Here is a 70,779-nt window from a genome sequence, read left to right on the forward strand (position 1 = left end):
TATTTCAATCACTCTCTCTATTTTCTCTCACAACAATGGCAGCCAACTATTTTCTCTCACAATAATGAGAGTTCTCTCATACCAGCAAATGGACGACGTACCTCCGATCACCGTCGACACCATCTCCGATTTAACTTCTTTGATTTCATGTTATTCTTCTTCTTCTTCTTCTTTATGTTCTTCTGCGTCTTCTTTGTTATTTCAGATCTGTTTTTTTTTTTCCAAATCTGTCTAAGTGACCAGTTACTGTCACAATTCTATTTTGTTTTCAGATTTGAGTTTTTAAACCTAAATTTGTTTTGCAATTCTAGTTTTCTTTATAAAACTACATAAGTAACCAGTTACTGTCACAATTTTGTATTGTTTTCAGATCTGAGTTTTTTTGTGGACCTAGTTGTAACCAGATGCCTTATTTAATCTCATTCTTTATGTGTTATTTTTAAATATGGTTTTTTTTTATAAAACTACATAAGTAACCAGTTACCTTCTTCGATCTTCTTCTTTGTTATTTTCATATCTAATTTTGTTTTTCAGATGTAGTTGTTGTTTTGTTTTAAAGATTTGGCTAAGTAACTAGTTACCACCTTCTTCTTCTTCTACTTCTCAGATTAATTTTTTATTTTTTTCTAGGTTTGGCTTAGTAACTAGTTATCAATCAGTTATTTTAATAACTGGTTACCTTCTTCTTTAATGATTATATTCTGATTTGTTTTTTCTTCTTCCAAATCTGTCAATAACCAGTTACAATTCACTTTAGTACTTTCCATGGCAGTTAAAATTGATAGTGGTAACTGGTTACCCCCACATTACTAAAAAATCTAAAATTATTTTTACAGTGTTAACCAATTATTATTATATACATCTCCAACAATAATCCAAAACATACATATGTATAATGACATAACCCAGACATCATCATCATCATTACCACAATTAGTAAAAGTCATTCTCATCACCTCATATTTGAATGTATGTATAAAAATAATATAATAACAATAATAATACATCCATATATATAAATGTGTACTATTTTATAATCTTATATATATATGTATATATACATATAAAAATAATAATAAATAAAATAAGAAATCATATGAGTTTATTATACATTTTTTTTCATCGAGGTCTATTGAGGCAATGCAAAATCATAATATATCTAATTCTATCGGGACCTATCGATGCTTATCGAGGTTAGTGCTAAAACAACCATAAGTCTTATTCTATCGAGGCCTATCGAGGCAGATGCTAGAATCAGCCATGTGTCTATCATCATCGAGGCCTATCGAGGTCTATCGAGGTAGGGGCTAAATCAGCCATATGTTTAATATCATCAAGGTATATCGAGGCTTATCGAGTCCTATCGAGGCAGATGCTAAATCATGGTTTATGTCTCATTTTATCGAGGCACCCTAAAACTGAAATATCTAATAGCATCGAGTCCTATCGAGACCTATCGAGGTCAATTGGAGGCACATTCAAAAAAAGACCTAACACGTATTATCGAGGTGGGTCAAATTTTTTGAAAAAAAACCCAGATTTCTCAAATACCCCGCCCCGATCTATCCTATGAACAAAACATCAACAAAAAACCAGACATTGCAAATTAAAAAGAAAACCCTCACCTTCGCGTACTTGGGAGTTGTTTTGCCTACTTTAGAGTTTTTTTGGTTGCCTTTGGGTGCTTCCGGTCCGATGTTCAAGTACTAGTTCCGAAGACCTTCTCTTCTCCAATTTCGTTGGGTTGCGACGGATTCAAATGTAGGTTTTGAGAGTTTTTTTTGTTCGGGACTGAGAGTGAGAGTGAATATAGAGAGACCGAGAGAGAAGAGAGAGAGTCGGAACAAATGGCAGGGGTATTTTGGGTACTAAGGTAAATAGTAGGACCAAAATGAGACTCATATAGGTAATAGGGTATTTTTTTTAAATACAATCCCTTTATATGCATTAAAAGTCAAATTTCCCTATCCAAATTATGTACTCTAATAAATTTTCTATTAAAATAAATAAAAAGAACTAATATATGATTGACTATTAATTGTCAATTAAAATAATTAATGGCAATATGGTAAATAAAAAAATAACATTTATTGATGTGCCAAATTTGACTCATCTTATATTTTGTGCCAAATTTGAGACAATTTTTAGCATGTATCAAATTTGGCACACTTTTGGGAACATCATTGAAGTTATACTTTTTATAAGATATGTTAAATATAGCATTGCACTAGATTTTAGACACTCCATTGGAGATGCTCTTATGAAGTTTCCCAATGTACATAGTTATCTTTTTTGAAAACAAACTACTTGATGTGATAAGTGTGTTAGTTTTCTTTTGATATTTTACTTGGTGTTTCATTTCCAATATATTATTATGAAGTTTCTCCAATGTATATACTTAGTTTTTTTTTTTTTTTTTTAAAAGAAACTACTTAATATAATAAGTATGTTAGTTTTATTTTCTATTGAATCTCTTCGTTTAAGTCTTCCTTTACACCTAATTTGAGTTTTTAAAAATAACTATTTATCTATAATTTATTGATTTGTAATATAGTCATTATTTTTTTTAATAAAAGAATGATATTTTTTATTTCTTTTAAATTAATAAACTATTTGTGAAGTTGTAAATATTTAGAAAAATATTAATTTACAACCAAATTTATGTCAGAGAACAAGAGTAGTGAAAAAATACATAATAACGATAATAATAAAAAAAACTTAAATTCAATAAGTAACACAATCAATTTAATTTTTAAACCAAGAAAAATAAATTATTAATTATGAATTATTTATTTATTATATTATTAACTTTTGTATGTGCAAAAATTCAAAATTTTTTTTTTTTTAATCATTGATTTCTTAATTAGTTTTGTTATTTTGTCAAGGAGCAACAAGCATGAGAAAAAATAATATTGTTTTCACTAGTATTCTAATATAAATAAATACGAAATAATGAGCTTTCTTTGGATGTCTTTTCTTCCCCAACGTCTGCTCTTCCAGTTATACGCTATCTGCTTCACACTTCACTTAACTCTCAAAAACCCAACCAACCAACCAACTTCACTGAATAAAATCCTAATTTCCTTTGTTTTTCTCTTCTTTAAGATGACTCGGTTCTCCATTTAATCACGGCATGACATCAACTGTTCGTTAAAATGCCTCTGAGAGTTCGAGTCCTAGTCTCGGGAAGATGCACGTTGTTAACATCACTTTCTGGCCCAGGAATAAAGTCATTCATTTCCTGTACATTGATAATTTTAATAATGAAGACTTTTAGATATTCATATGCACTCACCAAATAGTCCTGATGAAGTTTCATAGTATATTATGCTAACCCAGTTGACAAATGACTCTCCTTGTCAAGTCATTGACGGTGTGTGAGTCCATTCAACACCTTCACTCCCCACTTTCAGTCTCTCTTCTTCGCGGCTTGTGCCATTCCCTCACATGTAAATTCAAGCTCCAGTCTTCATTGAGGGTCTTCTCTTCTTGCAACCATCACAAGGTATTAAATAGTTAACATTTTTCATTTATTACCCTTTTTTTTTTTCATTCCTTAAAACAGCTTTTTCTTTCCCTTTTGATAATTTTGCAGTCTTTTACTGGCTACGTGATCAAGTTAAATTCAGCTGGTTTTAGTTGTGCTGCAACTTCCCATGTGGATGATGAAATCCCTCTTAACGGAAGTGAAGGTTCCAACTCAATGGGAGTTGATTTCCTGCGGTTGATGGAAGAACGTGGTATTCGTGCTAATTCTCAAACTTATCTATGGCTTTTAGAGGGGTGTCTAAATTCTGGGTCTTTGGTAGATGCTAGGAAGCTTCATTGCAGAATTTTAAAGTTGGGTTTTAATGAGGAACTTGTCATGTGTGATAGGCTTATGGAAACTTATATTTCTTGTGCCAATTTGGAAGGGGCAGTGAAAGTTCTTGATGAAATGTCTATTAGAAGCTTATCTTCCTGGAATAAGATAATTCAAGCTTTACTGGCAAAGAAATTGACTTCTCAAGTATTGGTTATGTATCATAAAATGGTAATGAATAATGTTGATCCCAATGAAGCCACGTTTGCTGGGATTTTAAAGGCCTGTGGCTTTGGTGATGTTGGTTTCCATTATGTTGAACAAATTCATGCGAGAATTATTTGTCATGGATTTGATACTGCTCCATTGGTATGCAATCTCTTGATCGATTTATATTCCAAAAGGGGATATGTAGATTCTGCTAGAAAGGTCTTTGATAAATTGCTTTTGAGGGATAGTGTTTCTTGGGTTGCAATTATTTCAGGTTTATCTCAGAATGGACGTGAAGAAGAAGCTGTTATGCTTTTCTGCGAAATGCACACATCAGGAATCTCTCCTACCCCATATGTTTTTTCGAGTGTTCTAAGTGCCTGTACCAAAGTAGAGTTGTTTGACATGGGAGAGCAAATTCATGGTCTTGTTTTCAAGGGAGGATTTTCTTCGGAAAGATATGTGTGCAATGCTCTTGTAACACTATATGCCCGCTTGGGAAACTTGATATCTTCAGAAAAAGTCTTTAGCGCAATGCAGAACAGAGATGGAGTTTCATATAACTCCCTTATCTCGGGTCTAGCTCAGTCTGGTTTTGGTGATAGAGCTTTAAAACTGTATGAGAAAATGCAACATGACCGTTTAAAACCAGATTGTGTCACAGTGGCAAGCCTTTTAAGTGCCTGTGCTTCTGTTGGAGCACTCGATAAAGGAAAACAACTCCATTCATATGCTATAAAAGCAGGAATGTCTTCAGATATTATCATTGAAGGTTCTCTGTTAGATCTATATGTTAAATGTTCTGATTTGCAAACTGCTTATGATTTTTTCATTACAACAGAGACAGAAAATGTGGTACTATGGAATGTGATGCTAGTTGCCTATGGACAGTTAGATGATCTAAGTCAATCATTTGAAATTTATAGGCAGATGCTGATAGAAGGTATTATTCCCAATGAATTCACTTATCCAAGTATTCTGAGAACTTGTACTGCTGTTGGGCAACTTGATCTAGGAGAGCAAATTCATACTCAAGTAATAAAAACTGGATTTCAGCTCAATGTCTATGCTTGTAGCGTACTTATTGACATGTATGCTAAAATTGGAAAGCTAGATACTGCCCTGGATATTCTAAGAAGACTTAAGGAGGAGGATGTTGTCTCATGGACTGCTATGATTGCAGGGTATACACAGCATGATATGTTTGCTGAAGCTCTTAAATTGTTTGTAGAAATGGAAAATCGAGGGATCAAACCTGACAACATAGGTTTTGCGAGTGCAATCACTGCAAGCGCTGGTATTAAGTCACTGGCTCAGGGAAAACAAATCCATGCTCAGTCTTGTATTTCTGGCTATTCAAACGATATTTCAATCCAAAACGCGCTTGTAAGTCTTTATGCAAGATGTGGTGGCATAGAGGAAGCTTACTTGGCATTTGAGAAAAATGATAGTAAAGATAATGTATCCTGGAATGCATTAATCTCAGGCTTTGCACAGAGCGGCTACTGTGAGGAAGCACTGCAGGTATTTTCTGAAATGAATAGAGCTGGAGTTAAGGCTAACTTGTTCACATTTGGTTCTACAGTGAGTGCGGCAGCTAATTTGGCAAATATAAAACAAGGAACCCAATTTCACGCAATGATCATTAAAACAGGATACAGTTCAGAAACCGAGGTTTCTAATGTTCTAATTACGTTACATGCAAAGTGTGGAAGAATTGATGATGCTCAGAGAGAATTTTCTGAAATGCAAGAAAAGAATGAAGTTTCATGGAATGCGATGATTACTGGCTATTCTCAACATGGACTTGGTATTGAAGCACTAAATCTTTTTGAGCAGATGAAACAACTTGGTCTGACTCCAAACCATGTCACCTTTGTTGGGGTTTTGTCAGCTTGTAGTCATGTAGGTTTGGTCAATGAGGGACTTGGCTACTTTGATTCCATGAGCAGAGAGTATGGTTTAATTCCTAATGCTGAGCATTATGTGTGTGTTGTGGATCTTTTTAGTCGAGCTGGTCGTTTGAGTGAAGCAAAAGAATTCATAGAGAGGATGCCTATAAAACCAGATGCAATAGTGTGGAGGACCCTATTAAGTTCTTGTACAGTTCACAAAAATGCAGAAATTGGAGAGTATGCTGCCCATCATCTTCTAGAGTTGGAACCCGAGGATTCAGCTACTTATGTTCTCCTATCAAATCTATATGCAATGGCAAAGAAATGGGATTTTAGGGATCAGACAAGGAAATTGATGAGAGAAAAGGGTGTGAAGAAAGAGCCTGGCCGTAGTTGGATTGAGATTAACAACTCATTTCATGCATTCTTTGTCGGTGACCGACTCCATCCACTTGCAGATAAGATATATGACTTCTTAGCACATTTGAATGAGCGTGCTGCTGAATTTGGTTATGTACAGGACTGCTATTACCTTTTAAATGAGGTAGAACAAGAGCAGAGGGACCCAACAACATATATTCATAGTGAGAAACTGGCAATATCTTTTGGACTCCTTAGCTCTACTAATAACCGTCCTATACACGTGATTAAGAATCTCCGTGTTTGTAATGATTGCCATAACTGGATTAAGTATGTATCGAGATTCTCAAATCGAGCTATCATAGTAAGGGATGCATATCGTTTTCACCATTTTGAAGGTGGTTTCTGTTCATGTAGAGATTACTGGTAAGTTGATTTCAGAAATAGGAGAATAGAAATATGGGGGCTTAGAGATGTACTCTAATTGGATGCTCTCTGCTCAATTTTTATTAAAGAAAAGACTTGTAAGTACTCAAACTGCTTTACTATTATTGTATTTTGCTATTCATACACATATATAACACCTATCTAATTTCTATCAGTAATTATATTCAAGAAGTGTTTTCCCCTCAAATTTTTATGCATTTCATTTGTACTTTGAATCAAAAGGTGTCAATTACCACTCTGCATGTTTTTCTCAGTTTCGGTTAGCTAGTTTCATAAATAATTCTGCATGTCCTCCATTAACACTAGCCTTTGGAAGGTTGTAATAATTCAGCTCATTGTGTAATCTTCAAGTTCAGCACACCATATCAACACTAAAAATTGGTGCTACCAAATTGAAGGAATGTCAAGGCTGGTCTTTGAAAGTGACTTGGAAATCACATGGACCTGTGCCTCTTTCTAAGGTGGGAAAAGCTAAATCCAATATTTTTTCTTTCTCCTTAATGTCATGTAAAGTTTCTCTATCCGATCTCCTTCTGTGTTCAGTTGCAAATTTTAACCTATTCAGCTATCAGGATATCTGTAGTGAAGACTTCTCCTGTATTTATTAGAGGTATTTCGGTTTGTAATGGCGAAAGCTTCTCTATCTGATCTCTCCTTAATGACATGTAACGTTTCTCTATCTGATCTCCTTCTGTGTTCAGTTGCAAATTTTAACCTATTCAGCTATCAGGATATCTGTAGTGAAGACTTCTCCTGTATTTATTAGAGTTATTTCGATTTGTAATGGCGAAAGCTTCTCTATCTGATCTCTCCTTAATGACATGAACGTTTCTCCATCTGATCTCCTTCTGTGTTCAGTTGCAAATTTTACCCTATTCAGCTATCAAGATATCTGTAGTGAAGACTTCTCCTGTATTTATTTGAGGTATTTCGGTTTGTAATGGCGAAAGCTTCTCCAAGACACCCCTGCTTTATTTCATGAGTAATTATACAAGACAAGCTTGCTTCAGGTATGCTGAACTGTGTTCTTTTACTTTTCTCTGAAAAGCAAGGGAAAATCTGTTTAAAGTATGTCGTTTGATCAGTATCAGGATCGACATGATCCGATTTTTCTTTTCTGAGAAGGCCATCTGGGGTCAACAGAAATGGCCACCATAGATGATGCCAAAACTATGAAGTAGCATCTTCTGGCAAACTCAGAAAATTTCCTTGGTGAAAATCTTCAAGAACAATGGTGATTTCACCTATTCTTCTTTGTTCACAATTTTGTAACCCAATAGATAAGGAAATATAGTTCAGCTTGCTATCTTCTCATTCACAACCCAAAGCATACTCAGTTCAAGAAATTTGGATGAACTCAAGAACATCAAAAGTTTAGCAGGTCCTTGTGAATGTGGTACCTCTAGCTACTGCTTCTGCTTTTTTATCTTTCTTTCCATTTTTATTTTTGTTGAAGTTTTGGATTGAAGATTAATTAACAAAAAAATTATAATAGTGCATTTCCTTACTGATATTTACATATGTCAAAAGCTTAAAAGTGAGAGTACGAAGGAGTAGTGGTGCTCATTCGATCCGACACGATCCAACATTTTTGTCTTTGGCTTCAAAATATTGTAATTGGATTGAATAATTTTTTTTAGTTATGTTTTGTTTATCTCAAGTTAAATTTTAATATTAAAAAGATTAACAAGTGAAATAAGCTTACACCACAACTATTAAAATTTAAAACTAATAAGTCTTAAACTAATAACTAAAGTACTAATATAGCATGAAAATAACAACAATAATATTTTCAAAGTACTAACATAGTATCAAAACAACAACAATAATTACATTTACTAAATGATAACCAATATAAAATAACATAAATAAATATATTTATATTTAATATAATATATATATTTTAATTAAAGTTGGACTAGATGGGTTATTAATTGGATTTTCATAGTGTCATCCAACAACCAATTCATTCCAATTAACATCAAACTTTTCAAATCTAATTCAATCCAATTATAATTATATATCCAATTTTTTGTAATTGTATTAGTTTGAATCTCGAGCAACCCTATAAAAAAGAGTGTCTTTTAGCTTGATCAAAGAGTTACACAAAAGAAGTATGAAAGAGAAATTTATTAGTATCTTCGCCGCGGAAAAAATAAAGCGGCCACGACCATGGTTGATGTGGTTGTGGAAGTTGCGTGGTTTGATGATGCACTCTTTGTACTTGACATTGTTGTGGGACTTGCAACCGTTCTTGTCAGCACAGGAATTTGGGCTCCACTACGACGTCGTCTTCACACTCATTTTCACCATCTTCTTATGTTTATCCACACTATTACATTATATATATATATATATTTATATTTCTTAATTAAAAATATCATTTAACTTTGTATCTATTTCAAAAAAATTTATTTTCTCACATTTTTTCTTTGTCCTTTAGATTATTTTTCAATCAGTATATTTGCGATGAAATCACTTAATTTATTCAAAATGTTACACTTAAAGTACCCAAATTATTTTTTTGATAGCAAAAATACGTAAGTTCAACTTTTAATTGCACCGTTAGTACCCACCGTTGTCATTTAACGAAAAAGTTAACGGTAAGTACTGACAGTGTAAGTAAAAGTTGAACTTGGGTACTTTTGCTGCAAAACAAATAAATAAATTTGGGTACTTAAGTGCAAATCCAAACAATTTAGGTTCTTTCACTGCAAATATCATTTTTTTCATTAACTTTTATTATAAACATATAAATTCATAATCTCAAATAGAATAACAAACACTAAAATCAAAAGAAAGATATCCATGTTTTTTTAATTTAGAACAAAGTGAAATTTTAATTTTATTTATCCTAAAAAATTGATAAAAATTGATTCATTTGTACCAATTTTTTAAAACAAAGTTAAAATTTTGACATATTGATTTTTACCCTAAAATAGTAATTAAATACAATCAAAATGAAAATTTTATTTTTATCATATCTTTTAAAAAATGGAGATCATTATTTTGATTTCGGTGGTTTGTTATTCTATTTGAGATAATGAATTTATAAGTTTATAATAAAAGTTACTAAAAAAATGATATTTGCAGTGAAAATACCTAAGTTATCTGAATTTGTACTTAAGTACCTAAGTTTATTTTTCTTTACGGCAAAAGTACAAAAGTTCAACTTTTACTTGTATTGTTAGTACCAGCCGTTAGATGGTAACGGCAGGTACTAACGGTGCAAGAAAAGTCAAATTTTAATACTTTTGTCGTTAAAAAAATAATTTAGGTACTTAAATGTAACATTTTGAATAACTTGAACTCGTTTGCCGCTAATACCCTTTATAAAATGATAAATAAGAATACTGGTACTTATATTAATTTAATCTTTTTTTTTCATGTGTTCGTAAATTTTGTAAACCAAATTGGTATCAGTAATCTTACAACACCATACATCATTAAGAAAATAAAAAAATTGCATTTTTTGGGGAAACAATTTGTAAAGTCGTATTTTTATAAAAGGCAATTCTTTAGTCCATCATTTGGATTTGAAGGACTTATTCCTTCATCTATTTTCAGCCATTGGATCCATGGTGAGATTGTGGTGTTTAGTTGATGATGTGTTAAAATACACATATACCCATTGATAACTCCTAGGAAATTAATGATTATTTATATATGACCATGACTAGTTTTCATAATTAAATGTGGTTTGAGTAAATGATAGCATTTATTAACAATTGTTATGTACAAGCCCCGTTTGATGAAAGTCATTGTGATAATTTTTGGTTTCATTCAAGTTTTTTTGTTAGAAAGTTAAGTGCAAATTGTACAGTGTTGTTGTTTAATTTGTAAGAATCATTTTATTTGTGAGAATATACCAACGTGATTGCAAGAGAATTATGTAAATTTTTAAATAAGAGAAAAAAGATGAAAGCTATTAAAGTTATCATGCATCATGCCCTAGTCTTAGTTACATTACATTTAGTAGTTTTAATATGTTGGTACTCTTACAATCTACTCTAATTTTGTTACAAAAAAATTCATTAAAAAAATACTTATGGAAAGTGAAACTCTTAGGTACCTAACACCATAATGGCCAAAATTGATACAAAATTAACTATACAACACTAAGGTACCTAATTAGTGCTAATTTATTCATCCAACCATTAAAACATATTTTAAGCTTTTACTAACACAATTCACAAAAAAAAAAAAAAAAAAAACTAAACTGAATAGTTCACATTTTTTTACTTTCTGCCATAACATTATTACTTACCACTTCAAAATTACTTACATGTGATAAAATGATACTTTACCAATATTGTAAATAAGTTACAAATTAATACCAAGATGACCATATTCTCCTCAACTGTACACTTTTCTGGACGTACAATTACCTCATTGCCCTTACCTTTAACACCCACATCAATACAACTATTCACAATCGGTTTATATTACCGATTCTATAGGTAAAACACTATAAAAATAAATACAACAAACTAGCACATATCATGACACTTGGAAAATTTAATATGCCCCACCTATGGGACTAAGTCATGAGAGGGACTAAAAAATTTGCCTTTTATAAAAATAAAAAAAAAGATAAAGTTTTTTATTTTATTCCTTCATCTACATTGCTGCTCTTAATTTATTGTATTTTCTTTCTTAAATGTTGAGTTTTCTCCTGTAGTCCTTTTTTATTATTGTTTTAAATATTAGTTGCTTTTTCGTTGACTTCCAACATCATTTTATATTATAAATTTATTAGTTTTTTTCTTTATTATTAATATCTATTAAGGATTTAGAAAGATGAGGTCATAAGTTCGAATTACAATTCCTCCAATATAAAAAATAATTTATCAAAATACAGAGTTAAAACAAGTAATTAAACAAAACACAAGAACAAAAAATACATATAAAAAATAGGCTTATTAGGAATTTTTCCCCTCGAATTATTACCAACCAAATCGTTCCCCCTGAATTATTCACGTTACTAAAAAGTGGGATGTACGCCCTGATTTTCCAACGGGCTATTAGCGAGCTGAGATACGACCTAAATTATATTAGCCACGTGGATCCCCCATGACCGGAGCTGTTGTCGTCAGATCTTACCTCGTTAGCTCGGGGTATCCAAAGGTTTGCAAAGATTACTTAAGGACCGAGTCAAGACTGTGAAGGCCACAGGTCGAGGAGGCATCCAGCTCGTGGTACGAGCTGGAGTTGGAGCTATGACCTTTTATAAAGTCAACCACGCAAGGTAAACGTGCATATATCAGACATCACGTGTCTGATATATCCCTGACTTCTCGGACACGCAGCATGAACGTGCGTATTCAGGCACCCACGATTGGGTTGGGCCGTGCGGCCCATTATCCCCCTTACCTATTGATTAGACCACACTTCATGTGTCAGGTTTTAGGAATTAATCATGAATGTCACAGAAGTGACATGATAGGTAAGAAGGTCACGGGATGACATTCCTTACCAACTCCCAGGTGCCCTCTCCTATAAATATGGAGACCCTGGGAGTTGCAAGGGTTGGATTCTATTGTATAAGGAAATACCCTGTAAAAGAATACCAAGCATATAACAATAATATTGGCTGGTGGAGTAGAAGGATTTTAACATTTGAACCACCTAAAAAACGTAATTGTGTCACCAGTCCATTTAAAAGACCATTCCTCTATTTCGGTTCATTGTTAAGCACTAATCCCTTCCTCTTATATTCTTAATTACCTGTTGGTGAAGATTCGCGTCAACATGGGACTTCTGTCCAATTATTCACATTAATAAAACTTTAACTTTTATTTGCACCGTTAGTACCCACCGTTACCATCTAACGACAAAGTTAACGGTGAGTACTAATAGTGTAAGTAAAAGTTAAACTTGTGTACTTTTGCTGCAAAACAAATAAATAAATTTGGGTACTTAAGTGCAAATCCAAATAACTTAGGTTCTTTCATTGCAAATATCTTTTTTTTCATTAACTTTTATTATAACCATATAAATTCATAATCTCAAATAGAATAACAAACACTAAAATCAAAATAAAGATATCCATGTTTTTTTTAATTTAGAACAAAGTGAAATTTTAATTTTATTTATCCTAAAAAATTGATAAAAATTGATTCATTTGTACCAATTTTTTAAAACAAAGTTAAAATTTTGACATATTGATTTTTACCCTAAAATAGTAATTAAATACAATCAAAATGAAAAATTTATTTTTATCATATCTTTTAAAAAATGGAGATCATTATTTTGATTTCAGTGGTTTGTTATTCTATTTGAGATAATGAATTTATAAGTTTACAATAAAAGTTACTAAAAAAATGATATTTGCAGTAAAAGTACTTAAGTTATCTGAATTTGTACTTAAGTACCTAAGTTTATTTTTCTTTACTGCAAAAGTATCAAAGTTCAACTTTTACTTGCATTGTTAGTACCCGCCGTTAATTTTCCCGTTAGATGGTAACAGCATGTACTAACGGTACAAGAAAAGTTAAATTTGAGTACTTTCGTCGTTAAAAAAATAATTTAAGTACTTAAATGTAACATTTTGAATAACTTGAACACGCTTGCCGCTAATATCCCTTTATAAAATGATAAATAACAATAGTGGTACTTATATTATTCTATTTTTTTTTTCATGTGTTCATAAGTTTTGTAAACCAAATTGGTATCAGTAATCTTACAACACCATACATCATTAAGAAAATAAAATAGTTGCATTTTTTTTGGAAACAATTTGTAATGTCGTATTTTTATAACAATAGAAAAAAAGATAAAGTTTTTTATTTTATTCCTTCATCTACATTGCTGCTCTTAATTTATTGTATTTTCTTTCTTAAATGTTGAGTTATCTCCTGTAGTCTTTTTTTTTATTATTATTTTAAATATTAGTTGCTTTTTCTTTGACCTCTAACATCATTTTATATTATAAAGTTATTAGTTTTTTTTCTTCATTATTAATATCTATTAAGGATTTAGAACTATTTTTATAGATTGTTACAGCTATCATAGACATAGTCTAATGATATTACATTTCTCCGATGAGGTCCCAAGTTCGGATCACAATTTCCCCAATATAAAAAACAATTTATCAAAATACAGAGTCCAAATAAATAATTAAACAAAATACAAGAACAAAAAATACATATAAAAAATAGGTTTATTAGGAATTTTTCCCCCCGAACTATTATCAATCCAAATCGTTCCCCCTGAATTTTTACACTTGTTAAAAATTTCCCCTGAATTATTCACATTACTAAAAAGTAGGACTTCCGTCCAATTTCGCTAACAAAATGGTGATGTTGCAGTTTGATGGTCGATTTGGTATTGTCATGTCAATGCCTCGTTTATAATATAAAGAATAAATATGATTTTTGCCCCAGAACTTTTACTATTACCAAATTGTCCCCCCTGAATTTTAAAAATTTAAAATTAAACAATCTTTTGAATATTAAAAAAGAAAAAAAACCATTAAAATTAAAAAAAAATCGATGGTGACAAAAAATTAGCTTGGGTGTTAGGCATGCGTTAGAATGAGCTCAAACTGAGCTCATGTGGGTCCCTGACGATATTCAGTTTTGGTGTCGCCTATGTCGACTTAAGTTTTTATTTTGTATGATTTAGTTTAATTTAAATGAATTTTTAGTTTAATGTTTTTTATATTTTCTTCTTAATATTCAAAATATTGTTTAAATTTTAAATTTTAGAATTCGAGGGGCATAATTTGGTAACGGTAAAAGTTTGGGGGGTAAAATCTTATCTATTTTTTAAATTATACACGTGGCAATCCACATCAGCACTCTAGTGTCGCCATATCACCATTATGTTACCAAAATTGGATGGAAGTCCCACATTTCAGTAACGTGAATAGTTCAAGGAAAATTTTTAACAAGCCAAAAAATTCAGGGGGCACGTAGTGGTAATAATTCGAGGGAAAAAATTCTAATAAGCCTAAAAAAATATATATTTGACGTGAGGCCATTTTTTAAAACATTAAAGACTAGACTCACATGAAACTAATGTCATTAATTTTGTTTCTTTTTTTCTCTTACAATTTATACAAAATTTAAAAATCATACCAAAATAAACTTAAAACTCCAAATAAAATACAAGCTCTTCCTAATAACTATTAACCAACATCATAATCACTCTAATTAAACAACATGGTCAAATTTTCAACTCAAAATATAAGTAACTATATAATTAAAATATAAAATATTGAGATGATTTTAATAGCTTGACAATTCTTTTGAATACTCATAATATGTACAACTACAATCTATATAACTTAATTTGGATTTTTCATTAATATCCATTGTGTATATTTGTTTTCTACTAAACTATTTAAAAAAAATACATATTTATTTATTTTATTTTATTTAAAAAAAAAGTAAAGAAAATTTGAAATAGAGAAGAGAAAAGAAGAAGAGGAAGAAGGAGAAGCACACAAGCGATATTGTAGGGAGACCCGTTTGTGGCTACTGCCGTCACGCGACTTAACTACCTCCATAGCCATTAAATATTTTATTCATTTTTTTTAAAATCTTTGTTTTTATTATTAATTTTAGAAAATAAAACAAAATTATCTTATTATTATTAGGAGGACATTTTGACCCTTAAATTTTTTTCGAATACGCGGTCAGTCGATTCTTTGTTTTATTAAATGGTTATTCAAATTTTATGTTTTAAAAAATATATCAAAATAGTTTTCTAGACCTGATTTTGATCAAAGTATTTTCAATTATAAGATAAATTCTCGAATTATTAGTGATGCAATGAGTTCAAAAAAATAAAAAAAGTGATCAAGGACTTGAGAATGAAAGATTATATTTGGAATTTTTTTGAACAAAATTCGGTATATAATACTATTTTGATCTATTTTGTAAAATATATAGTCCGAAATATTATTTAATCGCGAATTTGGGAAACAATTGGGCAAAATTGTTATTATTAGGGTTTATATTTTTTTTGGATCCTGTGTTTTGTCTTATTAATTGTTTGGACTTTGTGTTTTGATGAATTACTTTTTGGACCCTATATTTTGTAAAATGGTTAAAATAGAATCCTAAATTCGATTTTCGTCAATGTTTTCCTAATTAAAATTACAAATAATTTACCAAACTAATAATTCAGAACAAAAATAAAATTATTTTCTTTAAAAATTATGTTGTAATATTCATTTTTTTTTTTCATCAAAATTAAGTTTAGAGTTTATTTTAATTATTTTACAAAATATAATTTGTCAAATCCAAACAGACAGATAATTGAGCAAAATAAAGATTATTATTATTATTATTATTGTTATTACATATAAATACGAACTAGAGAGAGAGAAAATCGTGGTTGAATTTTGGTGGAGGGAAGAGATTCATGAGCTCGGTTATGGTGGTTGCTACGGTACCATCGTCTTCTTCTTCAACGCTACCTCACCCTTTAGTTTCATGGCGGCGACTTCGAACCAATCCCTCGGCCAAGCCATGGGAGAGACCCAGAGTTCTTAGAGTGCGAGCGGCTATTGTCGAGGCTAGACCTTCTTCTTCTTCACCTGTTCCTGATGACTCCATCAAAGTTGTTCAGGTCTATCGAGGAGGACGTGGAGTAGTGTACAACCGAGCTGAGGATCTTCAGGCTGAGGCGCGTGCCATGGAACGCGCCGTCAATGCCACCGTCTATGGCCCCGAGCTTCTTTCCAACAAATATGGCTCTAGCCCAATCAAGGTGTTTGATAATTTGTTTGGTTCTATTTTAGGAAAAAAGAAGAAGAAGAAGAAGGTTTTGGTTTAGTACATATAATTGAATTGAATTGAATTATGGTTCTGTTATCTCAGGTGGCGGGGAGAGCTATGCAAATTTTGATTGCTTTGGGTACGTTTGGAGTAAAGCTTCTGTTGGACCAAAGAAAGGGTGTTCTGGATCAGAACAAAAGGGCTCGTGGGGCTGAGCTGAGGACAATCTTCACTCGATTAGGGCCTACTTTTGTGAAAATAGGCCAGGGTTTGTCTACAAGACCCGACCTTTGTCCTCCGGAGTATCTTGAGGAGCTCTCCGAACTTCAGGTTTTTCAATTATCCTCACTCTTTCTCTGGTTTCATTATGCTTTGTATAAAATAATGATGTTTTTGTTTGTGGGTATTATGTCAGTAGTGTTATTCATTAAGTTTTAAGTAACAATTTTTGGTGAATTTGAATTTGATTCATATACGAGAAGCTTTTCATAGGACTGTTGGTGGGTATTTTGCAGTGACAGTAGCCTTTAGGTTCTTGATAGTGTTATTTGCAAGTTCATGGTGTTGCTGTTGTTGTTGTTGTTAATATGATTTTGAATGAGCAGGATGCTTTGCCAACATTCCCAGATGAAGAAGCCTTTGCATGCATTGAAAAGGAATTAGGACGATCACTTGAATCTGTTTACTCGGTTATATCACCATCTCCAATTGCGGCAGCCAGTCTTGGTCAGGTTTACAAAGCTCAACTAAAATATTCTGGGCAGCTTGTTGCAGTGAAGGTGCAACGACCTGGTATTGAAGAAGCTATAGGACTCGACTTCTATTTGATTAGAGGTCTAGGATTCTTCATCAATAAATACGTGGATGTAATAACCAGTGATGTTGTTGCCCTTATTGATGAATTTGCACGAAGAGTTTATCAAGAGCTTAACTATGTGCAGGTCCAGAATTTGTTGAGCCCAACTTTATTAGTTATTATTTTTTTTGTGTGATTTTTCTTTTGGAAGATTCTTCCTAGATTGAATGTTAAATTTGACAGGTGCCTGCTGCAGGAGGCGCAAAATGCAAGGAGGTTTAAGAAATTGTACGCAGACAGAGAAGATATCCTTGTTCCGGATATATTCTGGGATTATACAAGCAACAAAGTATTGACGATGGAGTGGGTTGAAGGGGTCAAGTTGAATGAGCAAGTTGCCATTGAGAAACAAGGGCTGAAGGTGTTGGATCTAGTTAATACTGGTATACAATGCAGCCTGAGACAGCTGCTTGAGTATGGATACTTCCATGCAGATCCTCATCCTGGTAATCTCCTAGCAACACCTGATGGGAAGCTAGCCTTTCTTGATTTTGGAATGATGAGTGAGACACCAGAAGAAGCAAGATTCGCAATTATTGGTCATGTAGTTCACATGGTCAATCGAGATTATGAAGCTATGGCTCGTGATTACTATGCTCTAGATTTCCTATCCCCTGATGTAGATGTTACTCCTATTGTACCTGCATTACGAAGTTTCTTTGATGATGCCCTCAGTTATACAGTGAGTGAACTCAATTTTAAGACCCTGGTTGATGGTCTAGGCAACGTACTTTACCAATATCCATTCAATGGTGCGCCATACATCTCTTTTAACCCTCTTAATGAGCTATTAGATTAAAGCCAATATTTTTAAATTGTCATTATATTTAGTTGAGTAAAGTTATCATCGATGTTGGCTAGTCGATGGCTTAAGTTTAACAATCTCCTTTCAAAATATGTTATTTGTGTTGCAGTTCCCGCATATTACGCATTGATATTAAGGTCGCTTACTGTGCTAGAAGGCTTAGCTCTTTATGCTGATCCCAATTTCAAGGTTCTAGCTGCTTCTTATCCATATTTTGCTAAAAGGCTTTTAACAGATCCAAATCCATATCTCAGAGATGCTCTAATTGAGTTGCTGTTTAACGATGGCAAATTTAGGTATGATCTTTGTTAATTATCTTATCTTGTTTTCAGAAGTCAGCTGGTTGTAGCGTAGGTGTCGCTTACTAGTTTTGATTTGCTGCAGGTGGGGTAGACTTGAAAACTTACTCGTTCAGGGAAAAAAAGATAGAGATTTCTCAGCAAAAGATGCTTTGCAACCAGTTTTGAAATTATTACTGGGTACAGATGGTGAAGTGCTTCGAAATTTAGTTATTAAAGAAGCTGTTCGTGTTACAGAAGCCTTTGTTTTAGGCACAGTTGTCGATACATATAGTTTAATGCCGGATTTGGTGAAGGGTTTAATTTTTAATGGGAATGGAAACTCACCTGGACCTCTTGTCATGAGCAAAGCCGAACGGGAAAGCATGTTAGAGCTAAGAGATCAAGTATCTAGAATATGGGCACTTCTTCAATCATCTGAAAGTTTTGATCCAGCCTCCTTGCAGCCCCTGTTACAAGTAATAACTTCTATTTCTTTTAATATAGAAAGTTACATAGTTTTTATCATCATTCATTATCATCTGTTTTTTCCTGCATAGCATTCAAACCATAAAACTAAATATTGCTAGCACAAGGGTTTATTTAGCTATAAGACCAATCAAAGATAGCAGAAAATTATATCCAAGAAAGACAGTTCAAATGGTCATGCATGTGGTTTGCTTAGTGGTCTAAGTTTGGGTCTCTCTTCGGGACCTACACAGCAGTTGCTATAATTTTCTGGTTATCAAATATTGTAGGGTTAGGCGGGGATCCTACTTTTGAGAAAGATAGTTAAAAACCGTCAAACTTGTTTTCCATTACAACCCTAAAGGAAATGGCGCGTTTAATTCTTCCCATGGGGACGAAAGCTCCAGCTCTCTCTCTTCTAAACACAATCATTCTTTGCATTATTGGTTTTGCCATATTGTTAAAAAAAAAATAGAGCTCTGGTAGAGAAACAGAATCCTCATTTTCGTTACTGATTGATTCTAGAGACCTGTAATATTTTTTCATCGAAATTTGCCATGTTCTTTAAAATTGAAATCTGATTGAGTTAGCAGAAAGAATTTTGTTGGTGATATTCAATGGTGGTTTTAATGATGAACAGGTGCTGCAACAACCGGAGGGACGTAGTATGGGCGGGCGTGTGATCGGAGGGATCACTCAGCGTTTGGCTGCTCGGTTACTACAACAAGTACTTCGAGTGCCACCAACTTCATCTTCCTCTTCCACCACTTAAATTTCATCTTATAGTTTCAATTCAAGCATAATCACATACTAATATTTGTAAAAATATCAAAATCATAAATGGAATCAATCCCTTACAAGTTTCAATTGTGAACATTAATTTAACAGTTGTAGATAAATTAATCCCATTTTTTAAAGCTAAAAAAACACTACCTCTGTTAAGTTGTTGTTTGCAATAATAGTAAGAATTAATATATAATAATTGTTTTGATCACTTTATGTTATATCAATTTTTTTTTTGTAATTTATATTAACTAAATTGCTATGGATATTAAGACTGACTCTCTTTGAGAGTTGGCCTTAGAGAAAATTGTGGCTGTTTTGTTATTTTTTAAATAATTTCTTTTACAGATCTAAAATTTTCAATTTAATTCAATATATATTTTTTGTTGTGCATGTGATTTTCTTTATTCAAAACATTGTCATTTTGATATCTAGTTTGAGAAGTTAGAATTTAACATTTCTTACTAGTAACCGGATACTCTCATTTTATTTTTCCCGTAATGATTTTATACATTTAGTTTTTACTTTTGATATAATGAATGCATAATTAAATTTAAAAATTACTACTTCTACATTTTTTTTGTATTTTTTTTATTGTGTAAATCACTCATTTTTAAAATTTACGATAATTAAATAATATCCACTAATTATTAATGTTTTTTCGAGAATTTAAAATTAAATGTGGTAATTATCATGAATTAAGAGGGTTAAAATGATAATTTTTCAATAATAATAATAATTTTCCTTTTCACTAAAATCCAAGATTATTTTTTTAGGAGAAATTTCTCCTTGTTAAAATCCCTTAAGAGCAAAACTTAGTAGCATAAAGCTGAAGAAGAGAAAAAAGTATGAGATATAATTGAATAAGAACACTAATAATATAATGGAGTGTCTATATAGGTAAAGTGAAAGTAGGAATGAGAATCTAAAATACTTTTTACGTTTGGTTCAAATTTTTAGGGGATAAAATTAATAATTTTTGTAGGCCTTACATATATTTTAAGAGTAAAATGAACTATTTTATACACTTGAGTTTAATATTACCTTTATCTAGGGCTGGGCAAAAATCTCTGTGGGCCGACAACCCAACCCAACCCACACCGAAAAATGGGCCGAACAAGCCAAATTTTACTAGGCCGAAACCCAATCGGTGGTTATATTACTAAGGCCGAACAATTCAGCTCGGATACGGGTCAGACCCATTCTAACTCTTTCTAATCCAACCCGAGCCATACACATCACACACTATTACTATTTTTTTAATATAGAGAAAAGTTGAAAATTAGCCAGTTTAATGAGTACTTAACTAAAATTACTCTCTAAATATATTTAATTTAATTCTACCAATTTTTATCACTACACTTCCAAAAATACCCTTACCATATAGTTCTCTTCTAAAATCAATATCCTCTAAATTTTGGGCATTAATATAAGAGTTTCAAATAGTGCATAAAAAAAATGAAAGAGGTTGTCTAAAAATGGGTAATTCATGTAATTTTTACCTATTTTTGTAAGGGTAGTTTACATATCTATACTAATATGTATAAATAATCCCAGTTTTGTTAATGATAAAAAAATATACCCAAATTGATTATAATAATATTATATATATCGAATTCTATATTTAAAGTAAATATCTCATATAACTAATTATATATCCTAAATCACTCAAGTATTAATAATAACTTTCCTAAAATATCGAACACTCAATAAAATAATTATTAACATAATAAAAATTTCCTTTTATTTTGTTTCAATTAATCAGTGCGAAGAAAAAAAAATAGCTGAAAGTAAAAGTTAAACCATATATTTGTTATGTGTTGTACAATATATACTACTTAGTAGTTAATTATAGTATCAAATTGCATAGTCTACAATATGTTATTTTGGATACGCATTAGGATCAGTATGAGAATGTATACTAGCTCATATAGGATACTATTAAGTAGTTAAGTTTAAATATGGTAGAATACAGTATTAGATAATATATTATATAATAACAGGTTTTATAGGATACCAACAAGTATCAAACTATATAGATTATTATATAGTATCATTTTATTAATTATGTTATTATGTTATCAAGAATTAAGCACATAGATTATCAACTATAATGATTATGAAGTGAGTAGTGTATTTTGATGTCATTTGGTTTTTTAAAAGCTCAATTGATTATGCTTTTGAATTGATTCTAGATCATATAAATTGGAGATATAATTTCATATTCAAACTAAATTGAAACTACAATATTTATATCTAATTAAAATCTACGTGATGATTATCTTGAAATATATGTAGATTCAACTTACAATAATGCAACAACATGAAAAATATGAGTATTCAAATAAATAATTTTGAAAATCGAAGTAAATAACATGGTTAAATAGTTCTAAATAAAAATAAACTATTTAGTTGTACTCCTCTACCTTTAAAAATAAAACTAAACAAAATAGTATAATTTCTTTTGTTATTTTAAAGGAATATAATAAATCCAGATAATAATTAATAATAAAAAGAAGAGTACAAATTGATTGATTTTGAATATTGAGGAGTCATCCTACATACAACATTTATGACTACAAAATAGTGTTTAATACCAAACATAACAAATAAAAACTATATATAAAAAAAATATACCAAATAGTATCCAAAATTTAAATTATAATTAATGTGTAAGAATGAACTACTTAATAGTATCCAATAATCATAAACAAATGAAAACTAAGATAACAAGATATACCAAATATTATTAGTATCCAACATTTTTAATTTAAAACTGATTAATTGGTGATATATCAAACTAATAACTTTAAAAAATAAAAGAGAGTTAATAAATTTATTGTTCAAATTTGCTAACCAGAAAGTATATAATTATTCGAATATACAAAGATGAAAACACAAACTCTTCGACATGGTGCAAAATTAAATTACTCCTAATGATGGACTCAAAATTGTCCATTTATATGAATCAACTAGCAACAGAATAAACAAGGTGATGCTATAATCACATAGAAGTGCACCAAACTAGTAATCACATTGAAAAATCTTCAATTCCAAAAAATGAAAAGATGTAATATTTAACTACTAAATTGACAATAAATTTTAGCTATTACATAGAATTTCAAACTGAAATTTTTAAAAGCCAAAGATGTCACATTTAGCTACTAGATTGATACATTTAAGTATCCAAAATAACTCATAAATTTAGCTACTACTACTAAGAATATACGCCTGGTATTGTATATGATCATGATCATACATACCAATTTTCAAGGCAGCTTTTGGATACTGGTACAAATAATTATTATCAATTTTTTTTTAAAATGAAAACAATGGTGTACATAATATCAAATACAAGTTATGGCTACCAAAAAAATAATATTAAAATAAAACTCTACTAAAAAAGGAAACAAAAAAAACTAACATTTTAATTTTAACCATTATTATTAGCTGCCCAAATTTTGATCACGAAATGCTCAATCACAACCAAAAAATATGAGATTTAGTCCTTTGAAATTCAAAATACACCTTCATAAATAAAGAAAATATAAAAAAGGAAATAGAATAAACCTTAATTTGTTATTTTTAAAAATATATTTTACAAGTATCATTAATTTGATAATATATTACAAAATTTTGCTATTTATAATAATAATGCTAGTAATTGGGTATATTAAAATGTGCTTAACAAAAGTGTAATTAATTTCTATAACTTGCTTCCCAATGTAAATCTTCCTTTTTTTTAATATATGTATATATATATATACTGCTAATACCCTTGTATATAATATCAAAAACTCATTCCTAATCCTAAAATTATAGAGACCGCCTCCCTCTCCACTCCTCACTTTCTCAGCCACTTAAACTCAAAGCCTCATTCTCACTCCCACTCCACCACGACACCATCACTCCATCAATTGATATCTCCTCACACCTCACGTCACCACCAGGTTTTCATATCTAAAGTTTTTTTTTTTTTTTTCTGTATAATTTTTCTCAACTCAAACAATGTTTGAGCATTTAATATCTATGATTGCTTTTGCTATACTATTTTTGTGATGATATTTCTGTTTTTTCTTATTATTATTTTCTTTCATGTCTGCATATCAATATAGTTTTGTGGCTGGCTTTTAATATATATATATATATATAAATAAGTATGTATTGACACAACCAAGTAGGTCGACATGACTTCTTGGACTGAAAAGAGTGATAAGGAAACTTCCACAATAGTGTATGTATATGTATATGTATATGTATGCATTTACACAACCAAGCAGTTTTCCTTCCTTACTACTCTTTCTTTTAGGTTTTACTTGAGAGTGAGGTGATTCTTATGGGTAAGAGAAGATTGGAAGAGGGAGAACAACGCTGCTCCAATGTGTTCGTGTCTTTCTCAAAGAGGCGCAAAGGGCTTTTCCAGAAGGCGAGCGAGTTGTGCATCAAGTGCGGCGCACAAGTTGCCATTGTCGTCCTATCTCCAACGGGTAATCCTTTCGCTTTCGGGCACGCTTCGGTGGATGAGGTTCTTCACCATTATCTTTGTCAAACGGCCATCAATCCCAGCTGCTTCATCACTGATGAACACAAACACCAGAACCAGATAATCGAACACAAACACCAGAACCAGATAATCGAAGGCCTCAAGTTTAGCCTAAAACAGGAGCAGAAAAGAGATCCTCTTGATGAGGAGAGTAAGGTGGTGTTGGGACTCAAGCAATGGATTGAGAAAGAGTTTGAGCATTGTAAGACTACTACTGCTGTGGAAGATTTGGAAGGTTTGAAGCAAAAATTTGTGGTGTTCGTTGACCAAATCACTCGGAGAATATTGGGGTTTGGAAGTTCTACTTCGTCCGTTGAAAAAGGAAAAGATGTTGCTATTACCAACTATGAATGTGGCAGCACTCCTTTTGATGAAGAAGATTTTGGTATTTCGTTATCTGATTTATGGTCTTGACATAAGTTTAATTTAGCTACTTTTATATCATATTATGCATTTATTTTTGTGGTGTATATGAAATTAGTTTATTCATTGTCTAGAAAGTGTAGAGGAGGATGTTATTTGAGCAGAGTAGCATATTTGAGTTATGACAAATATTCATCTTTCTCTGATTTTATTTAAATTTGTAATTTTTTGATAAGTTTCATGCCTATAAAGGAGATATTTGGCTATTTGTTCTCTCTGGATTTCTGGGTTGCATTGTTCTTTTATAGTTGACAAAATGAAAAATGTATCTCTGCACTTTGGGAATAAGTTGAGTTATAATTGAATAAAGAAAAAAAAATGTTTTGTTTTGATTATTAACACATTTGTAAATATGAACAAATAAATTGAGAATTATGCCACCTCTTCAGCTCGGAGGACAGATAATTGTAGCAAGACGAATTTCCAATAACAAGACTTGGCTTGTGCAGCATCAGCCAATGCATGCCACTAAAAGGAAAAAAAATCCCATAATTATGAACATTTATTAGCAAAGAGCCAAAGAAATAGACTTGTGCCTAAAGAAGTATTTTTAAATAATTGAGATAAAAAAACTGCAAATTATGTCTTCTTCTCAGGATGCATAATATCAAAAAGTTTCCATTAAGTTTAAATTTTGCATATAACTTGGACAAGGTGAGTCAGAGTTTTGTTCAAACCATTTAAAGTTAAGATAATGTCACTTTCTTGTAACTACTAGTATTTTAATCTAACCAAATATAATTTCTTCTCTCCCATTCCAAGGCCAATTAGATAATGTTAGAACCATGATTTAAAAGCTGGTACGAGCCCCAGATTACACTCATTTCAAAATTCCACACCACCACTGTGATAGAATTGTCCATAATATCAAACTACAGTAGCCCTACATAAAATGCATTAGACTTATTTGATTTTGTAGCTACACCAACATTTAAATAAAAAAAAATAGCAGATTAATTGAAATAACAGTTATAGGACTTTATACAAGTAAAAGACACAACTGCACAAGATTATTAGGACACCCGTGATAAACTTACCTGAACGAGCATCGATTCGTCGAGAATTTCAGATAGGCTATGAACTTGATGGCTAGGACCCAAAGCTTCAGCCTTAATTGCTTGACAAGTTCTTCAGCTTCTTCCATAGGCATGCGCCTCCTCCGAGACATTGTTCGCATAGAAGAAGATAGACTAGACTGGCAGCAGGCAATGAAGTTTGGGAATTTCCAGAATCTGAGTTCTTTTTTAATAGAGTAGCAACTGTAGCCAAAAAGTGCTCAAGTCTCCCAGGAAATCCATCCCCCTTGATATATGCAGGCACTACATTGTTATCTATAGAAGAATCTGCTTTCCAAATATGGGAACTTCCATTCGAATTTGATTTACTTGGGACATATTTAGAAGTATTTCTCATCTCATTTACATTCATGCTTGTTAACTTTAAGTTTATGCAGGTAAACTATTTTAATGGTGAAAGAAAAAACTATTTTAATGGTGAAAGAAAAAGAATCTGCTGTCCCCAATTTCCTATACCCTTTATGTTCCATAAATTATTTTAAAACAAATTATCTATTTATAGTGTTAATATAGTTGAAAAAAGAAAAAAATATAAATAATTTAAATATATATTAAATAAATAAATGAAGTATCTTAAACTAATTGGTAGGACATGAAGAGATTAGGAAATTGGGGCAGCAGAAATTTTTTTCATGTTTCCTGGTGAGATTGAGCACGCAGTCGGTCATTTTAGAAGAAAAGAAATTAAACAAAAAAATATAACGATGTACAGTACAATGGCTACAAAATTGCTTTATTTTGCATAGAATAATTTTTTTCTTTAAAAAAAGGAAAAGATAAGACACGTTGACTTATGGTTTAGAATAGGATCTGTTTCTTATGACAGTACACATAAATATCACTATATGCAAGTCCATCAAAGTTTTATATTTATTGCACAAGGTCTTAGCATCCACATTACATGCCAAGTGAAATTCTATCAAGAGGATCATAGCCACTAGCAAAAACACACACTCTAGCAAAGTAGAAAGTGCTGATCAGAGCGAATTACTACATATATGATAATGTGAGGGAAATGTTTCAAGCGCAATGAAGCATGATATATTAAAGGCATTCAAGATAACGATAATGTGAGGCTCAGACTAAGGTTAGGTATACATTTTCAAGACAAATAAGACCAGAATTTTAATACACGTTACAGCATACCAACAATTGATTTCCATCAGAAGCATCTTTGATATCCCTCCCTGAGATCGATTTGTGTGGACTACTATTCGAATTTAATACAAGCTGCTTAAGTTTTTCAACTACCTCATCCTTAGTACCCTGAAACCAAGATATGACCAAAGTATACTCTTGAGGAAATGCAAAGACAACAAGAGGCTTAAATTCATAGGTGCAGAACCCAAGACAAGGATTATGTTTATTTTAATCAAGTAGAAAAATAAAAATATACCTGACCAAGAAGGAATAAGCAAAAAGCTTCTTCCAATTTTAAATCAATACCTTCTGATGCTTTCAAACATTCACAAATGGTTTTTGCCTTGCTAATCTGTAAACGAATAAAGTAAATGAGAGAAACAGAAACAGAGAGGGAAAGGTGAGAGTTAGAAATATGTAAGAGCTACAGTACGCAGTATCGCTGCCTACAAAAAAATTACCATCTCTCTTTGCTTGCTTTGCTTGAAAACCCAACTGCAATATGAGCTACTAAGACCACATAGAAACAATTAAGGACGGCGACAACTCTTTGATTTTGTGACTCAAGTGATTTTTTATTCTTCCGAGTAGTTGGCAGATCATCCCATGCATGAAGATCAACTATCTCTGCAGCCATTAGTTTATTGAGTGCTTGGCTAAAGAAGCATGACCAATCCTGGACTTGGCATGATGCCTCTAGATCAAGGCCTTGTCTGAGCAATTCACGCAATGCTTTCGTAGCTCCTTGTCTCCGTTCAGCATTCTCAGGTGAGTTAGGCATCCCCAACAACTCTAACGTGCAAGCAGGGGCTAACGTGAATAATTCTCAATTTATTTGTTCATGTTTATAAATGTGTTAATAATAAAAACAAAACATTTTTTTCTTCTTTATTCAATTATAACTCCTCTTATTCCCAAAGTACATAGATACCTTTTTCATTTTGTCCACTATAAAAGAACAATGCAACCCAGAAATCCAGAGAGAACAAATAGCCAAATATCTCCTTTATAGGCATGAAACTTATCAAAAAATTGCAAATTTAAACAAAATCAGAGAAAGATGAATATTTGTCATAACTCAAATATGTTACTCTGCTCTAATAACATCCTCCTCTACACTTTCTAGACAATGAATAAACTAATTTCATATACACCACCACCTTAAGCCGTTATATTGGCTAACTATTGGTAAAACTAGAGAAAAAAAATGAATGCATAATATGATATAAAAGTAGCTAAATTAAACTTATCTCAAGACCATAAATCAGATAACAAAATACCAAAATCTTCTTCATCAAAAGGAGTGCTGCCACATTCATCGTTGGTAATAGCAACATCTTTTCCTCTATCAACGGACGAAGTAGAACTTCCAAACCCCAATATTCTCTGAGTGATTTGGTCAAGAAACACCACAAATTTTTGCTTCAAACCCTCCAAATCTTCCACAGCAGTAGTAGTCTTACAGTCCTCAAACTCTTTCTCAATCCACTCCTTGAGTCCCAACACCACCTTACTCTCCTCATCAAGACCCTCTCTTTTCTGCTCCTGTTTTAGGCTAAACTTGAGGCCTTCGATTATCTGGTGTTTGTGTTCATCAGTGATGAAGTTGGGATTGATGGCCGTTTGACAAAGATAATGGTGAAGAACCTCATCCACCGAAGCGTGCCCGAAAGCGAAAGGATTACCCGTCGGAGATAGGACGATGTTGTGAAAATTATATGTGCAAGTGTACACAGTCCAACACAAGTAATATAATGATAAGTGAATCGTCTCCACAGGGATTGGTATTAAAAAGTTCAATGTAAACACCAATTAATTACAATTTACAAATTTAAGAAACTGAATTGAGTGGTTGTTGAAACTAAAATAAAATGAAAGAAATTAAAATATGCTTAAAATTAACCATAAGTTCTAGAGAAATAACAGCAAGAAGAATTATCAATGAAAAAATTGGACTTGAATAGCTAAATCCCCCTATGTCAGAAACTGCCCAGAATGCTATAACATTAAATTTAGCAAATCGCACCAGAGTTAACTAGAATTCCCAATATGCTCACCAGATTTTTCCAAAACTCATGAATATAGTTCTACCATCCAATTAAATATATTCCTATATCAAATCAGACTTAGAACACAAATAACAACACTAATTCTCAAAAGTTATGCAAGGTAAGTAAAATATTCCTATTCTACTCACTAAGAACAACCTAACAATGGTTATGCTCTTGCATCATTCAAGTACAAACTACTACATTCAACATTTCCAGAATTAAATCTAGCTTAATAATCTGCCATTGTTGGCCAAACAACAACAAACAATAATCATGAACAACACTTGAATGAACAATGGTGAATTTATGTAAATATGCATTTAAACTTTAATAACTATGACATAGGGTTCTTTAACCATTCAAGTCTCAAAAAGCTTAGCTCATAGCTAAATTAGTATCCAAAATCTGAAATGGAAAATTGATATCCATGAGTTCTAAAATAGCTATTCTAAATTAGGAAATACAAAAATAAAAGAAGAAGAGTAAATGGGACAAATCCGATATAGTTGGTGTGTGAATCCTCCTTGTCCTTCTCGTTCCCCTTCAACAATTGTACTTCTCTTTTTCTCTCTATTTTTCTGTACTTTTTCTTTCCTTCATGATAGTCCTTCAATGGCTGCCATTAAGGTGATACGGCTGGTACCCCCTTTTTCCAACTTAGGGTACAAAAATATCATGTCACCAATTAGAAAGCCCACCTTCTTTTCCTCCACTTAGGCCCACTAAATTGGACCACTTTTCTGCCCAAAAACAACTCCAGCTGGCACCAGTTATGGACCCATGCCACCTGGCCACGAATTAAAAAGAAATGACACAGCTGCCTTTAATTTCCACGTCAGCAAGTGAGCTCCAGCATGCTGCAGCATGAATTTTAGCAATCTGGAAAGTTTCAGCTTTTGCTTCCAAACCAAGCTTCCAATTTTTCTTCTTCAATCCTTCCATGGATCGCTTGATTCCCTTTTTACACAAAAAACTAGAACAAGATTAGTTATTTAATTCCAATTTAAACCCAAAATATTGTAAGACTCCAATATTAGATCAACTAATTATATAGATAGATAACAACTTAAAATTAACAAACAAACACCAAAATCATCACTCTTTTTATGCATAATTAAGTGTCAAAGTCAAATAAATAACTCTATATCATAGAGTTATCACACCCCCAAACTTAAAACATTGCTCGCCCTCGAGTGATGACTCAAAAAGAAAGAAAGAAAAGACACACAACAAAACCGACTCAACAACAACACACACAATCGAGAGGATATGCTTTCTTAGGATTTAGCTTAGCAAAGGAAATGCTCTCAGAAATTTATTAAAATGATGGTGGAATATGATGATGATAGTGATGAGTGTGCCTCTTGCCAATGCTCTCAATCAAATCTCGAGTGCTAATGATGCCACAAATGCATATGTCAAGTGTTCCCACCAATAGAATGTGCATAAACCTTCCCAAACAATCTTGATTCCCTAGAAAAAATTACACCTCGATCCTAAAACTTAATGCTTGCTTCCATATGTTGACTTAGTGAGACCCTCTCCACTAATGTAGACTAACACTACACCCAAGATCAATAGGACTTTAACTAGTTTATAATGTTTGGCTTAGGCTAGGGTATGATAAAAGGTAGTATCTTTGGCTCACAATACCCTAAACATCTCAATTTATCTAGGATCAATCACAAGCTCACAAACAATTCCCCAAAGATTCACCCACAATATTGACATTTTTATATTTCTCTTGCCATTATTTAATTCCACATAGCTAGAAAATAAATAAAACTTCAACACAACTTCACTTTTTTTTTTTCAAAGATGCTACACCCCCAAACTTAGTTTCAAAACCTATTATTTTTTTTCGAACTTGCTTTCTTTGTTTTTTTTTTCAATGGGGATGCACTCTTTATATTTTGCTTTATACAGATTTTTTTTTTTAAAACTTTAATTGACAAAATATATACACAAGGCAAGAGAAATATCACATGAGATTCACTCTCCCCCCAAACTCAAACCCAACATTGTCCCCAATGTGGCCACTAATAAAAAGAAACATGAATTGACTCACCACAGTAGTTGAAGTGCTCACACTCCCCACTCACCTACTCTCAAATGTATATCCTAAATAAATTGAGATGGTTAGGGAGGTAAATGAAGGATTAGGTGTTGTAGGGAAGATGATCATGGGTGAAGAAGAAAATAGGCAAATAAGCTCAAAAGGGGTGACTAGGGACAAAAATATAATGGGTGAGTTGGAAAGGCTCAAACGTCCAAAAATGGCCTAAATCATGTCCGTAGTGTAGTGTCATCTAGGATTTCGCCTCAAGGGTCACACTAAGCAATTCTAGAAACTTAAACTTTCACAAGGCATTAACTAGCTCTAGAGGATCAAGAAAATATGGGAGAAGGAAATGCACATAATATTGAAAACAACACAATCAATTCACTTTGCAACATCATTAACACCAAAGAAAAGCACACAAGAGGCAATGACAAAAGGCAATGAGGGTGGAGTAATATGGATGCAAGTGATCATCATCGAGCCCTTTGCTAAGCACTACTAAACAAACATAATCCTCTCAATACAACTAACACAAACTGACAAGAACAGAAACAGCAACAACAGAACACATAAAATAAGACAGAAAACAGAAAAAACAGAAAAATATTTAACATAAAGTCAAAAGAACGAAGAAATCCCCTTGCAACTAATCGGACTCCTCAGCAGGAGAGTCCATCGCGGTATCGGCAACAGCAACCCATGGCTCCAAAATCTGCTTGGGGAAGGCAGGAAATGAAAGTGCAGTTTTGGGGATATTCTTCTTAAGTGCTCGATGCATCACCACATTCCGTTGGTGCTCATACTTCCAATAAACATGAAGACGCTCACACAGCTGAGTTTGAAGAGTCTCTTGCCTAGCCAACCGGTCTAAAATGGGGTCATTCATAGATGAAGAGGCAGCACCTTGTTGAGCACGAGAATCGCGAAAACGGATAACACCTTTGTTGGACAGGCGCTCCTCATCCTTCCACATAGGCACACCAGCGGCTTTACACACTTGAGTCACTAAAGACGGAAGAAAAATCTTCCCACTCGTCCGGTGGGCACAAGCAAAAATCTCTTGAGCAAGAATACTACCCACATTAATAGACCGGCCAGTAAGAATACAATAGAGCAATATCATGCGCTCCCGGCTAACTGAAGAATCGTGTGATGTGGGCAAGAACCGAGTTTGAACAAACATATACCAACATTTAGCTTGGGGTTGTAAATCAGTGCGCTTGAAATGAAATGTCCCAGATGAATCAATCCGCCAATCGACCCCAGGCTTAGCAAGCAAAGCCACAATCTCGTGCATTTTCTCCTCAGTGGCACTTTCAATGAGCTGAGAGTATTCGCACTCAACCTCAGATAACCCAAATAACTGATTAATGGATGCTCCTGAAAATGGAACACGCGCTTCTCGAACAGTAACAGAATCAGGCCACATCGAGTTGATGAAATAGGAGTAGAACTCTCTGACCACGGGAACCACAGCTTCATCAGGTTGCTGGCAAAAAGATTCCCACTTCCTTGCCTTAATATTATCAGCTAGCCAAGATGGAACACCTGTGAATGGAGTCTTTTTAGGCAGAAAACCTCTCTCGGGATAGATATCTTTAAGTCGAATAAAATCGTCAAATTTCTGCCTAGTTTCTGGGGAAGAAAATCGTTCAATGGAGCTGAGATCTTTAGCATTTTGTTGTTTGTTTTTCTGAGCACGCTGTTTCCTTGGCCGAGACATATTTCAGTAATAACAAAAGCAAGGTACAATTTTCAACAGGGGTGCACACACAGTACCAGCCAGATAAAGTCCCAAGAAATCACCGCCAAATAATTAAGAATAAACAACAAAGATGCTCACGGACCCCCCAAGCAGAAGAACAACCCAAAATAATGCACCCATAGGTCGCAGAGAAAACAAAACCCAGGAAAAAGAGAGTCAATATCAGAGAAATTCCCAAACCTGAGTTACCCACGATGGACAAATTGGAAATGTCCTGCGTGGGATGGAGATGGGAGACTCAGTATGGGACTGAGCTTAGGCACGACTACAGAAAATGGAGAGATGAAGCAGAGGAAATTACGGCTGGAGCCGACCGCCTTCACGAAGTGCGGGGACGAGGTGCTCGGAGTCTTCACGACTGGGGCTGAGCTCGGACTGGGTTTGACGGTGCTGATGGTGGGGTTGCGCACCTGGGCTGTGTGGCTATGGCAATCGGCTCAATGGGAGAGGCGGGGCAGAGGACTCACGGATGGGGTGTTGATGAAACTCAGGGGACTGGGCTTCGCGACTGGGGAACTCGTGTTAGTGTTCAGGTGGTGGCGAATGCGGGGCTTGGGCTGGGCTGATGGCGGAAACGGGGCAGAGAACTCACGGATGGGTCGGAGCAGTAGCAAGTCCCACAAATGACTCCAAGGTAGTGATGAAGTTTCTCCATAAGCAAGTGTTTACTCGGTTTGGAACCCCACGGGCTTTGATAAGCGATGAAGGTACCCACTTTGTAAACAAGATCTTAGCAGCCTTGTTGGCCAAATACAGTGTGAAACACAAGGTTGCTACTGCCTACCATCCTCAAACTAACGGGCAAGCCGAGTTGTCAAACCGAGAGATAAAAGGGGTTCTTGAAAAAGTTGTAAATCCTAACTGCAAGGATTGGTCGCAGAGATTAGATGATTCGATGTGGGCGTACCGTATAGCTTACAAAACACCTCTTGGAATGTCCCCCTACCGGCTGGTTTATGGGAAGGCCTGTCACTTGCCTGTCGAGCTGGAACATCGGGCCCTCAAGAAGCTGAACCTTGATCTTGACGTTGCTGGAGAAGCCCGCATGTTACAGTTGAATGAGCTTGAGGAGATGAGACTGTTTTCGTATGAAAATGCCAAGCTGTATAAAGAGAAGACTAAAAGATGGCATGACAAGCGAATTCAGCATAGAGTGTTTGAAGAAGGCCAGCGAGTATTACTTTTCAACTCGCGGCTGAAGCTGTTCCCAGGCAAGCTCAAGTCTCGTTGGTCGGGACCATTCACCATAGTTAAGGTGTACCCATACGGAGCTGTTGATGTCAAAGAAGATCAATCCGGGAGGGTATTTAAAGTAAATGGGCAGCGACTAAAGCACTACCTTGGAGGGGAGGTCGATAGAGCAAAGACCTCCATCATTTTGAAGGATGCTTGAAGGAGAAGGACTATGGGCTGCCATGTATTTAAGATATTATACCCGAGCTGGCCAAACCAGAGGCCGAGTGGGACATTGATGAGAATGGAACGTTTCGTTTTCGAAGAACGGATCTGCAACATGAGATGAAATGCCTCTCCTTCTCCTTCAAGCATCCTTCAAAATGATGGAGGTCTTTGCTCTATCGACCTCCCCTCCAAGGTAGTGCTTTAGTCGCTGCCCATTTACTTTAAATACCCTCCCGGATTGATCTTCTTTGACATCAACAGCTCCGTATGGGTACACCTTAACTATGGTGAATGGTCCCGACCAACGGGACTTGAGCTTGCCTGGGAACAGCTTCAGCCGCGAGTTGAAAAGTAATACTCGCTGGCCTTCTTCAAACACTCTATGCTGAATTCGCTTGTCATGCCATCTTTTAGTCTTCTCTTTATACAGCTTGGCATTTTCATACGAAAACAGTCTCATCTCCTCAAGCTCATTCAACTGTAACATGCGGGCTTCTCCAGCAGCGTCAAGATCAAGGTTCAACTTCTTGAGGGCCCAAAATGCCCGATGTTCCAGCTCGACAGGCAAGTGACAGGCCTTCCCATAAACCAGCCGGTAGGGGGACATTCCGAGAGGTGTTTTGTAAGCTGTACGGTACGCCCACAGCGAATCATCTAATCTCTGCGACCAATCCTTGCGGTTAGGATTTACAACTTTTTCAAGAACCCCTTTTATCTCTGGTTTGACAACTCGGCTTGCCCATTAGTTTGAGGATGGTAGGCAGTAGCAACCTTGTGTTTCACACTGTGTTTGGCCAACAAGGCTGCTAAGATCTTGTTTACAAAGTGGGTACCTTCATCGCTTATCAAAGCCCGTGGGGTTCCAAACCGAGTAAACACTTGCTTATGGAGAAACTTCATCCCTTGGAGTTATTTGTGGGACTTGCTACTGCTTCGACCCATTTAGAGACGTAATCTACCGCCAATAATATGTAAAGATTGCCAAAAGTTGGTGGGAATGGTCCCATGAAATCGATTCCCCAAACGTCAAAGAGTTCCACCTCAAGAATGCAATTTAGCGGCATCTCATTCCTTGCTGAAATATTGCCAACTCTTTGGCAGCGGTCACATCTTCTTGCAAAATCATGAGCATCCTTGAAAATGGTAGGCCAATAGTAGCCTGATTGAAAGACTTTGGCAGCTGTTCTTTGTCCCCCAAAAATGTCCACCATAGGGAGAAGAATGACAGTGTTCTAGGATGCTTGCAACTTCCTCTTTGGGCACACAACGCCGCATCATTCGATCCGCACACTGCCTGTACAAGTAAGGCTCATCCCAATAGTAGAATCTCACCTCATGGAAGAATTTTTTAAGCTGCTGTTTAGTAAAATCTGGGGGCTGTAATCCACTCACCAAATAATTAACAACATCGGCATACCATGGAGCAGTCTCTTGAGTTAAAACCAGCAGCTGTTCATCAGGAAATGTTTCTTGAATTTGCATCTCATCTTTACTGTCACCACTTGCTTCCAGCCGAGATAAATGATCAGCCACTTGGTTTTCAGTACCTTTTCGATCTCGAATTTCTAAGTCAAATTCTTGTAGCAAAAGAACCCAACGGATAAGTCTTGGCTTGGCATCTTTCTTGGCAATGAGGTACTTGATTGCTGAATGGTCGGTGTAAACAATCACCTTCGTTCCCACAAGATAAGACCTGAATTTGTCAAAAGCAAACACCACAGCCAGCAACTCCTTCTCGGTGGTTGAGTATTGTATTTGAGCATCAATTAGTGTCTTGCTTGCATAATAAATAGAGTGAAAAATCTTCTCTCTTCGCTGCCCAAGTACCGCCCCAATAGAAAAATCACTAGTGTCGCATATTAGTTCAAATGGCAAAGACCAATCGGGAGCAACAATGACTGGAGCAGTAACTAATGCCTTCTTCAAAGTCAAAAATGCTTCATGACAGTCTTTAGTAAACTCAAACTGGCGGTTTTGTTCCAGCAATGAACAAAGGGGTTTTGAGATCTTCGAAAAATCTTTAATGAACCGCCTATAGAACCTCGCATGCCCCAAAAAACTTCTAATGCCTTTTACGGTTGTTGGTGGTGGCAATTTCTCAATCACTTCCAGCTTTGCCTTGTCTACTTCAATGCCCTTATGAGAGACTTTATGGCCCAAAACTATGCCTTCCTTCACCATAAAATGGCATTTCTCCCAGTTGAGAACCAAGTTTGTCTCCTCACATCTCGCTAAAACTCGCTCCAAATTAGCCAAGCAACTGTCAAAAGACTCCCCAAATACTGAGAAGTCATCCATAAAAATTTCAAGAATATTTTCTGCCATGTCTGAGAAAATCGCCATCATACACCTCTGAAAGGTGGCAGGGGCATTGCATAAGTCAAACGGCATCCTCCTAAAGGCAAAGGTGCTGTAGGGACAAGTGAATGTTGTTTTTTCCTGGTCTTCCGGAGCTATAGAAATCTGGTTATAACCTGAATATCCGTCAAGAAAACAGTAAAATTCCTTTCCAGCCAACCGATCCAACATTTGGTCAATAAATGGCAGCGGGAAATGGTCCTTCAGAGTGGCTTTATTCAGCTTCCTATAATCCATGCAAATTCGCCAACCAGTCACCGTTCTTGTGGGAATCAATTCATTGTTATCTTTAGTCACTACTGTAACTCCTCCCTTTTTAGGGACACACTGAACTGGGCTGACCCAAGAGCTGTCTGAAATCGGGTACACAATGCCATAATCCAGCCACTTAATCACTTCTTTCCGAACTACCTCCTTCATGATGGGATTCAACCTTCGTTGCTGCTCAATAGAGTTATTACAACCAGCTTCCAGCAGTATTTTATGCATACAAAACGTCGGGCTAATGCCTTTTAAGTCTGCCATAGTCCAGCCGATTGCCCTCTTATGCTTCTTCAACACTTCTAGCAGTAAACATTCAGCTTCAGCTCCCAAATACGCTGAAATAATCACAGGCAGCGTTTCATTGTCCCCCAAGTAGGCGTATTTTAAATGGCTGGGCAGCGGTTTCAACTCCAGTTTTGGTGGTTCTTGGATAGAGGGCTTTGGAGGCTTAAAATTCCCTTTCGACAGATTTAAAGACTCAAAATGCTTGCTGAATTTCATGGCTGGTTTGCTGGACTCTACCCAAGTGACTTGGGACTCCTCTTCATTGCTAGATTCTTCATCATCCTCAAAGATATTCAGCCCCAAATCAGCCTTGCAAATTTCTTTATTAAGGGTTTCAGCCACAAGTGTCTCAAGTACACTCAAACTAGAACATTCTTCTATGTCATCCGGAAACTTCATGGCTTGGAAAACACTAAAGGTCACTTGTTGATCGTTCACCCTCATGGTAAGTTCTCCATTTTGCACATCAATCAAAGTCCTCCCTGTGGCAAGAAATGGCCTCCCCAATATTATGGGTACTTCTCGATCCGCTTCATAGTCAAGAATGATGAAATCGGCCGGGAATATGAACTTGTCAATTTGCACTAGTACATCCTCAATCTTCCCTTCCGGATGAGCCATTGATCTGTCCGCTAACTGCAATGCAACTGTGGTTGGCCGAGCTTCACCAATGCCCAACTTCTTGAAAATAGACATAGGCATTAGATTAATACTAGCACCCAAATCGCATAAAGCTCTTCCCACATCTCTCCCACCAATGGAACATGGAATTGTAAAACTGCCTGGATATTTTAATTTAGGAGGAATTTTGCTTTTCAACATAGCACTGCAACCTTCTGTTAGAGCAACTGTTTCGAACTCACCCAGCCTCCTTTTCTTTGTCAAAATATCTTTCAAGAACTTCACGTAGTTGGGCATTTGCTCCAAGGCTTCCACTAAGGGAATATTGATATGGAGCTGCTTCAAAACATCCAGAAACTTCCTGAATTGCCCATCTTGCTGCTTTTTTTTAAAACGTTGAGGAAATGGTGGAGGTGGCTTGTGCAAAGTCTTTTCTGCAGCAGAATGCTGACCCGATGCTGTATCAACTGGGCTGAATTCAGCAGCTGAACTTGCTGGTTTTTTACTCGTTTCCCCTTCAGTTTGGATTGAAGTGGGCTCCTTGCTGCCTCTTGTTTTCTCATCATTAATTTCCAGAATTTTCCCACTCCGTAGATTAATTGCTTTGCAATGTTCTTTACCATCCCTCCTTGGATTCTCGGTATCACTAGGCAAAGAACCTTGGGGCCTATTTTTCAGATCATTGGCCAGTTGCCCCAACTGAATTTCCAGATTGCGAAGAGAAGCTGCTTGGCTCTGAATCATAGCATCATTCTTTGCCATATAATCTCTCATTAAACTCTCCAAGGAACTAGATTGAGAGCTTTGAGATTGGTGAGGTTGTTGAGCCCTTGGTTGTTGAGAAAAACCTGGTGGACATGACTGTTTCCCTTGTGCTGGCGCTCCACTTGAACTTGCTCCTTGACCCCCCCATGACAGATTTGAATGTTGCCTCCACGCTGGATTATAAGAATTTGAATATGGGTTGTTGTTGCGATTGAAGTTCTGATTACCCACATAGCAAACCGAGGTTGGATTTGAAGGGCAATTCTCAAAAGTATGCCCGTCTCCACAATAAACACATGAAATTTCTGCACTTTGAATGGCAGCGACTGGCTGAATATTTCCTCCCAAACTCAGATTCTTCAAGATGTTGGTCATTGAGGCCATTTGAGCTGTTAGAGTCATTAATGCATCTACTTCAAGAACTCCCGCCACCTTTCTACTTGTAGGAGCTCTAGTGTTTGACCATTGATAGTTATTACTTGCAATCTTTTCCAAAATCTCAAATGCTTCGTTGTAAGATTTGGAAAGAATGGCTCCATTGGCTGAAGCGTCCAAGACCATTCGAGAGGCTGCATTGAGACCATTATAGAATGTCTCCATTTGTATACAATGTGGGATACCGTGGTGTGGACATTTTCTTAAAAGCTCTTTGAATCTTTCCCACGCGTCACTAGTGGACTCATCTTCCAGCTGCTGAAACGACATAATCTCACTTCTAAACTTTGCATTTCTTGTGGGAGGGAAGTATTTTCTTAAAAAAATTTCAGCCAAGTCATTCCAATTTGTCACCGAATCGGGAGGAAGGGTGTTGAGCCATGATCTAGCTCGGTCCCTTAAAGAGAACGGGAATAACTTCAGTCTTAGCGCCTCTTCACTTACTCCTTGTAACTTGAAAGAATCGCTCACCTCCAAAAATGAGCGAAGATGGAGATGAGGGTCTTCCGTGGGCATCCCACTAAACTGCCCAATTGTTTGGAGCATTTGAAACATGACAGGTTTGAGCTCAAACTGAGGTGCTTGTATTTCGGGCCTCACAATGCCCGGATTGAGCTCGTTGAACATAGGGGCAGCGTATTCCCTTATTGCTCTAGCTCTATCATCCGCCAAAACAATAGGATTAGCTATGTTCTGGGCACCCCCTTCGTCTCCAACATTTTCAGCCATATTGCAGCGGCTGTTAGCCTTTTGTGCCTTTCTCCTTTTTCTGAAAGTACGTTCAATTTCGGGGTCAATAGGAGCAAGTTCAGATTCGTCTTGTTCGTTCATGCACTAGATTAAACCTGAGAAACGCACAACCCAAACAAGCAGAATTAGAAACAACAGAAATAAATTGCAAAATAGTTGATAATACAGAATTTTAATTTTCAATCCCCGGCAATGGCGCCAAAAACTTGTTGCGTAATTTTAAGCAAATAAAATGTGCAAGGGTACACAGTCGGCAACAAGTAATATAGTAGTAAGTTGAGTATCGTCTCCACAGGGATTGTAAAATCAAGCAAATGTAAAACCAACTAATCAACAATTTAAAATTAAAGGAAGAAATTATGAGAATGATTGTACTATCAATTTGAAATTAAATGACTGCAATTAAATCTATTTAAAAATATAACTAAAATGATAACAAAATTGAATTCAAGAAAAAGTGTCTATGGATTAATAGATCTGAATAGCTATTTCCCCCTATGCTAATCTGCCCAGTTGTTACAGCATTCGTTCAGCAAAGCTTGCACAGAGTTAACAGAATTCTAAGATAAGCACGTGAGATTTTCCCAAAACTCAGTGAATTAATTCTACAACTTGATTTAATACATTCCTATATTTAACCAGGTTGCAAAACAGCAATTACACACCAATTCTCAAGTTATACAAGGTAGCAAAATATTCCTATTTTACTCACTAAGAACAACCTAAACATGGTAATTCTCTTGCATCATCCAAGTTATTTCCACTAGATATAACCTTTCCAGAATCAGATCTAGCTAAGCAAATTGTTAGTCATGGCCAGTAATTAACAATCATTTACATTCAGCTCACTTGAATGAACAAAGGCAAAGTTGCTAAACTCATGCAATTTTCATCATTAATTCATAACATCGGGTTCCATAGCCATTCAAATCTCAAAAGGATTAGCTCATGTTCAAACTGAAAATTACAACCCAAAACAGAAATTGTTCATCCATAGCAAATATTCAGTTTGCAAATTATAGAATCAAGAGTATACACTACAGAAAAGGAAATATAGAAGAAAGAGAAGAAGTAGAATCGGGTTCTAGAGTCCTCCTCCTTCCTTGGCCGTGGGTCTCCTCTTATGGGTACTGCCTTTTTCTGTGTATATCTCTCTGCATCAGCTCTTTTTCCTCTTTCTTGTTTTGCTGAATAAAGGACTGTACTCTGTTTTCTACTCTTCTTCTTTTATAATTTCCGGCTGTACTCTCCTTAGGGTACTTTTTTCTTCTCCTCACCCTAATTAGAAAGCCCATTTTCCTTTCTTGGTCCATTAGTCCACGCCACCTCAGCTAGCTGACCTAATTTTTAAGTGGGTGCCACATAGGCGCTGAGATAAGTGAAGAAAGGCCAGCTGGCTCTTGTCCACATCAGTCCCCAATTTCCAGATTTGCTAACACTTCGGCCTCCAGCATTTGAGCAGCATTTCCAGCTTTTTGTCCCCTTTTTCCTTGGATTCCTTAGTTTCCCTTGGCGAGTCAAAAGTTCCTTTCCTAAACAACAAAACACACACAATTACTTAATTAATTACAATTACTACTAACAATTTACAAGACTCTTGAATTAACACACTAACTAGAAAAGAAAGGTAAAAACTAAACAAACTTACAAATAACATCACACTCATTACTCTTTTCACCCAAAATTCAAGTTCAAAGTTAATAAAAATAACTCTAAATCATAGAGTTATCAGACGACAATGGCAACTTGTGCGCCGCACTTGATGCACAACTCGCTCGCCTTCTGGAAAAGCCCTTTGCGCCTCTTTGAGAAAGACACGAATACATTGGAGCAGCGTTGTTCTCCCTCTTCCAATCTTCTTTTATCCATAACAATCGCTCTCAAGTAAAATCTAAAAGAAAGAGTAGTAAGGAAGGAAAACCTGTGAGCGAGTGACCCTTTGCACCGCCACAACCCAAACCGTCAAAGCTGTGAAAGGCTCAGTCGTCAAACGCTGGCGTTGGCCACAAACACACTTTTCTCTCTTTCTTTTCCCTCGTTCACTCTCGGTTTCTTTCTCTTCACGACAACCCCTTTATATATATATATATATTTTTTTTTTTTTTTGTGGTTTGCGTGGGCTTTTTATGAAAAGGCCTTTCTAAGTTGGCTCACTTTAATTGCTTGACTTATACTCCGTAGAAGATTTTAAAAAGGAAATTACTACCCACAATTAAATAAACTTTCTATAGATATTTATTGTTAATTGATTCTACAGATCAAAATCATATCAATTATATAAATAAACATAAATTAAGATTTAAAATACATATCATGACTACCAATTTAATAATTCGCAAAGGGTCACTCGCTCACAGGTTTTTCTTCCTTACTACTCTTTCTTTTAGGTTTTACTTGAGAGCGATTGTTATGGGTAAGACAAGATTGGAAGAGGGAGAACAACGCTGCTCCAATGTGTTCGTGTCTTTCTCAAAGAGGCGCAAAAGGCTTTTCCAAAAGGCGAGCGAGTTGTGCATCAAGTGCGGCGCACAAGTTGCCATTGTCGTCCTATCTCCGACGGGTAATCCTTTCGCTTTCGAGCACGCTTCGGTGGATGAGGTTCTTCACCATTATTTTTGTCAAACGGCCATCAATCCCAGCTTCATCACTGATGAACACAAACACCAGAACCAGATAATCGAAGGCCTCAAGTTTAGCCTAAAACAGGAGCAGAAAAGAGAGGGTCTTGATGAGGAGAGTAAGGTGGTGTTGGGACTCAAGGAGTGGATTGAGAAAGAGCTTGAGGATTGTAAGACTACTACTGTTGTGGAAGATTTGGAGGGTTTGAAGCAAAAATTTGTGGTGTTTCTTGACCAAATCACTCAGAGAATATTGGGGCTTGGAAGTTCTACTTCGTCCGTTGAAAGAGGAAAAGATGTTACTATTAACAACGATGAATGTGGCAGCACTCCTTTTGATGAAGAAGATTTTGGTATTTCGTTATCTGATTTATGGTCTTGAGATAAGTTTAATTTAGCTACTTTTATATCATATTATGCATTCATTTTTTTTCTCTAGTTTTACTAATAATTAGTCAATATAGCGGCTTAAGGTGGTGGTGTATATGGAATTAGTTTATTCATTGTCTAGAAAGTGTAGATGAGGATGTTATTAGAGCAGAGTAACATATTTGAGTTATGATAAATATTCATCTTTCTCTGATTTTGTTTAAATTTGTAATTTTTTGATAAATTTCATGCCTATAAAGGAGATATTTGGCTATTTGTTCTCTCTGGATTTCTGGGTTGCATTGTTCTTTTATAGTGGACAAAATAAAAAAAGTATCTCTGCACTTTGGGAATAAGAAGAGTTATAATTGAATAAAGATGAAAAAAATATTTTGTTTTGATTATTAACACACTTATAAATATGAACAAATAAATTGAGAATTATGCCACCTCTTCAATCCCATCCGACAAAATTTCAGCTCGGAGGACAGATAATTGTAGCAAGATTCTTCTATCTAAAACAATGGCCAAAAAAATGTGGAAAAGCTAAATCAAATAGATCTAATTTCTACATATAGTGAGTGCTGTGCAGCAACAGATATTTATGCTTATAAGCATAATCAATTTCAGGCAGTGAGCTATATATATAATATTATCCTATATTCTTTCATGATTTCTTCATTTTTAATTAATTAAAATATCCTTGCTATATTGACTATTGAACACTTTCAGCATCAATCAATCTACCCCTTTGAACCAAAGCTCTATTATTAAGCAAGAATGCATGCACATGTGTCTATAATATCATGAAAGAATCATTAATATTCTTAAAATTATAACAATTTATAAGGGGGAAAAGAAAAAGTCAAAGGTCGTACCTGAGATAATAACATCAGTTCATCAAAAAACTTTTTGCTCCTCAGAAGAGATTGAGCACGAGCAAGAGCTTCAAATCCTTGGGACACTTTGTTCTTCTCAAAACCAATCTTTGCAATTGCACACTTCAAGAAAGCACCTATGATAAGAAAGAGGCATAACAAGGCCGCTAGAAAAAGAAGGTACAAGATCCTAACCTCTTTGCTCTAATGTCTTACCTCAGCTAGTGCCATGGAAAGAAGTAAATCATGAATATATGGTTTGGCATCTGGATGCTGAAGAGCAACACGGCCAATATCTATCTAGGACAAGCTTTACTTCCCCAACCTGAACCTGAAATGGAAATGGATAACAAAATAAATAAATCAAAAGCATCAATCTCCAAAACCAAAACCAAAAGCTACTTGCAGGTTGGAAGAGAAACTACTAATGATTCTATAGAGTTACTTTTGTGAAAATAAAAATAAAACCTCATAGCTCTTGACAAAATGTAATAGATGAAAATTATATGTCATCCCAATGAATTGGCAGTCAAAAAGTGTCAAACCAAAGTAAAGTTTGTTACACATTGAGCATCCTTTAACTGAAAAAAATTAAAAACCAAACAATATAAGAGAAATGAAACTCGTCGTATTAAACAAAACAGACACTCTACTCTACCTCTTGAAGTAGGCAAAGAGCACCAGGCAACCAAGTCCATGGAACCCGAAGAGAAGAGATGATTTAGGTGGGATCTTTTCCCTTGTATCACCAGCATATTTCCATTAAAAGATCCTGCAAGCAACACGAGAAAGAAGAGTATAGTGTTTTCTCTTACAATAATAAAGAAAAGAAAGGGTCAAAAGGATTATTCTTTAAAATAGAAGAAGAAGAAGAAGAAGACTATTAAAGAGATTTATTTTGAAAAATAATACTAATAAAGTGTTCAAATGTAGTGGGTAACTAAATTCTACAATAATACAACACCCAACAAATAATAGTCAAAATATACTTTTTGAATTCCCCGCAAAAAAAAAAAAAGAGAGGGTTTATACTTTTTTGGACCCTGTGTTTTTCTTTATTACTTGTTTGGACTTTGTGTTTTGACAAATTACTTTTTGGACCTTATGTTTTGTAAAATAGTTAAAATAGAACCCTAAATTCAATTTTGATGAAGAAAAAATTGAATATAACAACACAGTTTTTAAGCAGAATGATTTTATTTTTGTTCTAAATTGTTAGTTTGGTAAATTATTTGTGATTTTAGTTGAGAAAACATTGACCAAAATCGGATTTAGGGTTCTATTTTAACAATTTTACAAAATATAGGGTCCAAAAAGTAATTTATCAAAACATAGGGTCCAAACAGGTAATGAGAAAAAACACATGATCCAAAAAGATTAAACTCAAAAAGAAATATACTTTGAAAGAGATAATCATATATTTTTTTTTTAGAAAATTAATTAATTTTTAATTAAATATATACCTCTTTCGTGGTATATAATCATTTTTCATGGAGGATCTTTTTGTAAAGACATAAACTTTCCCCATAACCAGAATCGATTCATTTCCTCCATTAATGGCTACACCAACTGAAACCCAACAAAACCCTTCATCATTCCCACTCCAAGACCGAGTTGCCATAGTTACCGGAGCCTCTCGCGGAATCGGCCGAGCCATCGCTCTCCATCTAGCCTCACTCGGCGCCCGTCTCGTCATCAATTACAGCTCCAACTCAGCTCAAGCCGAACTCGTAGTCACCGAGATCAACACCTCATCATCTTCTTCTTCGACGACCCCTCGAGCCGTCGCGGTCCAAGCCGACGTGTCCGATCCCGACCAAGTCAAGTCCCTCTTCGATTCGGCTGAGAAGTTCTTCAATGTCCAACCTCATATTCTGGTCAATTCCGCCGGAGTACTCGATCCAAAATACCCTTCCATTTCCAACGCCTCCATTGAAGACTTTGATCTCACTTTCAGGTAATACCTACTCTACTGTCATATATTTGTCTACCAAGTGTTTGAATAATTGTTTCTTCAGTGGAAGTGTTATAATATTACGTTATCTTATGTATGCTCACAAACTGTTTGATTAATTGTCTCTTTGATAAAATTGTTAGTGTGAATACAAGAGGGGCGTTCTTGTGCCTAAGAGAGGCAGCAAATAGGTTGAAGCGCGGAGGTGGGGGTCGGATCATATCGTTATCTTCGTCCATGGTGGGGGGCCTGAAGCCGGGCTTTGGCACGTACGCAGCCTCTAAGGCGGCGGTGGAGACAATGATCAAGATACTTGCAAAGGAGCTGAAGGGGACGGGGATCACGGCAAACTGCGTGGCACCGGGGCCAATCGCGACGGAGATGTTCTTTTTGGGGAAGAGCGAGGATGTTATTAAGAAATTGGTGGATGAGTGTCCGATGGGAAGGCTTGGAGAGGTCAAGGATGTGGCGCCTGTGGTGGGATTCTTGGCTGGTGATGGGAGTGAGTGGGTTAATGGGCAAGTGATTCGTGCAAATGGGGGATATGTTTAGGATCAAATCTCTTGAAAAGATAGCAACTTTCTAAGATTTTGATGCCATCGCAGGCTGCTCTGGTGGAACAACATTCAACTGTGGAGGATCATCATCATCATCATCGTATCATAATAATAAGCATAGGATTCTAAACTCAATGCCACTGACACTACTAGGAAAATATGAAATAAAATCAATGGAGTTTGTTTAGTGTACATGATAAGCAAATCATAGGAAACTTTATGATTTTTTATTGTCAAATTGTACTTGCTTGGTTTTAGAAGAAAAGTGTAAAAGAATGTTTGTACTTGGCGCTCGTTTAAGCTGTGGATTATGTTATTTTTGGTATGATTTTATTGTGGCATTGGGTGAACCGTTGGGCTAAGTTGTGCCACGTAAATACAAAGATAAATATTCATGGGTGTTTGGTTGGTATGGGGTGAAGTGAACGTGAGAATGATAATTTAAAACATTTCTCATGTTAGGGATAAAGTTAATAATTTTTATGAGCTTATGTATTTTAAGGGTATACTTGAGTATAATATCACATTTATTTTAAGTTTCTCTACACTTTTCAAAGTCATCCAACTACTTAAAATAAAAATATAGTTTATTTTACAAAAATTTTGCTCCAATGATGCGTAAAAGTTGTGCTAAATTTTGCTATTGCTAAAAGTTTAATAAAAATCAACTGTCCCAAATTTCTTATCCTTTCACGGTCCCACCAATAGAATTCAGACAGCTGCTAATTTTTTTTCTTCTTTTTAGGTGATATTTTTTCCATTAATTTATATATGTTAATTATTGGGAAGGTAAATCGTCAGTACATTAAAATAGATTTGATATATTTATTTAAAAAGAAAAAATGAAAAAATTAAGTTACACTTATTTAAATCAATTATTTTATTAAAAATATCATTTGGTTTTATTTTTATTTTCATAGTCTCCTATAAAAAAGTAATATTTTTCTTAAATAAATGGTATATTATTGTATATTTATTTCTTTTTCTTTATAAATCCATATATATATATATATAATAGACATTATCTTTACGTACTTAATCAATGGTATATTATTGTATATTTATTCAAGAAAAATTTATGAGTTGATAATATTGTTCTTCTAAAAAAAAAACTATTTAAATATACTATTTTTAAAAATTGTATCACTCTGATTTTATATATTTTTTCTTTATTTGGAAATAGTGTACAAGAAAATACTATTTTTTTTTTATAATTTTATAGAAGCATTTTTTTTAGTTTTATTTTTCTTCCAATAAATGATATGTTATATTATAGTATTTTCATAACAGTTTTTAAAGTATTTTTTTTATTAAAATTAAAGAAAAATTAAACTTATGTTTTATTTTTATTATTGGTATTAAAAATTAATTAAATTATTGTTAACAAATTATATAGCATAAGTTTTTCTTTCTCAAAAGCATATTATTTTTATTTCCATAAAAAGGCAGAATATCAAAAAGATATATATGTATTTAATTAAAAAATATTATACGATGTATATATGAAAAAAATTAAAAAAACATTATACGATGCATATATGAAAAAAATAGGGAATTTACTCATTTGGTACCTTATGTTTTTGCAAAGTATTATTTTGGTACCTCTGTTTTCAATAATGCTCATATGGTACCCTGTATTTTAAAATTATACATATTTGATACCCTAGACTCAAATTTGATAGATAAAATTTTGTCAATATGATCAAACTGTCACCAGTTATATGTAATTAAGTAATTAAATTTAAATTTGGAACTTACATAATTGACAGCAGTTTGATTAAATTGGTAAAATTTTATTAATTAAATTTGAGTTTAGGGTACAAAATATGTACGATTTTAAAATACAGGGTACCATATGAGCATTATTGAAAACAAAGGGTACCAAAATGATACTTTGCAAAAACACATGTACCAAATGGTTACCTACCCACCAAAAAAATAATCCTTTTTTATAAGAGACTATGAAAATAAAAAAATAAGTAAATGATATTTTTAATGAAATAATTGATTTAAATAGATGTAACTTAACTTTTTCATTTTCTCTTTTTAAATAAATATATTAAATCTATTTTAATGTACTGACAATTTACTTTCCCAATAACTAACATATATAAATTAATGGAAACAACATCAAAACGTAAAAAGAAGAAAAAAAAAATGAGCAGTTGTTAGAATTCTATTGGTGGGACAGTGAAGGGATAGAGAATTTGGGACAACTAATTTTTATTCCTAAAAGTTGGGCCAAATTTAGGACACAATATAACATGTTGCATTTTTTGCATCATCATAAATGCTACACTTTTTTTATTTACTTTTATACAATTTTATTATTTTATTCTTATTTTTATCTATTCGCATTAAATACTATGGGTCCGTTTGGTAAAATTTTTGTTTTTAAATTTTTTAAACACAAAAATAGAAATATTATTTTATTTTTGTTTTTTTATTTTTAAAAAATAAAAATATGTTTGGTAACTATTTTTGTTTTTTGTTTTTAAAAACAAAAAATAATAAACGTGTTTGATAACTTTTATTTTTATTTTTTGTTTAACAATGTGATGTGTTAATTTGAAGAAGAGAAGGAAAAAATGAAAACTGTTTAAAAAAATTTTGAAAGTGAAAATTTTCTATTTTCAAAATTTAATAAATTTTGTTTAAAATTTAAAAAAATAAAAATAGAGTTACCAAACGCTATTTTATGTTTAATTATCAAATTTTTAATTAAATAAATAAAAAATTGTTTTTTTTAATGGTTACCAAACAACACCAATACTTTTTACCTTATTATTTTATTATTATCTTATACCATCAACAATAAAATATAAAGAAAAATAATTACTTTTTGTATATTTTCAATAAATATCAAATTATCATTAATGAACTATTAAATTTTACATCAGTTTTTATAATTGTGCATTAAAACATAATTTACCAAACTAACAATTCAGAACAAAAATAAAATCATTATGCTTAAAAACTGTGTTGTTACATTCAATTTTATCTTCATCAAAATTGAGTTTAAGGTTCTATTTTAACTATTTTACAAAACATAGGGTCCAAAAAGTAATTTGTCAAAATACAGAGTCCAAACAAATAATGAGAAAAAACACAGAGTCCAAAAAAGTATAAACCCCATTTTATAATAAAACTACCTTAAAAAACTAAAATATGACTCCAAGTTATCATCCATGTTCTAGGAACATCTTTTTATATGCCACAAATAATCTATTATATTGATTATTGCAATGAAATTGCTCCCAAAGTCAATAAATTCGTCACTTAATTAGTAACAATGAAGAAGCTTTCCACAATAAAGCAAATTTTCATGCTTTAAATAAACAAGAAGAGAGCATTTTAATTAATCCAATAAATGAATGAGATTAACAAATTACATCTAATCCAAACTAGTTCCAATGTGCACATATAATATACAAACATACTACATCGATAGCTTAATTATGCAAATAATGTAACTACCTGGTCGTATTATCATTTATATTATTTGTGTTTGTCAAATTTTTTTTTTGTCTATGACATTAATAAATATGATATAAGTAACTATTATAATTAACGTACTTATAACGACTCTATGTGACTATATAAAAAGAGAGTAAAATAATAATAAAAACATGAATGGAGCCAGATATATCAGTCAACTCTCAATACTTTTTATATAGAATTTGTATAAAATTACATTGATTATTTTTTTTTTCTAAAATTATATATTTAGCTCTTTAATTATTTTTTAACATGTTAGCTCTTCTTGAGTTGAATAAAAATGAGGCAGGAGTGGACATTTGACTCGAAAAATTCGCAAATCAAAAACTCAATTTTTTGCAAAACCTATCAGATTCGGATGAAATCCGGTTCGAAAACTCAATTTACGAGCATTTACACAAATATTAAGTTAACCAAAAACCTTTGTCAAAACGTATCATCATTTTTTGATTCCTAAGAATGAGAATTCGAAGATAAATCTAATGTTTCTTTTCTAAATGATATTACTCATATTAAAAGAGTTGAATCTTATTATTATTATTATTATTATTAAAATTCTCCATTTAATAAATAAAAAATAATAATTTACGTATATAACGATTCTACCCTTTATATCAAAACTCTAAAAATGATTTATTCTAAAAAAAAAAAAAAAAAATTTATGTAAAATTTTCCAAAAAAACAAAAACCGTTATTTGTTCCGATGGCTGCTGCACCGACTGAGACCCAAAACCCCTCATCACTCCCACTCCTCGACCGAGTTGCCATTGTCACCGGCGCCTCTCGCGGAATCGGCCGAGCCATTGCTCTCCATCTCGCCTCCCTCGGCGCTCGCATCGTCATCAATTACACATCAAACTCTACTCAAGCCGACGAAGTAGTCGCCGAGATCAACACCTCACCTACCTCTACCTCCACCACACTTCGAGCCGTCGCAGTCCGAGCTGACGTGTCCGACCCCGACCAAGTCAAGTACCTCTTTGATTCGGCCGAGCAGTTCTTCAATGTTCAGCCCCACATTATGGTCAACTCCGCCGGAGTCATCGATTCCAAATACCCCTCCATCTCCAACACCTCCATTGAAGAGTTCGATCGCACATTCAGGTCATTCTCTTAAAATAATTGTGAATCGTCAACATTTGCATTCCAAGTGTTTGAATTATTGCTTCTTATGTATGTAATATATTTTCATTTTCAGTGCTATGCTCACAAACTGTTTGAATAATTTTTTTTAATACATTTTTGTTTTTATTATTATTTTTAATTGTTTTTTCATTCATTCTCTGGGATTGACGTCCAAGTGTTTGAATAATTGCTTCTTATAAATGTATGTAAATTTATTTTCAGATAAGTAATCTTATGCTCACAAACTGTTTGAATAACTGTCACTGATAAAAGTTGTTAATTAAGTGTTCTTTTCCTTCATTTTCTGGAATTGCAGTCCATGTGTTTGATAAGTGCTTCTTACAAATTATAGTAGTCTTATGCTCACAAACTGTTTGAATAAATTCTCTTTGATAAAAGTTGTTAATATAATTTTGTTTTTTTAGTGTGAATGCAAGAGGGGCATTCTTGTGCCTAAGAGAGGCAGCAAATAGGTTGAAGCGCGGGGGTGGTGGTCGAATCATATCAGTTACTAGTTCCCAAATGGGGGCACTGAGGCCAGGCTTTGGGGCTTACGCGGGGTCAAAGGCAGCGGTGGAGACGATGACAAAGATACTTGCGAAGGAGCTGAAGGGGACGGGGATCACAGCCAACTGCGTGGCGCCAGGGCCAATCGCAACGGATATGTTCTATATGGGGAAGACTGAGGAACAAATTCAGAGAGTGGCGGAGGAAAATCCGCTGAACCGGCTTGGTAAGCCTCGGGATGTGGCGTCTGCGGTGGGATTCTTGGCTACTGATGGGAGTGAGTGGGTTAATGGACAAGTGATTCGTGCAAATGGTGGGTATGTTTGAAAATAACTTTGTGTTTCTTCTTGGCTGTGTGGACTGAAAACGTAGGAATTTTTTTTTAATAATGTGGTTAGTTTGCTAAACTGACGACATGAAAAATTGAAATTAGCGAAATAATCTCATTGAATGTAATGCTAAGAGAGAAGTTTGTGTAGTCAAAAATTTTCGACCAACTAATGAGATGTTTTTTTGCACATAATTATTATAACTAGGTTATAGTAGAAAATGACTTTAAAAAATAAGTTATTTTGCCAAAGGCCCATATTTATTAGTAAATTAACTGTTTTTAAAAAATTATTTGTTTTAACCTCAATTTTCACTAGGGATCATCTAGTGTAAATTTCAATGAGATTATTTTACAAATTTCACACTTTTATGTTGTTAGTCTAGCAAAATTCTCCTCTAAGGAATGAAGATAAATTTAAGGTGCTTGACCCTCCATGAGTGTCATTTGAACAATTATGAAGTTATTTTGTAATTATATTTTTAGAATAAGTTTGCTACTGAATATTTTCATTAAAGTCAATTTTACCAAAAAAAAAACCCTCCAATTTATCAATCTTCCAATGAAAGAAATGATGAGGTCAAATTCTAGAACTCCTTACGAGCTTTAAACAAATAATGTTGTTATTTGATATCTTAAAGTGTCTAACATCGCATGAGGTGACATCTTATGATTGATTAACGATACCTCATAATACTTATTAAATTCAAATGTGAGACCCAATATTAGATTGCACCAATAATGTTATGTCATGTTATGTCATTTCCTTGTGGTGCCCCTTAGCAATTCTCTTAAACAAAATGATCATATATAAAATTTATGAATAATTCGATTAGAATAATTTTAAGTGGAGAACACTAGCAAGCACACTCGATGAAGGCATTCACCATATCAAGACAATCATTTTGAAAAATAATCATATTTTCCCAAATCAAGCTTCTTCACTACCTAAATTTTTTCTACTCTAGTTTCATTTTATTCCACCAAAAAAAAAACCCACCTAAAATTGCAAAACAATCATCTAGAAATGAAAACATATAATCAATCCAATTGTTTAATAATTCGAAGGAACTCTCAAGAAACTTCGACGAAGCCAAAGCTCATACATAACCATGTGAAAAGCATCATAGTCAATAGGTTTAAGATGCCATTGGAAGTGTTTTCTCACCTTCAACACATTGCTTTGTAACCTCAAATATTCATCAGAACTGATCTTTTTAAGGACTTCTTTGAGCAAAGGAATGTCTAGAGTGGGAACAATGACTGAGAAGGTTTTCCAATTCAATATGTCAGTGAAAGGTAGATCATAGTGGTTGGCAATTATAACTGGAACACAACCATAGTAGAGTGAATCCGCAATCCGAGCTGTGTTTACTTCAAACCCTTTAACATGGAGACAGAACTTGCTCCCAAGGAGCTCATCAGCATAGGGTGTTTTAAGCCTACCATAGTGTGCAAAGATCTCTGAGTCATTTCTCCACACCTGAAGAAGCTTTACTCGAACCGGCGAATTTATTCCTCCGGCGAAAAATGCAAGCCTTTTTCTGTACTTTACAAAAATTAGATGAATAGATGATGCATAATAGCAACTTGGTTATGTTATTTAAAAGACATACTCAATATGGGACTTGTTTGAGGAGGTTTACACCATGCTAATGGCTTCCGAGTTGTTGGAATTCACAAAGAGATATCTATTGACAGAATTATAATAAGAGGCACTGAAGGTGTTCAACACGAATCATGATTTTCTGTCAGGTTACTGTATATCATATTGTATCTAATCAATGCAATTGTGATACCTCATATTAAAACCTAACTTGTTGTGAAAGAGCAGTAGCAGTTTTTTTATAAATGAATAATTAAATATGAAGTGTCACAATTACATTGGTTAGACATAATATGAGACACACTAATTCAACAGAGGATCTTGATTCGTTCAACACTACTGATATGAATAAAAGTATTATGTTGTGGGGTTCATCTGTACCAGTACATAGTGCTGAACACCACCTGTGTCCCATAACATTACTCTATTGAATATCACAACTAATTATTATCTATGGCTATGTCTTCATGCTAAACCACTCTCTAAATGAAGGTAGCACAAACTAGGTTTTTCATTGACACAAGTCAATGTGTATGTTTGTATGAAAATGAAGTTTCAAATAAAGTAACCAAACAAACAGAACATGCACCTTTTTAGTTGCATTTAGTCTTAATAATATGTAGACATTTTCATACCTATTATGCTACACGTTTCTTCTAGAAATCATTCAAGTCATGATGAGAAATAACTACTCTTAACAAGGCCTTGTTATGATGCACAACAATACAGAGAACAGCTTCAAACTCAGAAAAAGCAGTATAAATATATTTATTACCTATTGGATGAAAGAAGATTAGGAGGGTCTCCTTTCCTTGGCCAAATTTGAGGAAGACAGGCATCCTTGTGAGAAATGTACCCAGCTAGGAAATAGCTTGATGAGCATACAACTTGAATTACATTAAATTTCGCTTCGCCTGTTTTCTCCATAGCTGATCTTCCAATGGAATGACAAGCAACATAGAAGTGGTCACCCCCATCTGTCCTATTCCAGTAAGAGTACTTCTGACTGACATTTGTTATGTAATCCCTGATGAAATTTTGTATGCCTCCTACACCAACTCTGGTGTCATGTCTCAACCGCGCAATCGAGAAGGGCAAGAAGAAGAGATCGGCCTCGTTCGGATTCTTGGTGATGAACTGGCTGTTAAAGAGGAGCTTCTTGAAGTAACTTTCACTGGCATAGTTACCCCCAGGCTCAAAATCCACTGGCAAGAGAGCATTTGCATAAGGGTCATTTTGCTTGTGGGGATAGATATATATTTTGAAGCTCTTTTTCATTTCTTTGTAATCTTCTTGAAATATATTCCCATCATGGAACACATTGTTGGTATTATTGACATAGTCTCCTATACCCAAAAAACAAGAGGTAAAGATTCATAAACCATTCAAATGAATAATAATCACACCAAAACCAAAAGTTTGCATCTCTTAGAGAGCTTTTGTTTGGCTTGCATCTAATGAGATATGTAGGTAGGTGGTAGGCTAAAATCAAAGTACTTGGACACTCAAACTCAAGAAATTCAGAGCTCCATGGAAATATACAGATCAAAGATTTCTGAGATTGTGTGATTTGGATTCTCCAGGATTACAAGATAATAAGTGAAGATTCCATTAGCTTTCTTTTGTTTTTGTTTTTGTTTTGGGTCCCCTAGTTTTGATTAACCTAGCTATCCTTTTTCATCTTGGAAATTCATGATTTCTTACAGCAATTAAACAAATATAGTAATCTTATTCCCTCATAATACATACTCTTCAAAGTAAAGGCCATGAACAGAATGAAATATTGAAAAGTAAAAATGAACAATCAACAAAACTGATAAATTTGTTACCATGATCGATGTTTAGACTTTGAGGCTGGAGATTAGTATGTGAAGATTGTAGATGCTTTATAACCCCTTCTCCCCATTTACCATTATGAATTTTCTGTTACATTGTAAAAAGACCGAGCCAGCAAATAATGATACATACACATAAACATATATATATATATGTATATATATACATACATACAAAAATCCACTAACCCTTTTCTTTTTCCTTGAAATGGAATGAAAATCATCTCCGGATTTTGACAATGATGCATAGTCAAGCAAACTAAGAGCTGAAAACCTAGCAAGAAACAAGTGTTGAAAGAGAGATACAAATGATAATATGATGACAAAGAAAGCTATCCATTTTGCATTAGATTTGACCACCATCTTCCTCCCTCATTCCATATCCAAATTTACAGTCATTCCCATCACAATTCTGCATTAATAAACAAAACCCTTTTTATAACTAAACTATATTGAAATAATTGATATTTTCTATACTAAAAAAATCCTACTTTCTAAGCTTGAAAAAAGGAAGAAACAATAAATTCATTCCCTGATCAAAAAAGAATTTTTTTGGGGGGACGAATTGTTATGTAAAATTTTTTAATGAAAAAAATATATGTCAATACATGAGAGTGATCATAATATGAAAAAAATATGATAGTAGGAGAGAAAGAATGACTCACCGAGTAGAGAGAGAGAGAGAGAAATGAAAGTGAAGTCTTAACTTAACTCTACCGCTGGCTTTGGAGAAAACATGAAATGGGTCAAGTTATATACTACCTACTCTGCTCTCATAATTCTATATTTTGAAAATGATATGTACTCTTCCATTTTTTTTTTTCAAAAACAATTTTTGAAAATCATATGTTATGGGTAAATATTATTTTGGATTTTGTGTTTTGTAAAAGTTACTAATTAAATTTTATGTTTTGTTAAATGATAATTTGGATCTTGTATTTTGCAAAATAGAACAAAAGAGTACTCTAGACCAGATTTTGGTCAAACTTTTTTTAATACGACCAAAATACCTCCAATTTTATAAATTAGTGAATTTAATAATCTCAAAAAATATTATTGAATTAAAAATTAATAAAAAAAATTGATATAAAATTTAAAAAACCACATCAAAAAATGCATGACTAGAAACCAAAATTATAAAGTTGTGAAAAACAAATAGTTAACACAATACATACGAACATAATATAAAATGTATCTCGAGATTATTAAATTCACTACTTTATAAAACTAGGGGCATTTTGGTCATATTAAAATTTTTTGGACTAAAATCTAGTCCAGAGTACTCTTTTGTTCAATTTGTAGAACACAGGGTCCAAATTATTATTTAACAAAATACATGATTCGATTGTTAACTTTCGCAAAACACAGAGACCAACTATAATTGATAGCAGTTCTATATTGTTTTGAATATTTATGACATTTTTACTTGTATGAACAAACATAAGAAATTATAATTCTCAGAATTAAAGTATCCTAACCTTAAAAAATATAAGAGATTATTCTATATATATATATATATATATATATATATGTTATATCCAAAAAAAACTATCAATTAATTACTTTCTATAATTGAGAAGGATGGAGCAACTGGAGACAAAATAATATCAACATTGCTTTCAAACAGAAATAATCAAATAAATTGATAAAAGAGTTTTACACCTACTTATATTGACTTTGTTTTTGTTTAGCCTTTCATTTATATATAGTCATTTACACACATTTTCTTCATAATAATTTAACTAAACTTGGAAAGTAAGAGCATATGTATATGTATATGTATATGTGATTGTGTTTGACCATGTATGTATGTTAACTGTAAAGCATTATGTGTTTATTAAGAAACAAAAATAAGAAGTTTTATATCGTACAAGTATAATAAGAAAAAAAAAAGTGCTAGCCTAGCCTAGGCAACTAAGAAAAAAAATCTCGAGAAAATAAGGCCAAAAATAAAATCACTGCCACATGTAGATAACTTGAAGTGATGGAAAACTCAAATGTGACCACAAATTGTTCTTATTAAAGGAAAAAAAAACGATATGAGTTCCAATCAATGGCACTAATAATACTAAGTATGACTAATAATACACATAATACTCTCACTTTCTGTCGTTTTCTCCAAACTCTTATGCAATAAGAAACTGATAAAGAGAAACAGAAAGAAAAGAATTTTCAATACTTAATTGAAATACGTATGTTATAAATTGTAATGATAAAAAAATCCAAATGTGAACTTTTTAAAATATATATATATATAATATAAAATAATTGGTGAAAATGACTTTTTTTTTAAGTCATACGACCTAGTTTTGATATTTTTTTATAAAATAGTCTTTGTTTGACATTTTGACAAGCTGACTAAAATTTTTGATTAGTTGTCTGAATTTTTTGATCAGCTGTCTGAAAAATTTCGATTAGCTGTTTGAAGTGTCAGGTACAATTTTATAAAAAATTATCAAAACTAGACCAAAGTGCAAAATAATTTCAAAAAATAGTGTATTTTGCCAAATGACCCATAAATATATATATATATATATAATATATATTGATCCCTACATTGTCAACTCTAGTAGTATCAAGGAATTAGGGAGGGAAGCCAATCAAGAGGCCCAAATGATGTGTATAAATAACAAATGTCCAAAGGTCTTATTTATAAACTTATAAATGAAGAGTGTATAAGAAACCCTATCCAAAAGTCCAATTAAGAGAAGTTTGAATGTACCGAAGTGACAAACAAGTATCGAAGAAGTTGAGGTAAGAAGATTATTGTTGGCTTAAGAGAAGGCAACAATCAAGATTCACATGAATAATCAAAAAAGAATCACAGCGGAAAATACACGACTAGAAACCAAAATTATAAAGTTGTGAAAAACAAGTAGTTAACACAATATATACAAAAAGAATATAAAATGTAACTCGAGCAGGAAACAGTAAAGAAATAAACGTAAAAACAAAACATCAAGATTTATACTGATTCAGACAATTTGTCCTACGTCCAGTAGAGCATTACCACAAGCTTTATTGATCAATATTCGAATAGCTTTGTACAACCCTCCTTCTTCACAGTTGACAAGAATACACACTAAGTGACAGTACAAAACATCATTTGTACAATTAAACTCGACCAAAATTTCACCCTTCTTGAAGCTTTCTCTCACTTAGAACTAAACTCGTTCTCTCTCTTTCTTGAAGGACAAAACTACATACAAAGCTAACTCTCATTTTCCCTCTAGAGTTTACAAGATTTTCCACCGTACTATTTTAAAATGACTATCATAACACCTATTTATAGATTCTAGGCTTGTAACCGACTCAACCTACTAAACCAACAGGAATAGACGGTTGCTACCTGACCAATTGAAAAGAACCAGCTGGCTGAGTCTAGAAGGAATAAATTGCCACAAAGATTAATAGCAACCTCGACACTTAACGAATTAGAACCAAGAAGTATAAAGACCACCTCTACCTTGGCCACATAATACAAATAAACAAGCACATCTGCTACCTCGACCTCGACATACATGAATACAAAGAAGCTAGCATATTTGCTATCTTGACCTCTACCTCGGCATCACCTAAATACAGATTAAAGAACATATTCATTATCTTGGCCTTGGCAGGCACCACATGACATTGATGAAAAAGGCCAACCTCGTCACCCAATGTTTGAACTTTAGCTGACTAAGATATAGTACATGTGGAAAAATTATACTAATGAGCAAGTAAAAATGTGTTTGAATAAACAAAAGATATGAACTCGTCATTTCAAATGCCATTCAGATCTATATATCTAAAAAGTACATGAGGGCAGCAGAGATATTTATTTTATTAATATTATATATATGAGACTTGGCCACACACTCTCTAGAGTAGTGGTGCCCAAGTTATCCACTATATTTTGTGGAAAAATTTGAGTATCCATGCATCTTGTGTATCCATGATACAATAATCTACCCCTTAGTTGAACAGTTGGAAAAGTTGAACAATTGTCATAGACCATCGAGATGTATCAAGCATCGTCTTCTTCACTAATGCTTGATCAAGTATCATAACACATCGAGATGCATCGAGCATCGTCTTCTTCACTAATGCTTGATTTGGGGCCGGTCCTGAGCTAAGGCGAGCTAGACCCACGCCTAGGGCCCCCTTAGCCCAATGACCCATTTTTTTTAATATTTCTTTTTAAAATACCATAAATTTTTAGAAAGTTTTTACAAAAATGGCTCCTAATCCCCAATTTTTCCTAGGGCACAAAACTCTTTAGGGTCGGCCTTGGCTTGATCATTTATCATAACTCATCGAGATCTGTTGAGATCCATTAAGCAAAAAACTTCAGAAAAACGCAGATCCAAGCAAATAAAAAAAACTTACAAATGTAGGCATAGATCTGTTTGAAATATGAAAATAAGTGTTTCGAAACAACACCCATCACTGCATTGAGCCCTATGTGGTCAGATTTGATGGGGGAGGTATATTATTATATTAGGGTTGCACATTATCACATGAATAAAGAAGAAAGAGGAGAAGGAGAAGGAGGAGGAGGGATCGAGAGATAGAGGGAGAAAGAAGAAAGAGAAACAAGATGGGTAATTTTGGAATCACCAACATGATTCTCCAACTTACTAACTAAGGGATATATGATTGTATTAGCGGTGCACATTATGCATAAATACTCAAATTTTCCTAAGTAAAACAGCCTCAACAGAGGAAGGAAATGATCATGAGGTCTTACACACATGAATAAAGTCATATGTTTATCTCTTTGTCTCTCGCTCTCTTACTCTCGTCAACAACTCTTTCGCTTATAACTTCTTTAACCTCAGTGAAACACCAAAACATAGAGAAAGAAAAATCTTGTCTTCCATTTCTGTTTAGTCCCTATCACAAAGTAGTCCCCTAAACTCATATTTGATCAAACTATATTTTAAATTGAGACAAAAATATCTTTGGTTTCTGTGACAGTCAGAATTCCGTGATCCGTAAGGGGAAAGACCGGATAAAGCTATGCAATCCCACACCGCCAGGGAAGGTCAAGTGTGATGATTATAAGACTGTGTAGGTATGAGACTGCATAGTTGAAGATGACTTAAATGTATTGATGGGTACTACCTATGCCAACAATATGCATTTTCTTTTCGGTAGCCCATCCCTTGAGAACTCCAAAGTTAAGCGTGCTTGACCTAGAGCAGGAAGTTTTCCCAAGAAACGTGCGAGTGGGGCGTTACAGTTTCATAAATAAATAATTTTAACAATATAAAATAAATCTTTTATTCCCTTTCCCTTCTTCTTCTTGCCCATTCTTTTTTTTTTCTTAGCTCTTTCTCCTACTTAGAGCCTAAATCGATAAGCAGTAATGGAACCAGACATTAGAACATCCCTAATGTAGTGTTTTATTTATAATTACCTCTAATTCTTTTAAAATTTATATATTTATTCTCTAAAAATGATTTTTGCTAAGCAATTACTTTCCTCTAGTCCAAATAACATTATGTCTTAGTTATTTCCATAAGAGATATATAAGAGAGAAAATGTAGGTGAAAAAAATCAGAATTTTTTGTCTTCTTCATATTCAATGTTTTGTGCTCTTGGAGAATCAATATCTTACCAATTTTAAAAACATATTAGTTATTTCAATTTTTTAAAACTATTTTATTAATCAAATACATTAAACAATTAAAACTTAGTTATATTGAAAAAATATTTCATTAAATTCAAGTGAATCAACAAGATGTGTTTCATTGAGAAAAAAAAAACAAGATGTGTTTCATGCCCATAAGTTTCAATGTTCCACTAGCTTATGGGAACTATTCAAATGTGGTAATTAGAACTTGTGTTTTATTTATGTGGATTATGTATTTCGATAAATTATTTTTTTGACCTTGTTATTTTGTAAAATGATTCAAATAAATCCTTAAATTTGATTTTGATCAAAATTTTGAACTAAAATCACAAATAATTCACTAAACTAACGACTCAGCATAAAAACACACTTATTATTTCTAACAACTTGTTGACAGTGAGAACTCGTCAACTAAGTTAAGTTAGAAAAATTGCAACGTAAAGATTATCAAAAGAAAAACTCTAGAAATCTAAGTAGGAACTCCAAGAATAATTGCAGAAGAAAAATGGTGAAATCAGTTTGTATTGATTATGGTGCAATGCTACAATAATTTTTCCAACTCCATTCAATGTTGAAGAGGGGTTCCCTTTATAGGGGTCTCTAATGGCCCCTGATACATTGTGGTCCAGGGGACCAGATTGTATACTAGTACACTATCAGGAGAGTGGTATCAGATGTAGTGGTGTTGGCTCTAGTACATGGTCAGAGTTTGTGGGAACACCTCAGCTTTTGTACTCGATTATGCCTCCACTACTTGCCTTGTACGGGTGTCAGAGATGGGCTGGTGAGGGTCACAACATGTACCACATTTGTACGACCACTACCTGTGTGGCACGAATATTATGTCCGTACTCTGACTCCTTCTGACTTTGCATGAATCACTATGAGGCTCCCCCACTCCGTTCTTAAGGGTGCGTTGAAGAGGTCCTTGATCCTACCTCATGCTAGACCCATAGTAAGAGTGGTGTCCCGTCACCAGCACCTATCTCAAGGGGAGAGATTAGGCCCCTCCAACGAGGCCCACTATGTAGGCAACCCTTAGTGGCACGGACATGACGTGCTGAGGTGGGGGTGTCCCTCGCAAGCCCCTGGCGCGGCTGGTGCGTGGGCGTGGCGTCGGCCTCGCGAGCCCCTAGCGTGGCTGATGCGTAGGCGAGGCGTCGGCCTCGCGAGCCCTTGGCGCGGCTGGTGTGCGGGCGAGGCGTTAGCCTCGCGAGCCCTTGGCGCGGCTGGTGCGCGGGTGAGGCGAGGGGTGTGGTGTCGTCCTCGCGAGCCCCTGGCACGGCTGGTGCGCGAGCGAGGTGTTGGCCTCGTGAGCCCTTGGCGCGGCTGGTGCGCGGGGAGGCAAGGGGCATGGTGTCGGCCTCACGAGCCCCTGGGGCGGCTGATGCGTGGGCAAGGCGTCGGCCTCGCGAGCCCTTGGCGCGACTAGTGCGCGGGCGAGGCGTCGGCCTTGCGAGCCCTTGGCGCGGCTGGTGCGCGGGCGAGGCGAGGGGCGTGGTGTCGGCCTCGCGAGATGCTCCTGCGCTAGATACTCCTGCGCGAGATGGGGCCTCGCTGGATGCGCCGAGAGGTGGTGCGAGGCAGGGGTCTCGCGAGACGCACTTGTGCGAGACGCGGCCTCGCTAGGTGCACTGAGAGTAGGCAGTTGCAAGATGACGGTGGCCCCAGGGTCTCGTGGCTCAGACATGTATTTAGGCCTTTATGGGACCTTAGCATGTGCCTTGGATCTTTTACAAGCATGCAATATTGAGCATCCACACTTGCCCCCCAGTCTAGGAGAGGACCTTTAGGTGCTTTGGTAGACTCTTCTCTTTGATTCTTATAAATAGGCCCCCATGCCAGGTCTATTAGCTACACTCAATCTTCCTAGCTTAGTGGCATTTAGACTCTTGCTCCTTTCCAGAGGTAAGGGGTTCAATCCCCCACAACCTCACTTTTATTATAGTTTCCTTTTTTTTTATATATATATTTGGGCTAATTGTTGGTATGTTTATGTCCCTTCATATATTTGAATGCTAACACATTGTTTCTGTTTATTTTTGTAGACGCGTACTTTCGACCACTTGCCTCTATCCGACCGTGACGACGCTTTTGGCCCTTGACCTCCTTTTGACCACGACAACGCTCCATTTTACCCACTTGAGGTATATTTTCTTTTTCCCTCATGTTCATCGGGTCTAAATTAGCATTACTCGGGATGGGGTACTTTGGCTTGAGTTTACTGTGAATCAGCCCAGTTGCATGCCCCCTCGTTTATACCCTGTAGTGGATCATTTAGGGCGTTTGCATCTAGAGGTTTTAAGCCCATTCCTTTGTGTTTTGTAGCAATCCTCTCATTTATACGTGAACCCCTTTTTGCTTTCGGGACGAGGTCTCATGGCCATTGACGGTCCATTCGGCATACCTCCAGGGGTTGAGTTTGTTGACTTGTCTTCAGACTCAGAGTCCCCTGAGGAAAACCCTCACCAAGACTATGACTCCTTAAGGCATGCCTGTATCCGTCATCTTGAGCACATGGCTGAACTTAGGCGTAAAATTTGGGTGGTGGAGAGTGAAATTGACTCGGCGTTGAGAGGAGATGGAACACCTTTCCCCCTGACCTTAGTGACCATGTAGTGAGCCTTAGGGTGACCCTTTTAGAGTTGCAGAGGGAGTTGGAGTTTATGGAGGGACACCTTCCGCCTGAGCCCTCCAGCCCATCCTCGCCTAATGACTGTCATGGGGCCACTTCTGCTTCTCCTCAGCCCTTAGTTTCGATCTTCCCTAGCTTAGTGCTTTCGCAGCCGGTCCCCCGGTGGAAGACTCTTGCTAGGAAGAGAAAATGGAGGGTCAAGTGTTCTGTCTCTTTCTCACCTTTTTCTTTTGGTTTTGCAGATATGCCGAGGGCACGACGATAGGTATCTACCAATGAACCGGACGATGCTCTTTTACTGGCATTCGAACTGGTGTCACATGTGTCAGAAAATAAACTGAGGGAAATTGTGAAGCACCATCGCGTTCCTCCGGAGTACGCTTTATACACTCCTTTGGAGACATGCCAGGCTGATCGCCCTAGCACCGGCTTCGTGGCCCTTAGTGAGCACATCCTAAAGGCGGGTGGTACCATCCCGTTACACCCATTCTTTGTTGCGGTCCTCAATTACTTTGACCTTGCTCCACTTCAGCTGGCACCCAATGGCTGGCTGACTTTGAGCTGTCTTTTCATTGCGTTTGCGGAACTGGTGGAACGTGCTCCTACGACGCTAGAGGTGCATTTCCTCTACAATCTCATGCCCTCTCCCAAGTCAAAGGGCTTTTATTATTTGCAAAAAGCCAACAGTGAGGTCTCTTTGATAGAGGGCTCAATGTCCAACCCGGGGTCTTGGAAGCAGGACTTTTTCTTCGTGCAAGGCCCCCTCTCTGTTCACGAGCACTTCCGTGCCACTCCCAGTAAGTACCCTAAGCCACATTTTCTCTCTTCTTCTTTTTTGCAACTTATTGTTTCATGACTTATGTTTGTGTCGACCATGGCGTGGATTATGCAGAGCAATTCGCGATCTCGCAGTTGTTGGGTCGGAAGCGAGAGCTGTGAGGAAGTTCCTCAACGCTGACCCCGCTATGAAAAAGGCTGTGTACCTATTCACCGTGGAAAATCTAAACCTCCACAAACTGTCCCCAGTCTCAAATCCCAAGTTGCTGTGGACCATCTCTGGGTCCAGGAAGATGAAGGCGGTGTCGGCCGAGCCTTGCCCAGACGAAGGTGAGGCTGAGGATGTGCCGGAGGAAGCTCCCCTTGAACGCGGGGGACCTCACCAGCTATCCTCGTCTCCTGGGGGATGCCCTCCTTATGCCTCTTATGACCCGGACATAGCCTCCCAATCTCAAGACCAGCATGCTGTTCCGGGGTGTTTTGTTTGCCCTGACCCTGAGGACTATGACGCTTTCACTCAGGCTCCCATCAACCCTGGTCCATCGGGGGCTTACTTTGCCAATCTTCCAGCACCCCCCTCTGATCTACCGGGGCCTCACTTTTCCACTTTTCCTGCGCATCCTCCCGTTTCGGTGAGCGGGTCGTCTGTCCTCACCCAGCCAAGTGCCCCTGGCCTGGATGGGGCGCCCTAGGTGAATCGTATGGCGACCTCTTACGGGCGGCAGTACATCCAAATCGCCTCGGACCTCCCCGAATCTGACTGGACGGTCTTGGCAGTTTTGCTCAGTCGAACCTTGGGGAAACTCCAAGGCGCACCACTGCTCGGGTGAGTTCATGCATCTTCTGTCGGCCCTATTATATATAGATGTACATACATTTTTTTTTTGTTACTTATTATTTCTGTTGTTAACTTTCTTGTGCAAGCCTATACTGTGGCTCAGCGGTTTTCCGACTCGGCTAACAATCTCTCCGCGTCGATTACTGAGAGGGATCGTCTCACGGCCCGGGTCCAGGAGCTCAAGAAAGAGCTTGAGGAAACCCAGACTAAACTAAAAAGGGTTCGGACCAAACTTTCTGTCTCGTCAAAAAGGAAGTAGAAGGCGGTTGCCAAAGCCACGACGCTGCAGGACAAAGTTACCAGCCTAGAGGGCGAACTCCAAGGGACCAAAGCTATCGCGGCTGCGTCGCAGGAGAGAGTCACTTATTTAGAGGCCGAACTCCAGGCTGCTAGGGCCGATGTAGCCACGTCGCAGGAGAGAATTGCTTCCTTAGAGGCGGATAGGACAGCTATCGAGTACAGGTCCATAGACCGCGCCCTTTATGGTGTGTGGAGGCAGGATCCCAACTTTGATTTTTCTTCTTTCGGCGAGCACGCCGTTGCTCGAGCGGCCGTGTGGAGCGCCCGTGGCAGGAGGCCCTGAGGTTGTCATATCATCATTTCTGTCTGCTATCCCACTGTGGGCGTATGCTCATCTTGAGCCTTTGTAATATTATTACTATTATTTTTATTTTGTAAATCTTTCCATGTTACCCAGACTCCTTTTTCAATATATATATACATGTGTGGTTATTTATCTCTTATTCCTCTGTGTTTGAGGTCTTTTTGAGCCTGTATGATGGGGTTTGGTAGGTTCCCCTTTTTTATTTACCAGGCTAGAGGTCCTTTGGAGCCCATGTGAAAGGGTTCAATGAGACCTTTTTTGGTGCCTCTTGATTACTTCTATAAGGATATTTTGACCCCTTGGGTTCTAGCTATCCTTTTATATATTCTTGCGCGCGCTTATTATTTTTTGCGAGAAGCGTCCTTCTCGTCATTATTCATAGTACTATTTTTGCAAGGGTCTCTTTTAGGACCCTTTTTGGCTAGATGGCTTGGTGGCCGCCCTAGGCTTATTGGTGGGTGCTCTCTCTAAGGTCTTTCCTCTTGTGGGAGCATCTGCCTTTATTTGGAAGTGTGTTTTTTTTTTGTGAGACCTTTTGGCCTCCTTGATGTTCATAAGGGTAGCTAATCCTTGTGAACCCAAGAGATGCCTTGCAAGGTCCTCTCCCTGTTTGCTAGGGTTCACCGCGAAATGCATTCCTCTTTTAAAGAATTTTGTTTAAGGCTCTGATGCAAGGGGTCCTTTTTAGGATCCTCCTGTTAGAGGGCCCTTTTTAGGATCCTACTGACAGAGGGTCCCTTTTAGGGTCCTCCTGATAGAGGGTCCTTTTTAGGATCCTGGTGCAAGGGGTCCTTTTTAGGATCTTCCCTTTTAGGAGTTCTTTTTAGGTTCCTCTTGTTAGAGGGTCCTTTCTCGCTTGCTGTATGTTTTTGCCTCCTGTCCTGCCCCCCAAGTGTTTGGTGAAATTTATTTCGGCAGGCACTTTGGCTGATGCTCGCATAGAGAAGAAAAATAACACGTGAAGTTGCGAACAATTTCATTCATAGCATGTGGTTTACAACGGCATATTTAAAAAAAAAAAAAGGGTTACATCTAATTGGGAGGTTACCTAGGTAGCCTCTTTGATTCCTACTCACTAAGCTAACATAACAAGGAACAAATTAAACATAGGTCCTCTTCGCACCGGGTGCCAAAGCCTCACTGGTAGCATTTCTCGAGGTGTTCCGTAACTCATGGGTTCAACTCGTGTGGGTCGTGCCTTCATACACAACCATTGCCATCGGCACCGATGGCTTTGTGGCTGTGCGAAGGGACATGTTATAGCATTCCCTTGCTTCCTTCTGCTCCCCTTTCACGAATGCTACTCCCCCAGGGGTTGGGAATTTCATAGCTAGGTGATACACAGAAGTTATCGCCTTCAATTCTCTCAAAGAGGGTCTCCCTAATACCGCGTTGAAGGCTGAGGTGCAATCCACCACAACAAAGTTTGCCATTATGGTGGTTTGCCTGGGTTGTTCCCCCATGGTGAGGGCTAATTCAATTGCACCTAGGGGCTGTATCGAGTCCCCTGTGAACCCGTAAAGGGAGGAATTGCAGGGTTTCAGGTGCCGGACGCTTAGTCCCACCTTCTCCAAAGCGGGGCGATACAGGATGTCCACCGAGCTTCCATTATCCACTAGGACCTGATGTACTCTCATGTTCGCAAGCTGGACAGTTAGCACCAGGGGGTCATTATGAGGGAAATGTACCCCCTGCACGTCTTCCTCAGTGAAAGTTATTGAGTCATTCTCGCCCTTGAAACTCTTTGGGGGCGTTGCTCCAAATTTAAGACGCACGGTGGTGGACTTCGTCTGGCCTCCTTGGTATATTTGTCCCATCCCTTCCTTGAATCGCCTCCGAATCCTGGTCCTCCAAAGATGGTCCTGACCTCTCCCTGTACTTCTGGGGCCACCTCTCGCGCCCGCGGCGGGGACGCTCCTTCTTCTGGCCTCTGGTTCTCCTTGCGCACATATCTGCCCAAATGTCCCCTGCGTATGAGCTCCTCGATTTCCACCTTCAAATGGTTGCATTCCGCGGTGGTGTGGCCGATATCCTTGTGATACTGGCAATACTTGTTGGGATCTCTTTTAGACTGGTCTTTTTTCATTGGCAGGGGCCTTTTGAAAGGGACCTGGTTTTCGTTCGTAACGAAAATATGCTCTCTCGCATAGGTGAGGTCAGTGTAAAAGGTGTAGGGGCCCTGTAGGCGCTCATCAGAGCGTTGATGCTTCCGGGGTCGATCATCTCTCGTTCCCTCATAAACCCCCTTCTTCTTTGCACAGCTTTGGTTTTCTCGGACTGAAGGTTTCGGCGGCGATGAGCCTTTTCTGGCTTGGAGGTTCTCGTGACCATCCTCCATGCGAATGTATTTTTGTGCCCGCTCGTAGAAATCATCCAAGTCTGTGACCTCCCTCTTGAGCATGTTATCCCATAACTTGCTTCCTGGGCGTACTCCAGCTGTGATGGCCATTTTCAGCTCTCGGCGGGTCAGGCTCCCTACTTTAGCTACCTCCATATTGAACCTGTGAATATAGCTCTTCAGACTCTCGTTTTCTCCTTGTTTCACATTTGCGAGGCTGGTGCCTGGCATCGTGTAGTCTCGCACGGCGTGGTGCTGCTGGAGGAATTCATCAGAAAGCTATTGCCAAGATCTGATGGACCCCGGTCTAAGTCTTTTGAACCATTTGTACGCAGGTCCTTTTAATGTGACAGCGAAGCAATGACATCTCGCCCCGCTGCCAATTCCCCTCAGCTTCATCAGGTCGTTAAATGTATCTAGATGGTATTTTGGATCTGTGCTTCCTTCGTAGGGGGTCATATGGGGCTCCTTAAAATTGGCAGGGAGCCGGATGGCTTGGATCTCCCTAACGAAGGGTGACTCATGGTCGAACTCTTCCTCAACAGCTTGACCTCCAGAGGCGGTGACGATCTTGCTTCGCAGGCTCCTCATTTCTGTGTCCAGGTCCTACCTCCTCTTGCTTAGGGAGTCCCTTAAAGCGGACGGGTTAAGATCCCCCTTTCCTTTGCCCTCTCGAGGTGCCATAGGGGGCGTGGTCCTTTTACCCACCCTCTTCTTGTTGAGCTCCTCCCGTAAATCTGAGGGTGCGCTCTTTGAGGTGACCTTGTCATCGTTGCGAGGGGCAGCATTGGTCTTCGGCTCTGGCTTTTGGGCCTGCTTCGGTGGTTCAGGATGTTCTCGTTGCTTCATTCAGGAGGTGTTACTAGTGGAATGTCGAGTCCTCCCATCGTCTACCGGGACGGTGGTCTCTGCCCCCTCTTGACCTTCCTCTTTTCTCTTGGGCAGGGTCACGCTTGACTTACCTTGCAACAGGCCATTCAACACCTCTTGCATATTCTCCAGGGTGGTCTCCAACCTTTGGTTCTTACGGTGCAGCTCACGTATTTCCTCTTTGTAGAACCGAGATTTAGAACTCGAGCTCACGGAATGGACCCGGGGATGTTTATCATGTCTATGCGTCGAGGGGCCCGGGTCCTGTTGGCCGGAGTTCGGTACTTGTGGTTGTTTAGGAGGCGGGAACTCATTGGCATTCCCGGGTGGTGCAGTGGTTGTCCTTGGAGGATTCTCACCGAGCGGGATGACCGGTGATGAGACCTCCCTATCACCCTCGTGAACCTCAGCGCCCCTTGGGGGCTCCATATCCCTGGGTGGAGGAGGATCCTTCATGGAGGCCTTCAGCTGAACTCCGTTAAGGTGGACTTCCACCTCTCGTGGCTCCCTGAGTCGCTTTGAACGTCTCGACATTTCTTCTTGCTGGGAGTAATGGTAGAACAGTAGCTTGGTACTTAGCTTCCCACAGACAGCGCCAAACTGTTGACGGTGAGAACTCGTCAACTAAGTTAAGTTAGAAAAATTGCAACGTAAAGATTATCAAAAGAAAAACTCTAGAAATCTAAGTAGGAACTCCAAGAATAATTGCAGAAGAAAAATGGTGAAATCAGTTTGTATTGATTATGGTGCAATGCTACAGTAATTTTTCCAGCCCCCTTCAATGTTGAAGAGGGGTTCCCTTTATAGGAGGCTCTAATGGCCCCTGATACATTGTGGTCCAGGGGACCAGATTGTACACTAGTACACTATCAGGAGAGTGGTATCAGATGTAGTGGTGTTGGCTCTAGTACATGGTCAGAGTTTGTGGGAACACCTCAGCTTTTGTACTCGATTATGCCTCCACTACTTGCCTTGTACGGGTGTCAGAGATGGGCTGGTGAGGGTCACAATAGGTACCTCATTTGTACGACCACTACCTGTGTGGCACGAATATTATGTCCATACTCTGACTCCTTCTGACTTTGCATGAATCACTATGAGGCTCCCCCACTCCGTTCTTAAGGGTAATTTGAAGAAGTCCTTGATCCTACCTCATGCTAGACCCATAGTAAGAGTGGTGTCCCGTCACCAACACCTATCTCAAGGGGAGAGATTAGGCCCCTCCAACGAGGCCTACTATGTAGGCAACCCTTAGTGGCACGGACATGACATGCTGAGGTGGGGGTGTCCCTCGCGAGCCCCTGGCGCGGCTAGTGCGTGGGCGTGGTGTCGGCCTCGCGAGCCCCTAGCGTGGCTAGTGTGTGGGCGAGGCGTCGGCCTCGCGAGCCCTTGGCGCGGCTGGTGCGCGGGCGAGGCGTCGGCCTCGTGAGCCCTTGGCGCGGCTGGTGCGCGGGGGAGGCGTTGGCCTCGCGAGCCCTTGGTGCGGCTTGTGCGCGGACGAGGCGTTGGCCTCGCAAGCCCTTGGTACGGCTGGTGCGCGGACGAGGCATTGGCCTCGCGAGCCCTTGGTGCGGCTGGTGCGCGGGCGAGGTGAGGGGCGTGGTGTCGGCCTCGCGAGCCCCTAGCGCGGCTGGTGCGTGGGCGAGGCGTCGGCCTGGCGAGCCCTTGGCGCGACTGGTGCGCGGGCGAGGCGTTGGCCTGGCGAGCCCTTGGCGCGGCTGGTGCGCGGGCGAGGCGAGGGGTGTGGTGTCGGCCTCGCGAGACGCTCCTGCGCTAGATACTCTTGCGCGAGACGGGGCCTCGCTGGGTGCGCCGAGAGGTGGTGCGAGGCAGGGGCCTCACGAGACGCACTTGCGCGAGACGTGACCTCACTAGGTGCACTGAGAGTAGGCAGTTGCAAGATGACGGTGGCCCGAGGGTCTCGCGGCTCAGACATGTATTTAGGCCTTTATGAGACCTTAGCATGTGCCTTAGATCTTTTACAAGCATGGAATATTGAGCATTCACACAACTGTACTGTTATATTCAATTTTTTACCATCAAAATTAAGTTTATAAATTTATTTGAATTATTTTATAAAACACATAATCTAAAAAATAATTGATCAAAACACAAAGTGCAAACAATAATGAGAATAAACACATGTCCAAAAAAAAAAACATATATATTTTTTATACAATATCATTTTTTTCTTTTTTATGTTATGATATCAAATTAGTACTTAAATTATTAAAAAAAAATAAAATAAAAT

At 36.2% G+C, this 70,779-nt stretch overlaps 7 protein-coding genes, 1 long non-coding RNA gene and 1 other non-coding gene across 11 annotated transcripts; 6 read left to right on the forward strand and 3 right to left on the reverse strand.

Moving 5' to 3' along the window:
- Window positions 1–3,000: 3,000 nt before the first annotated feature.
- Window positions 3,001–7,727, forward strand: LOC133824585 (pentatricopeptide repeat-containing protein At4g13650). 2 transcript variants are annotated; one of them, XR_009888541.1, is made up of 3 exons: window positions 3,001–3,505; window positions 3,596–6,791; window positions 7,066–7,727. XR_009888541.1 is itself a non-coding variant. In XM_062257514.1 (2 exons), exons 1-2 carry the CDS (start codon window positions 3,347–3,349, stop codon window positions 6,695–6,697), a joined length of 3,261 nt encoding a protein of 1,086 aa, XP_062113498.1. In that variant the 5' UTR covers window positions 3,001–3,346; the 3' UTR covers window positions 6,698–7,727. The 2 variants fall into 2 exon arrangements, 1 of the variants encoding a protein (XP_062113498.1); XM_062257514.1 differs by having other exon boundaries at window positions 3,596–7,727.
- Window positions 7,728–16,050: 8,323 nt separating this feature from the next.
- Window positions 16,051–19,843, forward strand: LOC133824587 (protein ACTIVITY OF BC1 COMPLEX KINASE 3, chloroplastic). Its single transcript, XM_062257517.1, has 7 exons — window positions 16,051–16,434; window positions 16,545–16,772; window positions 17,048–17,383; window positions 17,495–18,050; window positions 18,213–18,399; window positions 18,488–18,860; window positions 19,490–19,843. Exons 1-7 carry the CDS (start codon window positions 16,087–16,089, stop codon window positions 19,619–19,621), a joined length of 2,160 nt encoding a protein of 719 aa, XP_062113501.1. The 5' UTR covers window positions 16,051–16,086; the 3' UTR covers window positions 19,622–19,843.
- A 3,585-nt stretch (window positions 19,844–23,428) lies between these two features.
- LOC133824588 (agamous-like MADS-box protein AGL62) lies at window positions 23,429–24,804 on the forward strand. Its single transcript, XM_062257518.1, has 2 exons — window positions 23,429–23,582; window positions 23,942–24,804. The coding sequence occupies exon 2, from the start codon at window positions 23,969–23,971 to the stop codon at window positions 24,587–24,589; it is 621 nt and encodes a 206-aa protein (XP_062113502.1). The 5' UTR covers window positions 23,429–23,582; window positions 23,942–23,968; the 3' UTR covers window positions 24,590–24,804.
- A 9,428-nt stretch (window positions 24,805–34,232) lies between these two features.
- Window positions 34,233–34,700, reverse strand: LOC133825773 (uncharacterized). The gene has a single exon (XM_062258674.1). The coding sequence runs from the start codon at window positions 34,698–34,700 to the stop codon at window positions 34,233–34,235; it is 468 nt and encodes a 155-aa protein (XP_062114658.1).
- A 4,302-nt stretch (window positions 34,701–39,002) lies between these two features.
- LOC133828181 (small nucleolar RNA R71) lies at window positions 39,003–39,109 on the forward strand. The gene has a single exon (XR_009890816.1). It is a non-coding gene; the product is annotated as a small nucleolar RNA R71 (small nucleolar RNA).
- Window positions 39,110–40,466: 1,357 nt separating this feature from the next.
- LOC133824589 (uncharacterized) lies at window positions 40,467–44,314 on the reverse strand. Of its 2 annotated transcripts, XR_009888542.1 has the most exons (5): window positions 44,095–44,314; window positions 43,905–44,017; window positions 43,653–43,767; window positions 43,437–43,559; window positions 40,467–41,103 (listed from the first exon to the last, which is right to left on the reverse strand). It is a non-coding gene; the product is annotated as an uncharacterized LOC133824589 (long non-coding RNA). The 2 variants fall into 2 exon arrangements; XR_009888543.1 differs by lacking the exon at window positions 43,905–44,017 and having other exon boundaries at window positions 44,095–44,312.
- Window positions 44,315–44,933: 619 nt separating this feature from the next.
- On the forward strand, window positions 44,934–46,272 carry LOC133824590 (NADPH-dependent aldehyde reductase-like protein, chloroplastic). The gene is made up of 2 exons (XM_062257519.1): window positions 44,934–45,393; window positions 45,534–46,272. Exons 1-2 carry the CDS (start codon window positions 44,993–44,995, stop codon window positions 45,940–45,942), a joined length of 810 nt encoding a protein of 269 aa, XP_062113503.1. The 5' UTR covers window positions 44,934–44,992; the 3' UTR covers window positions 45,943–46,272.
- A 3,820-nt stretch (window positions 46,273–50,092) lies between these two features.
- Window positions 50,093–51,578, forward strand: LOC133824591 (NADPH-dependent aldehyde reductase-like protein, chloroplastic). The gene is made up of 2 exons (XM_062257520.1): window positions 50,093–50,549; window positions 50,996–51,578. Exons 1-2 carry the CDS (start codon window positions 50,149–50,151, stop codon window positions 51,402–51,404), a joined length of 810 nt encoding a protein of 269 aa, XP_062113504.1. The 5' UTR covers window positions 50,093–50,148; the 3' UTR covers window positions 51,405–51,578.
- An 847-nt stretch (window positions 51,579–52,425) lies between these two features.
- Window positions 52,426–55,563, reverse strand: LOC133824592 (probable glycosyltransferase At5g03795). The gene is made up of 5 exons (XM_062257521.1): window positions 55,512–55,563; window positions 55,036–55,258; window positions 54,841–54,934; window positions 53,787–54,357; window positions 52,426–52,949 (listed from the first exon to the last, which is right to left on the reverse strand). The coding sequence occupies exons 2-5, from the start codon at window positions 55,207–55,209 to the stop codon at window positions 52,460–52,462; spliced, it is 1,329 nt and encodes a 442-aa protein (XP_062113505.1). The 5' UTR covers window positions 55,210–55,258; window positions 55,512–55,563; the 3' UTR covers window positions 52,426–52,459.
- Window positions 55,564–70,779: the final 15,216 nt, after the last annotated feature.

The sequence above is a fragment of the Humulus lupulus genome, chromosome 3 (assembly GCF_963169125.1).
Source record: "Humulus lupulus chromosome 3, drHumLupu1.1, whole genome shotgun sequence".
NCBI lineage: Eukaryota > Viridiplantae > Streptophyta > Magnoliopsida > Rosales > Cannabaceae > Humulus > Humulus lupulus.

Excerpts from the sequence above, each read along its gene's own strand:
- LOC133824585 (XM_062257514.1), top strand. The coding sequence starts at position 3,347 with ATGACTCTCCTTGTCAAGTCATTGACGGTGTGTGAGTCCATTCAACAC. Across the intron at positions 3,506-3,595 it reads CTTCTTGCAACCATCACAAG|TCTTTTACTGGCTACGTGAT; the intron begins GTATTAAATAGT and ends ATAATTTTGCAG.
- LOC133824587 (XM_062257517.1), top strand. The coding sequence starts at position 16,087 with ATGAGCTCGGTTATGGTGGTTGCTACGGTACCATCGTCTTCTTCTTCA. Across the intron at positions 16,773-17,047 it reads AGGAGCTCTCCGAACTTCAG|GATGCTTTGCCAACATTCCC; the intron begins GTTTTTCAATTA and ends TTGAATGAGCAG. Across the intron at positions 18,400-18,487 it reads TTTAACGATGGCAAATTTAG|GTGGGGTAGACTTGAAAACT; the intron begins GTATGATCTTTG and ends GATTTGCTGCAG.
- LOC133824588 (XM_062257518.1), top strand. The coding sequence starts at position 23,969 with ATGGGTAAGAGAAGATTGGAAGAGGGAGAACAACGCTGCTCCAATGTG.
- LOC133825773 (XM_062258674.1), bottom strand. The coding sequence starts at position 34,700 with ATGTCCCCCTACCGGCTGGTTTATGGGAAGGCCTGTCACTTGCCTGTC.
- LOC133824590 (XM_062257519.1), top strand. The coding sequence starts at position 44,993 with ATGGCTACACCAACTGAAACCCAACAAAACCCTTCATCATTCCCACTC. Across the intron at positions 45,394-45,533 it reads GACTTTGATCTCACTTTCAG|TGTGAATACAAGAGGGGCGT; the intron begins GTAATACCTACT and ends TAAAATTGTTAG.
- LOC133824591 (XM_062257520.1), top strand. The coding sequence starts at position 50,149 with ATGGCTGCTGCACCGACTGAGACCCAAAACCCCTCATCACTCCCACTC. Across the intron at positions 50,550-50,995 it reads GAGTTCGATCGCACATTCAG|TGTGAATGCAAGAGGGGCAT; the intron begins GTCATTCTCTTA and ends TTGTTTTTTTAG.
- LOC133824592 (XM_062257521.1), bottom strand. The coding sequence starts at position 55,209 with ATGGTGGTCAAATCTAATGCAAAATGGATAGCTTTCTTTGTCATCATA. Across the intron at positions 54,935-55,035 it reads TTTCAAGGAAAAAGAAAAGG|AAAATTCATAATGGTAAATG; the intron begins GTTAGTGGATTT and ends ACAATGTAACAG. Across the intron at positions 52,950-53,786 it reads AATCTTCTTTCATCCAATAG|AAAAAGGCTTGCATTTTTCG; the intron begins GTAATAAATATA and ends TGTAAAGTACAG.